This window comes from Apodemus sylvaticus, chromosome 17, assembly GCF_947179515.1.
Source record: "Apodemus sylvaticus chromosome 17, mApoSyl1.1, whole genome shotgun sequence".
Taxonomy (NCBI): domain Eukaryota; kingdom Metazoa; phylum Chordata; class Mammalia; order Rodentia; family Muridae; genus Apodemus; species Apodemus sylvaticus.
Genome location: NC_067488.1, coordinates 9,196,546 through 9,268,634, shown reverse-complemented (window position 1 = coordinate 9,268,634; position 72,089 = coordinate 9,196,546). Strand labels below are relative to the sequence as shown.

The 72,089-nt window shown below is 38.3% G+C and overlaps 1 non-coding gene across 1 annotated transcript; it reads left to right on the top strand.

Moving 5' to 3' along the window:
• Window positions 1-29,074: 29,074 nt before the first annotated feature.
• On the top strand, window positions 29,075-29,181 carry LOC127668283 (U6 spliceosomal RNA). Its single transcript, XR_007974054.1, has one exon. It is a non-coding gene; the product is annotated as a U6 spliceosomal RNA (small nuclear RNA).
• The last annotated feature ends 42,908 nt before the right edge of the window (window positions 29,182-72,089 follow it).

Below are 72,089 nucleotides of genomic sequence, written 5' to 3'. Positions count from 1 at the left end.
CCAGCAGCTAGCAGGTGAGGGAGCAGCGTCATCCAACATTGCAGCTTCCAGTGAGTACAGTCAGCCCGTACTGTACTCACTGCATCCAGACACAAATGCATTTCACTTCTTGCATAGTTGCTATCCCAATCACTCAGGTAATAGTTACCATTTCTCATAGATTCACAGTGTTTGATTTTATCATAGTTCTCTTTATAAATCTTTCTCATAATTGCAGTTGGCGCTATCACTGAAGTATAATACCACCATGCTGGAAACCCCTTCAGCCCATTTGGACAGAGAAAGGGCAGAAAACTGGTGATCCTTTGAGCTGTATCTCTTGCTTCCCACCTGCCATGTGCCCATTAAATTTCCTTTGGCCACCTCCCTGTAATGTTCCATGAGCTTTTCCCTGTCACTACTTTCCATTTGATATCTGTGGTTTGAATCCTTGAGTCTACTTACCTTCCTGTTCAGTTTCAACTTTTTTGACCTTGGCTACAATGGAATGAAAGATATGTACACTGGATGATAGATTCAGATTCCACCTTCCTTGTGGCAGAGAGGTGGTAGGAGATACAAAAGGAAGTCCTGAAAAATATGTCAATTTTTAAGTATAGTAATAGAAACTTGTTTTTTCCCAGATATTAGATTAATGATCCTGAGTTAAGGAACATTTTAAGATATATTTTTCCCCACAGAATCTTTGTACCAGACACCAAACAGGAACCTCAGCAATGTTTAGAAGGAAAGCATGTGCACCTCTTATTGTCTCAGTCAATTCATTGGGCCAGCAGGATATCCTCTTATATTTGAAATTGTAATGTCCTCAGTAATCCAATATTTAACAATGATAGCTGGCCTCCAGTTTCCTAGGAGAATCTTCACAGGCACAGGTGACACTGGAAAACTGTCATTTTTTAAAAAAGCAACATTACAGTTCTAAAGAAAGCATTTTGTATTTTGCCTAACAATTCAAGTATTTCATCTTTGGATTAATTTAAAAGTTCAGGTAGTACCATCTGGTCTAGCAGATTTAACTACATTTGTTAGTTCATGATTTCCAGAATATTCTGGATGTTTTCCAGTGTTTTCTCAAGTATATTCAACCTGATTACTTCAAAAAGCAATTTGTGAAAAAAATGTAATAACTTCTTCTCCAAACTGTTGACAAATACTTTATTTTACTCCCTGCTCTGTGTTGTTTTTCGTGTAACGCACCACTCACATTGCAGAAAAGGAGCATAGAGTGCTGGATGTCTGTGCTTAAAGATGAAGCTTTCAAATTGGTATCCATGGAATAAGGGGGTCTTGATGTCATTTCATACTTCAGCATGAAGCTATTTTGATTTTATTTCTACTTTTTAGAAAATGAAATATTTTCAAGCCAATTCCTTGTTATAGCTAACATAGTTTTGTCTTCATATTTAAATATGTACTAGTATTGTCAGCATAATTACTCAGAAGATAATAATTGGCTATTTTAGAGAACTTTCAGGAATCCTAGTATATAAATGAATTTCTATAGTTGTATTAAAACTTTCCAAAAATTACTTATCAAAATTTTGATTTATAGAGCATACACATTAATACTCAATACTAGACTTAAATAAGACATGAGAAGATGTTTAATAGATACAAATATAACATTGTCAGACAAGTGAGATGATTACTACACTATACAACTAGACTAAATGTAACAGTGTTATACGTAATGGTAATAGTTGAGATACTGTGTTGGATTGAATGAAAGTGTCTCTGAATGCCTTGTATTATTTGAATATTCAGTCACCATCTAGTGGAAATGTTTGGGAAGGATTTGAATGCATAGCCTTGTTTGAAGAGGTGTGTCACTGAAGTGGGATTTGAGGTTTCAAAATTCATCCTATTCCCAGTTACTGTGCTCCCTCCCACCCTCGCTTCCTTCCTCCCTCCCTTCTTCTCCCTCTCCCTCTCCTTTCCTCTCCCTTTCCTTCTGCCATTTGCTTGGGGGTGAGATGTGAGTTTGCAGCTATGGCTGCAGTGCCATGCCTACTTTCCTGATGCTGTGCTCCCTGCCATGATGCTCCTGGGCTCACCCTCTGGAACTATAAACTCCTTAAAAACCCTCTCTTCTGTAAGTTGCCTTGTTCATGGTATCTCTCCACAGCAGTAGAAAAGTGACTAAGAGAGACTGAAAGATGGTTTGACACAAAATGTCCTCACTGTCAAAACATAGCACACAGTGAATAATTAAGGGAATGTGTGTAGAATGAAGCCACAGGTCTCTGCAAATAAACACACAAAAACTTATCAGTTCACATGAAGAGCTAATGTAAACATTTACTTTTAAAGGAGTATTATAATAGGGAGAATCAGACCATGCTTTTTTTTTAAAAATGTATTTTATTCTTTGAGAATTTTATACAATGTATGTGGATCATATTAATATCCCCTCCCCTCAATTCCTCCAGAATCTCTCCACCCCCCAACTCTACCTACTCATTCTGATTCTTTCCTTCCTTCCTTCCTTCTTTCTTTCTTTCTTTCTTTCTTTCTTTCTTTCTTTCTTTCTTTCTTTCTTTCTTTCTTTCTTTCTTTCTTTCTTTCTTCAGACTATCTAATGCAGTCTGTGTCCTCCAAATATTCAGGAGTGTGGGGCTGTTTCTGTGATATGGTCTACCTATCAGGGATCATGTGCTTAAAGAAAATGGACTCTCTCTCTTCCAGAAGCTATTAGTTGCTAATAGTGCCTCAGAAGAATATTGTTTCTTCTGAATGCCAGAAGTTTCTAAAAAAAAAGACAGTAAAATATATGTAGTAGGATAACCTTCACCGAAGAACAAGTAGTTTGGAACAAAATATGGTGATCAAAGTGGGAACATGAAAATACCCTTTAAGACTGGCATGGTATCACATGGGAAAGAAATAAAAAATATAGCTACAGAATAACTGTTTAGGGCTAATATTTAGAGCCTAAGAGGTATCTACCCCCAGTTTATATTAACAGTTGGTACAAGTATCCTTGCAAAGAAGTGTTTTTTTGTTTTGTTTTGTTTTGTTTTGTTTTGGTTTTTTGTTTTGTTTTGTTTTGTTTTTTACATTGGAACTGTTAAGCAGGTGCTAAATAAAGTGCAGACTGGCAGCAGTCCCTTAAGGCATCATTCTCACCCCTTTAAATCTGAAATTTTAGATGGTCCCCTCGATTTTTCTTGCTCCCATAATTTGCTCAAAGGAACACGTCCCTCAACATCTACTCTTCCCTTAATTGCATTGCCTTTTAAAATAACCAATACACAGGTTAAAATTTCAGCACATAAATTTGGAGAGCAAATAAACAGGTCTTAGAAAATGATCCCTTATCTATTCAGTAACAAGTTATGCACTTATTGAATGCTTGTTGGTTTTTAAGGTTTTCAATAACAGACCTCAATAATTTTTCAATAATACAGATTGATCAAAACTACATTCTTTATACATAGTCATGTTTTGATTTTTATAAAGTATATAATATAATCATTCTATCTGGTCCAACATATACGTGTGGCTTCTGAAATAGTTATTAACTAATTTGCAAAAAATATGATTTGTCACAATTGTTGCAAGATATTTGGTTACACTGTGAACCCTGTGATTGTGTTATTTACTGGAAAAACACGTTTCTAGTTGTGGTGGGGCTCAGGTCAAGCATCCCCTTTAATTTAAGAGTTTTACATTTACAGAATTAAATAAAGCAGGATTAAATAAAGTCAACTGTAGGTCAAGAGGCAAAGCAAGGGACCAGTTGTCAGGGAGTGAACATAGGAAAAAAATGTAGAAACTAAGAGGAAATCAGGAAGATGGATAAAGAGACACACAGGAAGTAGAAGGAAAGGACATTCAGTTTGAAGTTTTTTGAGACAGTGTGGAGAAGGAGAACTTCTTTGAGGGAAGCCCACTGTGGAGGAAGGCCAGCTGAGTGCTTTCTCTGACTCTCTTAGCTAGCAGGCTTTCATCCCAGCATCTGGCTCTTGAGTCTTCATTGGTAAAATCAAACAACACACAGTGGAAGCCACATGCTCTTTAGAGCAGGAGAGAACAGTTGACAAACAGTTGGCACTACCTTTCACTAGCTGTGTGAATCTGGGCAAAGCATTTAGACTGATAATTCTGTTTGTCTTCTCCTCAATGTTGAATTTTTACTATTCACCATGTAGGTCCTCTACTCTGCCACTAGAGAGACATCTTCAGGGAACTGGAGGACAAAAAGAGAACAAGGTATCTTTTTCTTTTAGTGTGTATCTGTTTTTCCTTCCAGTCCCTAGCCACATTTAATAGTTCCCTTAAAATGTCCCTTCTTTCAACGTGTCTTTGTGTTATTTCAGCAACACCTTCCTTCTTTTCTTCTGCTTTCTTTTCTCAGCAAGGTATAGAAGTGACTCCTTGAGGTGGTCACTTTTACTGATGGTATAGCATGCCCTTCTCATGGTTTCAGCTGTGCCTTGTTGGTTCCCTTAATGCCTATTTTCTTCTTTGGGAACCGCTCTTTGGAAGATGTTCCTGATGATCCCTGGATTTCCATACATTGCATTGTTTTATATTTCTGCATGTCGGCAGCACAACGGAAGGATATAAACTTGGAAAGGATATGGCAGCATTCTGAGGGGTGTAAGCAGGGATATGATCAAGTTATGTTAAAAACATGTAGAAAAATTTTGAAGCAGATACACATATTATAACAAATATCCTATATTACAAAAATATTCCTAAGCCTCAGTTTACATGTGTATAGGAAGCACTTAAAATTATGTCAATGAGTTCTGTGAGTGAATAAATGAAATTATTCCATAATAATCTAGCATCTCCCATGTAAATATATATTTTTACATATACATATGTAAACATACTTGTCATAGAGTTCATCAAGGATGCTCTACCCATCTTTTTCTTGGCAGGTATTTTTTAAAGTTGATATAAGCATAACCTACTACATGTGAGGAGAAAGAACATGCAATGACAAAGCGGCATGTGTAAAAGGGAGCACCTCTATTAAGATTCTCTCGCCTGCTGAGCTTATCTATATTTTTACTTCTGGGTTAGCTTGCTCACTGAAGGATAAGAAATAAGAAAAACAACAAGAGCTGGAAGCAGTCACCTTCATTCATCAATGACCAGGATAATTGCCCTACGAGTGACAATTTAAAATGCCACATCACAGCTTTCATTTCATATATATGTGTGCATATAAATGTGTGAATATATGTAATGAAGAATAATTCTTGCCCCCTCTTGATAGCTGAAATGCTGAATGGAATAGAGATCTGCAAGTGCCTATTTTAGCATGAGTAAAATTTTGTGAACATTCTTGCCAGTTTGCAAAAAAGACTTCCCTCAGAAGAAATTCTTACCTCCCCTTGTAGATTCTTCTTCACAAACTTGGCATTCAATGAAGTTTATTGACTAAATAGAACATATAATAAGTTATCAGGGTCTAGTGGTTCTTTTTAGGGCCCAATATAAGACACAGATGGCTAGGCAGATGGCATGTGAGGCCACCCGATGTCTTCCCAGGGTGTCTGAAATGATTCACAGAAAACCATTGCATCACCACTGTGACCAGCTTGAGGCTCCTGTGAACCTGGGAAGACACATTAGTTAGCAACAGAATGATTAATAAGTGAGGGTTCAACATCCTGCCCCCTGCTGCAAATAGACAATATACAGAAGGAAGAGAAGCAATAGCTTCAGGACATTGACATAGGTCAAGCAAAGACATTGCAGAAGTTGAATCACAACCAGGGTCAAACACACAAAAGAAAATGTAGTTCTTCTTTTTAATCTGAGATCTTTTGGGGTTAGATGCTGAACACAGTTAGGTAATAGATAAGCAGTAACAGATAGCAGAAACATGCTGGCTAGCAAACTCAAGTCTATTCAGATTTCCCTCATTGAGGTCACACTGTTTTGTCATTCAAAAGATGTGTGGCCTTGGAAGAGTGGGCCCCACAACTCCAACAGAGAAGCACAGTACAGCTGGCTCTGGAGGTGTTGGTGCAGGTGAACTGGTCCTTGAGGGCATGAGAGCTGGAGAAATGACCCTGCCTTCCACTGATTGTAGCATTGGGAAGTCTAGTAAGAACAATGCTGTAGAACTTGTCCTGGTGTTACAGATAAGGGAGAGCCATTGAGCTCACTAGCTCAACTACCATCCTGGTAGGCCCAGCTCCAAGCCTTTGAGATGGCACATCCCCAAATCAACATCATCTGGGAACCATTGGGCCCCTTCAAAGGGCTGATCCTTCTGGTTGAAAGTTGCAATATCTCCATAACACAGGGTAAAAACAAGATAACCTGAAGGGCTTCTAGTGAGGATCCAATACGGACAATGCCACAGAAGTCAGACACCTCAAACCAGACCCATGATTCATTGCGATGAACATTTGCAAGTAGAGATGTGTGGACAGAGGGATATACTGTGGGACATGCTGACACACTACAGCTTCTAGGATGAGATGTTTTCTATGCTTTGTTTTTGTCTTGTTTATGCTTTTTATTTGTGTGTTTTTTTTTATTTGGGGTGGGGAAGTTGCAAGGGCAAAGGGCTGATACAAGGGGATGGGAAGATGTGTGGGACTGGAGTGGATGATGGGAAACTTATAACGTATCAGTGAAAAGTTAAAGATATTCAGCCATTAGGTCATGTAGCTATTTAATACATCCTGATTGCTTTGTCTTGGTGCAGGAAATATACATTTGCAGTTTGTGATCTTCAAACCTTTACTTCTGATGCAAAACAATACAAAAACAAAGCAAAACAAAACTTCGGATCTAAAGGCCTTACAGTGCATTGACCATAGCCCATCTCATCCTGTGTTGCTGTTGGCACAATTCCATCGCTGCTTCCGGTGTTCTCTACATCTCTTTACCAGAATTCTCAACGAAGGCCAGATTAATTAACCTTGCTATGTGTCCTTTCCATGCAAACACTGTTGTACAGGAGACTTTGTCAGCACACTGAGTAAATAGTAGTGTCTTCAAACATACGTGGTATTGTGGCCTTTCTTCAGTTTGATATATCTAAAATATTCATGTGTTTGAATACTTAGTCCCTAGTTGTTAACACTGTTTTGGGAGGTTATGCCACCTGTAAAGGTAGGAAACATTCAGAGTTTGGCCTTTGTGGACTATCGCAAGAGCCCTTTCTTTCCTAAGTTCTCTACTTCCAGGTTGGTACCATGTAGCAAGCAGTTGCCACATTCTATCAATCCCCCAAACCAAAAGAAATTCCAACAGTGTTATGGTAGGTAAATTCCTTGGGCAATGAGCCAAAATAAGCATTCCTCTTTTAATTTACATCTGTCAAGCATTACAGAATAAGCACAAAAAGGTAAGGAGCTAGCACATACGGCTAGACAAAAATTATTTTGAAATAGTCTGTGTGATGGTTTGTATATGCTTGGCCCAGGCAGTGAGTGGCACTGCTGGGAGGTGTAGCCTTATTGGAGTAGGTGTGGCCTTGTGGATGTGGTCTTTAATACCCTTGTGCTAGCTACCTAGAAGTCAGTATTCTGCTAGCAGCCTTCAGATGAAGATGTAGAATGCTGCAACATGCCTGCCTGGATGCTGCTATGTTCCTGCCTTGATGATAATGGACTGAACCTCTGAACCTTTAAGTCAGCCCCAATTAAATGCTTTCCTTATAAGAGTTGCCTTGGTCATGGTGTCTGATCACAGAAGTAAAACCCTAACTTAGACAGCTTGGTCCAATGCCTTTCTCTAGTTTTCCATCACTTCCTCCCAGTAGTCACAATACTTCTAGAGGCACTAAAGAGTCCCATGACTCCATATTCTTTTTCCCTGTCCCTTCTATGATGCATATTCTTTCAAGACTTGCTGTCTTGGATTGGACATGAAATGACCATTATACTGAACTTCTGTGAGTATGAGGAGACAGAACTCAGATGTCAAGTCCCACTGGAGTTGGCATAGAAGAGTGCTGCCTGATAAAGTTTGGTAATGATCCCAGCTCCATTCTCCAGTTTAGAACAGTCCTGAGTGTCATTCATTCTTGAACACTAAGAAAGAATTAGCCTAGGATTTAAATGAAATGGCATTGTTGATCCATTTCTTCTAACCAATCCATTCCTTCTTCCCTCTTCCATTTCATAGTTTCTGCCTTACTGAGTTTAGGACCATTCCATGAAATACCTCCTGTCTGTTATTTCTGTCTGAAACGTACTGTAAGTAGGTGTATCTGTGAGATGGTAGTGATAATAGTCCATCAAAACCCCATAGAAATGGGTTTTAAAGCTAATCACACAGCTGCTTGACAGGCAATGAATCCCCTGTCACTAGTGATAGGTATAACATAGGCAGTTCTCTGCACCAAATCACACTCTGATTATTAAGATTATTTTAACTGTGAGGAAGGGTGATGAGACACAGCTAGAAAGAAAGAAATTCACTGGCTGGTGTTAAATATTAGGTGTTGGAGTAATATAGGGTAAGGGTTAACTTGTTATATAATTTCAGCAAGGACTCTGGTGAGCCTGACAAAGTAGGGAAGGGACTATACCCCCAAACTGCTGCAGTACCACTGATATAGGAACAGAGAGGCACATGTCCTGGGCTTAGGAGTGCCTGAACAAGATGGGTAACATACAGGTTGGAAAGGGTCAATCTCTTTGTTGAACATCACCCTCATGAGATTCATGATTTAACGTCTTTGCTAGAACATGGGAGATGATGAAATGTAGCTCTTAGTGATGTACTCTCAAGTTTTGCAGATACAGAGAACTGGATCAGAAAAAGGGCAAGTTTAAAGGGCTGCTGTGCACCCAGAATTAAAATGGAACATATTTATGAGATGCAGCCCAATAACAAGACCAGTAACACCACTCCTAGACGTAAATGCTATGGCTTCCATCATCATTGTCATGGGCAATGAAAACTGGCAACCATCATATTGGTATGGACAATCTGTCAGTGTTTCTGACATTATTTTTGGATCATAAATAATTTTCCAATAACTCATCTTAATTTCATGATTTTTAGGCTCAGAATCTATGGAAAGTGAGTTTGATTGCCTGAACTTGTAGCACATGTCTATATATTAGTGGTTCCCCCCAAAAAATCAATGAACTTGGAAGTTTGGCTTTTCAATAGAAAATTGTCTCTGTTTCTTACTCATCAGAGGACTTTTCAATGGTAAGATAAAGATCCAGATTATTAAATTAGAAAAACCAAATATCCTGTACATGGATCCCTCTGTGGTTTGAAATTTCTTCTTCAGGGACTGTGAAGAAAGCTAAATGCATAAGGTACTCATTGGGCACACATGAATTTCAAACCAACTGAAACTTTGGAACTTAATGGTCAGTCAGACTCACTGAGTCAATGAACTTTCTGACTTTCATAGCACTAGAAGTTATATAGAGGTAGGTATGCAGTGTGTGGGGAAAGAAAAGTGTTCAAACATCTTACCTAGTGATGAAGCCTGTGAGGAACAATAGAGTCCAACCTGGTAAGAAATGCATATTTGTACAATTGTGGCGCAAATGTTATGAAGTTACCAGTCTCTGTCTTTTTGGATTTAAGGCCTACTCCATAGGACATATCTCATTCCTAACACTGTAAACCAATCCTAGAAACCTTGGCTGTGGAAGTCATAGGTCCTAAAAGAGAGCTTACAATTATTTTGGTAAATGAACATAGTATGAAATTGTCATTTGACTATTTCTTGTTATACTCACAGATTGGTACAGGTTTCAGTCCTCCTCAGAGAAGCTTTTTTTTTTTTTTTTTTTTTTTTTTTTTTTTTTTTTTTTTACAATGAGTAGAGAGTTATACAATGACTTAATCCAGGTTGAATACTAAGTGTAAATAATAAGTAGTTATGTAGTGATCAACCTTCAATAGAGCATTGTGTCATATTTCTGCCATACACAGCTCAAGGAACATGAGAAGACAAAGATATTATGAGATAAATGTTGAGGAATACTTATACGAACTATGTCTTCTGGACATGACACATTCATGATGTCAGTTAACTCACAGTGGTTGTTTACTTTTACCAGATCAAGCCATTCAAAATTCTAGCTTGAATACAGAAGGGGCTCATGAATTTCTACAACTAGTAGAGAAGCTAATGACAATACACAGTTGCCAGAGGAAGAACGTTGATTTTTTAGGAGGTAGCCCTGATAGGTAGTATATATTCCAATAGATGGCCCTACATCCATGCATATATGGACAGCATTAACTGCACACAGTGGATTAAAAATAGAGGCTATGAACTTATAGAAACATGATTAAGGATCTGGAAGAAGTAATGAGGGATAAATATGACCAAAATACACTGTATATGTATATAAAATAATAGATCAATAAATTAAAGATATATTTAAAAATCCATTTAGAAAGACAACTGACATTGAACTTCCACAGATACATGAACATATGAACAAGTAGATATACCATATACACACATATATACATACACAAATATATTAAAACAACAACAAATTAAGAAAAACCAATTAAAACCTTTGATCTAGTTATCTCAGCATATTGTTGCATATGCATATATATATATATATATATATATATATATATATATATATATATATATATATATATATATATACCTTTCCAGGAATATATTTAGAATTGGAGGTCATATAACTGGTATTCTTGAACATGCTGTCTTCCAAACTGAACTTTAAGCATTTTCTAAAGAATAAAACAGCTCAAAAGAGCAGGAAATTATATTTTTTTCATGTAGCAAAATTTATACAAGTTTAACAAACTCTAAGTTAAAGCAAAACCACATTTCTTTTCAGTTTGAGAGCAATTCAAATTTCATTATTGAAAGTTCAAAATCAGCTCTACACACTTCAAAATTGGCAATGTACTGTATAAATGACAATAAGCTATGAAAAAAATACTTTTATGAAAGACATGAGATATGAAGTTAAAAATTAAAATTAGTAAAACTGAATGAAGATTTTGAAGATATTTTGAAGATATAGGAATTTGAACTTAGGTCTTTCATTTAGCAGTGATCTATTAAATCAGAAATACTTTTAAATTTTCTGAGGCAGCTGCAAATGCACTATTTAAATACAGTTGCTCAATGGCCATTTCACACATAAGTGATTTAAATATGAAGACATGAAAACATGAATACAAATACATGTATTATATAGATTGGCAGAAGAGACAGGTTTTTAAAAATTTTGCACAAAGTTCATTGCAGAAATGAATAAAAGAAAATTATCCCATGTGTGTGTATGTGTGTGTGTGTGTGTATATTTGTGTGTGTGTGTGTGTGTGTGTGTATTGCTATCTTAGTTCTCCTTTGTGTTGTAAGCTTGTGTGTTATCAAAGGCTGTAGAAAGGCAAATTTCTCATATGGATGTGTGATATAAAGACTTGATACGGTAGTATAGAGGAATACCAGGACAGGGAAGCAGGGATGGGTTTATTGGGGAAGGGCAAATGGCTTAAGGGATTTTCTGGGAAGGGGGGGGACCAGGAAAAGGGACAACCTTTGAAGTGTAAATAAAGAATATACCTAATAAAAAATAACAGTTGAATGATGAATCTGAAGATGCCTTTGTGTCTGTCAGAATCTTTCTATGCATTATGTGGGAATCCTGAAATGCAGGCTTTGATACCTATAAAGAATTATTCAGGCAAATATTGATGTTCATGACCTGGAATTATCACTCTAGTGCTTCAACAAATGTTCTCGATAAATCACTGACCTCTGGTCTGGTAGTTTACCTGATATCTATTCCTATAAGATCTCTCTCTCTCTCTTCTCTCTCTCTCTCTCTCTCTCTCTCTCTCTCTCTCTCTCTCTCTCCTTCCCTCCTCTTATGCCATCCCATCCCCTCCCCTCCCCTTTCCTCCCTTCCCCTTCCTTCTTTTCCCCTCCCCTCCCCTTTCCTTCCCTTCCAGTTTGCCGGAATCTCTGCCAGAAAGAAATCAATTTTCAGCCTGTCAGGCATCTACCTGCACCCAGGGCCTGGGCAGCTCTGTGGGCCATCAGTGTGCTAGTCCTCTCAGGGGACATTTGCCCTGCAGAGTTATCAGCACTTGGAAAAGTTCCCCCCCAGCATCCTCCATTTTTGCTCCCTGACAGAGCAGGCAGGCAGCACCAGGTTCTCAGAGAGAACCCAAGTATAACATTGCTTGGGGCAAGATACACCAGAACTCCAATAGCACCCAAGAGGAGGGCAGCACATCAGCAATCTGTACCAGAGGAACATCCAGCGGTGCAAAAAATAGCCTTACAATAGCTCACAGCAGGTTCAAGCACCAGCCAGTGACAACAAGACCAACTAATGCCAGAGATAACCAAATGGCAAAAGGCAAATGTAGGAACATTACTAAAAGAAATCAAGGCAATATGGCAGCATCTGAACCCAATTCTCCAACAACAAGTCCTGGAAACACTAACATACCAGAAAAACAAGATTTAGATTTAGATTAAAAATTACTGGTCATGATGCCATTAAAGGAAGACAAGAAGGACATAAATAAATCTCTTAAAGAAATACAGGAGAAAATGGATTAAAAGGAAGAAGCCCTTACAAGGGAAACACAAAAATCATTTAAAGAAATTCAGGAGAACATGGGTCAAAAGATAGAAGCCAATAAAGAGGAAATACAAAAATCACTTAAAGAAATACAAGAGAACTTGGGTCAACAGGCAGAAGTCATGAAAGAGGAAACACAAACATTTCTTGAAGAATTACAGGAAAACACAAACAAGCAAGTGAAGGAACTGAGCAAAACCATCCAGGATCTAAAAACAGAAGGAGAAAAAATCTAAGAAATCACAATAGGAAACAACTTTGGAGATAGAAAACCTTGGGAAGAAATCAGGGGCCATAGATGCAAATATCAACAACAGAATGCAAGAGATAAAAGAAAGAATCTCAGATGACGAAGATACCATAGAAACTCAAGAGTCAAAGAAAATGCAAAAAGAAAAAATCTTGTAATCCCAAAACATCCAGGAAATCCAGGACACAATAAGAAGACCAAACCTAAGGATTATAGGTATAGATGATATTGAAGATTTACAAATTTCATTTTCATTGTGTTCTAAAAAGTCTTTAATTTCTTTCTTTATTTCTTCCTTGACCAAGGTGTCATTGAGTAGAGTATTGTTCAATTTCCACGTGTATGTGGGTTTTCTGTTGTTTCTGTTGCTATTGAAGACCACTTTTATTCCATAGTGATCAGATAGGAGGCATGGGATTAGTTCTATCTTCTTATATTTGTTGAGGTCTGTCTTGTGACCAATTATATGGTCGATTTTGGAGAAGGTACCATGAGGTGCTGAAAAAAAGGTATATTCTTTTGTTTTAGGATAGAATGTTCTATATATATCAGTTAAATCTAATTGGTCCAAAGCTTCAATTAGTTTCATTGTGTCCTTGTTTAGTTTCTGTTTTCCTGATCGGTCCATTGAGGAAAGTGCAGTGTTGAAGTCACCCACAATTAGTGTGTTAGGTGCAATGTGTGCTTTGAGTTTTAATAAAGTTTCTTTTATGAAAGAGGGTGCCCTTGCATTTGGAGCATAGATGTTCAGGATTGAGAGTTCTTCTTGTTGTATTTTTCCTTTGACCAGCAAGAAGTGTCCCTCAGAGTCTCTTTTGATGACTTTGGGTTGAAAGTCAATTTTATCTGATATTAGAATGGCTACTCCAGCTTGTTTCCTGAGACCATTTGCTTGTAAAATTGTCTTCCAGCCTTTTACTCTAAGGTAGTGTTTGTCTTTGACCCTGAGGTGTGTTTCCTGTAAGCAGCAAAATGTAGGGTCCTGTTTACGTATCCAGTCAGTTAGTCTGTGTCTTTTTATTGGGGCATTGAGTCCATTGATGTTAAGAGATATTAAAGAATAGTGATTGTTACTTCCTATCATTTTTGACGCTATTTTTTAAATTTGATTGCTTAACTTCTTTTGGGTTTGATGAAAGGTTACTATCTTGCTTTTTTCAGGGTGAAGTTTCCCCCAGCAAATATCTTCAACAAAATTCTGGAAGAAAATTTCCCTAAACTAAAGATAGAGTTGCCCATGAATATACAAGAAGCCTACAGAACTCCAAACAGACTGGACCAGAACAGAAATACCTCCCATCACATAATAATCAAAACCCCAATTGTACTAAACAAAGAAAGAATATTAAGAGCAGTAAGAGAAAAAAGCCAAGTAACATATAAAAGAAGACCTATCAGAATCACACCAGACTTCTCACCAGAGACCATGAAAGCTAGAAGATCCTGGGCAGAGCTCATGCAGACTCTAAGAGAACACAAATGCCAGCCGAGACTACTATACCCAGCAAAACACTCAATCACCAAAGATGGAGAAACCAAAATATTCCAAGAAAAAAACAAATTTACACAACATCTTTCCACAAACCCAGCCCTACAAAGGATAATAGGTGGAAAACACCAATACATGGAGGGAAACTACACCCTGGAAAAAGCAAGATAGTAACCTTCTTTCATCAAACCCCAATAAAGATAACCATTCAAATATAAAAATAACATCAAAAATAACAGGAAGTAAAAATCACTACTCCTTAATATCTCTTAACATCAATAGACTCAATTCCCCAAAAAAAGACATAGACTAACAGACTGGATACATAAATAGGACCCTACATTTTGATGCTTACAGGAAACACACCTCAGTGTCAAAGACATACACTACCTCAGAGTTAAAGGCTAAAAAACAGTCTTAGAAGCAAATGGTCTCAGGAAACAAGCCGGAGTAGCCATTCTAATATCAGATAAAACTGACTTTCAAATTAAAGTCATTAAAAGAGACACAAAAGGGCACTTCTTACTGGTCAAAGGAAAAATCTACCAAGAATTCTCAATTCTGAACATCTATGCTCCAAATGCAAGGGCACCCACATTCATAAAAGAAACTTTACAAAAGCTCAAAGCACACATTGCACCTAACACAATAATTGTGGGTGACTTCAACACCCCACTTTCCTCAGTAGACCAATCAGGAAAACAGAAACTAAACAGGGACACAGTGAAACTAACTGAAACTTTGGACCAATTGGATTTAACAAATAAGTATGTGTGTGTATATATATATATATACATACATACATACATACATACATACATACATACATACATACATATACATATATATAACATTTCATCCTAAAGCAAAAGAATATACCTTTTTCTCAGCACCTCATGGTTCCTTCTCCAAAATCAACCATGCAATTGGTCACAAGACAGACCTCAACAAATATAAGAAGATAGAACTAATCCCATTACTCCTATCAGATCACTATGGAGTAAGAGCAATCATCAATAGCAACAAAAACAACAGAAAGCCCACATACACATGGAGGCTGAACTATACTCTACTCAATGATACCTTGGCCAAAAAAGAAATAAAGAAAGAAATCAAATACTTTTTAAAATTTAATGAAAATGAAGGCACAACATACCCAAATCTATGGGACACAATGAAAGCAGTGCTTTTTGGAGGCATAGCCTTGAGTGCCTCCAAAAAGAAATTGGAGAGAGCATATACTAGCAACTTAATGGCACACCTGAAAGCCCTGGAACAAATAGAAGCTAATTCACCCAGGAGGAGAAGAAAACAGGAAATCATCAAACTCAGGACTGAAATCAATCAAGTGGAAACAAAGAGGACCGTACAAAGAATCAACAAAGCCAGGAGCTGGTTTTTTGTTTGTTTGTTTGTTTGTTTTGTTTTTTGAGAAAATCAACAAGACAGATAAACCCTTAGCTAGACTAACCAAAGGGCACAGAGACAGAATCCAAATTAACAAAATTAGAAATGAAAAGGGAGATATAACAACACAAACTGAGGAATTTCAAAAAATCATCAGATCCTACTATAAAAGCCTATACTCAACACAACTGGAGAATCTGGAGGAAATGGACAATTTCCTAGACAGATATCAATTACTAAAATTAAATAAGGATCAAATAGATAATCTAAATAGTCCCACAACCCCTAAAGAAACAGAAAAGGTCATAGAAAGTCTTCCAAGCAAAAAAAGCACAGGACCAGATGGTTTTAGTGTAGAGTTCTATCAGACCTACAAGAAGACCTAACACCAATACTCTTCAAACTATTCCACAAAATAGAAACAGAAGGAACACTACCCAACTCATTTTATGAAGCCACAATTATGCTGATACCAAAACAAGACAAAGATCCAGCAAAGAAAGGGAACTTCAGGCCAATTTCCCTTATCAACATCGATGCAAAAATACTCAATACAATTCTTGCCAGCAAATCCAAGAACACATCAAAACAATCATTCACCAGGATCAAGTAGGCTACATGGCAGGGATGCAGGGATGCAGGGATGCAGGGATGGTTCAATATATGGAAATCCATCAATGCAATCCACTACATAAACAAACTCAAAGAAAAAAAAAAACACATGGTCATTTCATTAGATGCTGGAAAAGCATTTGACAAAATTCAGCATCCTTTCATGCTAAAAGTCTTGGAAAGAACAGAAATTCAAGGCTCATACCTAAACATAGTAAAAGCAATATACAGCAAACCGGTAGCCAACATCAAGCTAAATGGAGAGAAACTTGAAGCAATTCCACTAAAATCAGGGACTAGACAAAGCTTGCCACTCTCTCCATATCTTTTCAATATAGTACTTGAAGTTGTAGCTACAGCAATTAGACAACATAAGGAGATCAAATGGATACAAACTGGAAAGGAAGAAGTCAAACTATTACTATTTGCAGATGATATGATAGTATACTTAAGTGACCCAAAAAACTCCACCAGAGAACTCCTACAGCTGATAAACAACTTCGGCAAAGTGGCTGGTTATAAAATCAACTCAAGCAAATCAGTACCCTTCGTATATTCAAAGGATATGCATGCTGAGAAAGAAATTAGGGAAATGACACCCTTCAGAATAGTCACAAAGAATATAAAGCATCTTGATGTAACTCTAACCAAACAAGTGAAAGATCTGTATGACAAGAACTTCAGGTCTCTGAAGAAGGAAATTGAAGAAGACATCAGAAAATGGAAAAACCTTCCATGCTCATGGATTGGCAGAACTAATATAGTTGAAATTGCCATCTTGCCCAAAGCAATCTACAGATTTCAATGCAATCCCCATCAAAATCTCAACTCAGTTCTTCATAGAGTTAGAAAGAGCAATATTCAAATTCATCTGGAATAACAAAAAACCTAGGATAGGTAAAACTATTCTCAACAGTAAAAGAACTTCTGGGGGAATCAGTATCCCGGACCTCAAGCAATACTACAGAGTAATCATGTTAAACTGCATGGTATTAGTACAGTGACAGGCAGGTAGATCCATGGAATAGGATTGAAGACCCAGAAATGAACCCACACACCTATGGTTACTTGATCTTCGACAAAGGAGCTGAAAGCATCCAGTGGAAAAAAGATAGCCTTTTCAACAAATGGTGCTGTTTCAATTGGAGGTCAGCATGCAGAAGAATGTGAATTGATCCATTCTTATCTCCTCAACTCCAAGTGGATCAAGAACATCCACCTAAAACCAGACACACTGAAACTAATAGAAAAGAAACTGGGGAAGATCCTTGAGGACATAGGCACAGGGGAAAAGTTCCTGAACAGAGCACCAATAGCTTATGCTCTAAGATCAAGAATTGACAAATAGGACCTCATAAAATTACAAATTTCTGTAAGGCAAAGGACCCTGTCAAAAGGACAAAAGTAACCAACAAATTGGGAAAAGATTTTCACCAACCCTACATCTGACAGAGGGCTAATAGCCAATATATACAAAGAACTCAAGAAGTTAGACCCCAAAAAACCAAATAACCCTATTAAAAATGGGGTACAGAGCTAAACAAAGAATTTTCACCTGAAGTACTTAGGATGGCTGAGAAGCACCTTAAGAAATGTTCAACATCATTAGTCATTAGGGAAATGCAAATCAAAACAACCCTGAGATTTCACCTCACTCCAGTCAGAATGACTAAGTTTAAAAATTCAGGAAACAGCAGGTGTTGGCGAGGATGTGGGGAAAGAGGAACACTCCTCCAGTGCTGGTGGGATTGCAGGATGGTACAACCACGCTGGAAATCTGTCTGGCAGTTTCTCAGAAAACTGGGCATGACACTTCCGGAGGACCCTGCTATACCTCTCCTGGGCATATACCCAGAGGATTCCTCGGCATGCAATAAGGACACATGCTCTACTGTGTTTATAGCAGCCTTATTTATAATAGCCAGAAGCTGGAAAGAACCAAGATGTCCCTCAATGGAGGAATGGATACAGAAAATGTAATATATTTACACAATGGAATACTATTCAGCAATTAAAAACAATAAATTCATGAAATTCTTAGGCAAATGGTTGGAACTGGAAAATATCATTCTAAGTGAGGTAACTCAGTCACAAAAGAACACACATGAAATGCAGGCACTGATAAGTGGATATTAGCCCAGAAGTGCAGAATACACAAAACACATATCAAATCACTCCCAAGAAGAAGGAGAGGCCCCGGGTCCTGGAAAGGCTTGATCCAGCATTGTAGGGGTTTGCCAGGACAGAGAAGTGGGAGGGGGTTGATTGGGGAACTGCCGGAGGGAAGAGGGCTGATGGGGGAGGGGGGAACTGGGAAAGGGAAAATCATTTGGGATGTAAACAAATAATATAGAAATAATAATAATAATAATAATAATAATAATAATAAAAGAAATCTAATTCAACATGATGCAGTAGCTGATGTTTATTCAAACTTCTAGTCCCTGATACCTACAAATTTATTTTAGGTATGTTTAAGGCCATACACAATTTTGAAAAAACATTTCCAGGTGAAGATCAAGTCAATCCTATGTGTCCAACAAAGCTTAAGACATAATTATATTGAAACTCTTTAAAATACATATGAGCTCTTCCATAAGGATGGATTCTACAGATAGAGAAACAATGTTTAAGATAAGGATCCTGAGAGAATAGCTGAGACAACCATGAAAGTCTGAGGGAGTCAGGTGTGACCTGGTCCTGCAGGTAGCACCAATCATTGGGCTACTGACTTCATTCAACCCCAGCCTTCTGGAAAGAAAGCAGGTTACACATGGCTTAGTTAGGGTTTTACTGCTGTGAGCAGACACCATGACCAAGGCAACTCTTAGAAGGACAACATTTAATTGGGGCTGGCTTACAGGTTCAGAGGTTCGGTCCTTTATCATCAAGGTGCGAGCATGGCAGCGTTTAGGCAGACATGGTGTAGGTGGAGCTGAGCATTATATATCTTCATTTGAAGGCTGCTAGCAGAATACTCACTTCCAGGCAGATAGAACACATACCCATGGTGACAAACCTATTCCAACAAGGCCACACCTCTTCTGTTGGAGAGAAAACCCCAAGAATTGAACATTTCTGTTTTCCCTAGTGTCTTTCTGTGTGAACACAAGGACATCTTGCCCTTTACACTCCTCTTCTCTTCTCTTCTCTTCTCTTCTCTTCTCTTCTCTTCTCTTCTCTTCTCTTCTCTTCTCTTCTCTTCTCTCCTCTCCTCTCCTCTCCTCTCCTCTCCTCTCCTCTCCTCTCCTCTCCCCTCCCCTCCCCTCCCCTCCCCTCCCCTCCCCTCCCCTCCTCCCCTCTCCTCCCCTTCCTTCCTCCCCTCCCTTCCCCTTCCTTCCTCCCCTCCCTTCCCCTCCCCTCTCCTCTCCTCCTCTCCTCCTCTCCCTTCCTCTCCTCTCCTCCTCTCCTTTCCTCCCCTCCCCTCCCTCACCTCCTTTCCCTTCCCCTCCCCTCTCCTCTCCTCTTCCCTCCTCCCCTCCCCTTCCCTCCTCTCCTCTCCTCCCCTTCTCCCCTCCCCTTCTCTTCTCTCCTCTCCTCTCCTCCTCTGCTCCCTTCCCCTCCCCTCCCCTCTCCTCCCCTCCCCTCCCCTCCCCTCCCCTCCCCTCCCCTCTCCTCTCCTCTCCTCTCCTCTCCTCTCCTTCTGTCCTCTCCTCTCCTCCTCTCCTCTCCTTTCCTCTCCTCTCCTCCTCTCCTCTCCTTTCCTCTCCTCTCCTCTCCTCCCCTCCCCTCCTTTCCTTTCCTCTCCTCTCCTCTCCTCCCTTCCCCTTCCCTCCTTCCCCTCCCCTCCCCTCCCTCCCTTACCCTCCACTCCCTCCCCTCCTCTCCCCTCCCTCCACTCCTCTCCCTTCCCCTCCCTTCCCCTCCCCTCTCCTCATCTCTCCTCTCCTCTCCTCTCCTCTCCTCTCCTCTCCTCTCCTCTCCTCTCCTATCTTCTCCTTTCCTTTCTCTTCACTTCTCTCTTCCTAAGAAATTCGTCTGGTAATGGGAAAAGAAAATGCAATGTATCTTTAAGTCCTCTTTATCCAGTTCCAATAATCTGTTGCTTTGGAGAAAATTCCTGAGGACAATTACATCTGTAAATATTTTAGCAAATCTATGAATGTTAATAACTTTTGAAACGTCATTCTGGCATTATTAATGTAAATAAACGTTTAATTCCCTGCCCACTTGGTTTTCTTTGCTCCCCCACCTCCCTACACGCTGGCTGTGGAAATCAGGTCACCTGTCCTGTTGAGTTTCTTGCAGCTAGGAGCTGTGAAGTTTTGAAGACAAAAAATAGTGATATATGCAGTGTGAGCATTCACAGCTTTCTACACCTGGTCCCCCTTGGAAGCCCAAGCTTTCTATTTCTCCTCTTGGAATGTGGTCCCATATATTCTAGACAATAACAAACAGGTTTGGGAGAAGTCTGGATGAGGAATTTGCCTTGAAAATGGTCATATACTTGCTCTAATCAAGGAAGGAGATGAGAAGGTGAGAACCAAGACGGGATGAAAGACAAGGACTTGGGGGACTTGGCCTGAGGCTGTGAGCAGCTACAGACTACATTAAAGCTGGTTGGGAGGTGTGGGGAGCAGCTGACATTTCTGGAGCTAAGACCAAAATAGAGATTGGTTTTCACATTTTTCACATTTATTTTTCACTATAAATTAGAAATTTACTCATCCCTTCCACATATTGTTTTTCAGGTAAGACTGCAGGAAGTATTTGCTTCGTGACTTTTAAAAAGTTAAGTGAGTATTTTTTTAAATATTTTTTTAATATTTTTATTTTCTATATTCTTTGTTTACATTCCAAATAATTTCCCCTTTCCTGAACCCTCCCTCCCCATATGTCCCATAAACCTTCTTCTTTCCATCCATTTTACAAGCACCTCCCTCCTTTTTCTTTGTCCTTATATTCCCCTCCAATGCTAGATCAATCCTTTCCAGAATCAGGACCCTCTCCATACTTCTTCATGGGAGTCATTTGTTATGCGATTTGTGCCTTGGGTATTCAGGGCCTCTGGGCTAATTAATATCCACGTAGCAGAGATTGTATTCCATGTGTATTCTTTTGTGACTAGGTTACCTCACTTAGGATGATATTTTCCAGATCAAACCATTTGCCTAAAAATTTTGTGAATTCATTGTTTCTAATTGCTGAGTATTATTCCATTGTGTAAATATACCACATTTTCTGTATCCATTCCTCCTTTGAGGGGCATCTGGGTTCTTTCCAGCTTCTGGCTAATATAAATAAGGCTACTATGAACATAATGGAGCACGTGTCTTTATTGCATGCCAGGGAATCCTTTGGGTATATGCCCAGGAGAGGTATAGCAGGGTCCTCTGGAAGTCTCATGTCCAGTTTTCTGAGGAACTGCCAGACTGATTTCCAAAGTGGTTGTACCATCTTATAGTCCCACCAACAGTGGAGGAGTGTTTCTCCACATCCTTGCCAACACCTGCTGTCTCCTGAGTTTTTGACCTTAGCCATTCTGACTGGTGTAAAGTGAAATCTCAGGGTTGTTTTGATTTGCATTTCCCTAATAACTAATGATGTTGAGCACTTCTTAAGGTGCCTCCCAGCCATCTGAATTTCTTCAGGTGAAAATTCTTTGTTTAGATCTGTACCCCATTTTTAATAGGGTTATTTGGTTCCCTGGGGTCTAACTTCTTGAGTTCTTTGTATATATTGGATATTAGCCCTCTATCAGATATAGGGTTGGTGAATAACCTTTCTCAATTTGATGGTTGCCATTTTGTCCTTTTAACAGTGTCCTTTGGCTTACAGAAACTTTGTAATTTTATAAGGTCCCATTTGTCGATTCTTGATATTAGAGCATAAGCTATTGGTGATCTGTTCAGGAACTTTTCCCCTGTGCCCATGTCTTCAAGGGTCTTCCCCAGTTTCTTTTCTATTAGTTTCAGTGTGTCTGGTTTTACATGGAGGTCCTTGATCCACTTGGAGTGAAGTTTAGTACATGGAGATAAGAATGGATCAATTCGCATTCTTCTGCATGCTGACCTCCAATTGAACCAGCACCAATATTTGAAAAGGCTATCTTTTGTCCACTGGATGTTTTTAGCTCCTTTGTCAAAGATCAAGTGATCATAGGTGTATGGATTCGTTTCTGGATCTTCATTTCTATTCCATTGGTTCACTTGTCTGTTACTGTGCCAATACCATGCAGTTTTTAACACTATTGCTCTGTACTATTGCTTGAAGTCAGGGATACTGATTCCCTCAGAATTTCTTTTGTTGTTGAGAATAGTTTTAGCTATCCTGGGTTTTTTTGTTATTCCAGATGAATTTGAGAATTGCTTTTTCAAACTCTGTGAAGAACTGAGTTGGGATTTTGATGGGGATTGCATTGAATCTGTAGATCGCATTTGGCAAGATGGCCATTTTAACTATATTAATCCTGCCAATCCACGAGCATGACAGATTTTTTCATTTTCTGAGATCTTCTTCAATTTCCTTCTTCAGAGACCTGAAGTTCTTGTCATATAGATCTTTCACTTGTTTGGTTAGAGTCACTCCAAGATACTTTATATTGTTTGTGGCTATTGTGAAGGGTGTCATTTCCCTAACTTCTTTCTCAGCCTGCTTATCCTTTGAGTATAGGAAGGCAACTGATTTGCTTGAGTTGATTTTATAACCAGCCACTTTGTTGAAGTTGTTGATCAACTGTAGGAGTTCTCTGGTGGAGGTTTTTGGGTCACTTATGTAGACTATCATGTCATCTGCAAATAGTGATAATTTGACTTCTTCCTTTCCAATTTGTATCCCCTTGACCTCCTTATGTTGTCTAATTGCTCTAGCTAGAACTTCAAGTACTATATTGAAAAGATATGGAGAGAGAGGACAGCCTTGTCTAGTCCCTGATTTTAGTGGGATTGCTTCAAGTTTCTCTCCATTTAGTTTGATGTTGGCTACCGGTTTGCTGTATATTGCTTTAACGATGTTTAGGTATGGGACTTTCTATGACCCTTTTTATTTCTTCAGGTGTTCTGGGACTGTTTAGTTGATCTATTTGATCCTGATTTAGTTTTGGTGTCAGATATCTGTCTAGGAAACTGTCCATTTCCTCCAGATTCTCCAGTTCTGTTAGTATAGGCTTTTGTAGTAGGATCTAATGATTTTTTTGAATTTCCTCAGTTTCTGTGGTTATACCTCTCTTTTCATTTCTAAGTTTGTTAATCTGTATACTGTCTCTGTGCTCTTTAGTTAGTCTGGTTAAGGGTTTATTTATCTTGTTGATTTTCTCAAAGAACCAGCTCCTGGCTTTGTTGATTCTTTGTATGGTTCTCTTTGTTTCTACTTGATTGATTTCGGCCCTGAGTTTGATGGTTTCCTGCCTTCTACTCCTCCTGGGTGAAATAGCTTCTTTTTGTTCCAGGGCTTTCAGGTGTGTCATTAAGCTGTTAGTGTATGCTCTCTCCATTTTCTTTTTGGAGGCACTCAAGGCTATGAGTTTTCCTCTTAGCACTGCTTTCATTGTATCCCATAGATTTGGGTATGTTGTGTCTTCATTTTCATTAAGTTCTAAAAAGTCTTTAATTTCTTTCTTTATTTCTTCCTTAACCAAGATATCATTGAGTAGAATATTGTTCAGTTTCCACGTGTATGTGGGTTTTCTGTTGTTTTCGTTGCTACTGAAGACCACTTTTACTCCATAGTGATCTGATAGGAGGCATGGGATTAGTTCGATTTTCTTATATTTGTTGAGGTCTGTCTTGTGACCAATTATATGGTTGATTTTGGAGAAGGTACCATGAGGTGCTGAGAAAAAGGTATATTCTTTTGCTTTAGGATAGAATGTTCTATATATATCTGTTAAATCTAATTGGTCCAAAGTTTCAATTAGTTTCATTGTGTCCCTGTTCAGTTTCTGTTTTCCTGATCGGTCCATTGAGGAAAGTGCAGTATTGAAGTCACCCACAATTATTGTATTAGGTGCAATGTGTGCTTTGAGCTTTAATAAATTTTCTTTTATGAATGAGGGTGCTCTTGCATTTGGAGCATAGATGTTCAGGATTGAGAGTTCTTCTTGTTGTATTTTTACTTTGACCGGCTAGAAGTTTCCCTCAGAGTCTCTTTTGATGACTTTGGGTTGAAAGTCAATTTTATCTGATATTAGAATGGCTACTCCAGCTTGTTTCCTGAGACCATTTGCTTGTAAAATTGTCTTCCAGCCTTTTACTCTAAGGTGGTGTTCATTTTTGACACTGAGCTGTGTTTCCTGTATGCAGCAAAATGTAGGGTTCTGTTTACGTATCCAGTCCGTTAGTCTATGTCTTTTTATTGGGGCATTGAGTCCATTGATGTTAAGAGATATTAAGGAATAGTGATTGTTACTTTCTGTCATTTTTGATGTTATTTTTTAAATTTGATTGGTTAACTTCTTTTGGGTTTGATGAAGGAAGGTAACTATCTTGCTTTTTCCAGGGTGTAGTTTCCCTCCTTGTATTGGAGTTTTCCTCCTATTCTTTGCAGAGCTGGGCTTGTGGAAAGATATTGTGTAAATTTGGTTTTGTCATGGAATATGTTGGTTTTTTCATCTATAGTGAATGAGAGTTTTGCTGCGTATAGTAGTCTTGGCTGACATTTGTGTTCTCTTAGGGTCTGCATGAGATCTGCCCAGGATCTTCCAGCTTTCATGGTCTCTGGTGAGAAGTCTGGTGTGATTCTGATAGGTCTTCCTTTATATGTTACTTGGCCTTTTTGTCTTATTGCCTTTAATATTCTTTCTTTGCTTAGTACATTTGGTGTTTTGATTATTATGTGACAGGGGGTATTTCTGTTCTGGTCCAGTCTCTTTGGAGTTCTGTAGGCTTCTTGTATATTCATGGGCATCTTTCTCTTTAGGTTAGGGAAGTTTTCTTCCATAATTTTGTTGAAGATATTTGCTGGCCCTTTAAGTTGTAAATCTTCACTCTCATCTATGCCTATAATCTTTAGGTTTGGTCTTCTCATTGTGTCCTGGATTTCCTGGATATTTTGGGTTACAAGCTTTTTGCATTTTGCATTTTTTTTAACTGTTGAGTCCATGGTTTCTATGGTATCTTCAGCATCTGAGATTCTTTCTTCTATCTCTTGTATTCTGTTGTTGATATTTGCATCTATGGCCCCTGATTTCTTCCCAAGGTTTTCTATCTCCAAAGTTGTCTCCCTTTGAGTTTTCTTAGTTGTTTCTACTTCTGATTTTAGATCCTGGATGGTTTTGCTTAGCTCCTTCACTTGCTTGTTTGTGCTTTCCTGTAATTCTTTAAGAGATTTTTGTGTTTCCTCTTTCATGACCTCAGCTTGTTGACCAAAGTTCTCCTGTATTTCTTTAAGTGATTTTTGTGTGTCTTCCTTATTGGGTTTTGTATTCTTCTGAATTTCTTTCAATGATTTTTGTGTTTTCCTTGTAAGGGCTTCTAACTTTTGATCCATTTTCTCCTGAATTTCTTTAAGTATGTCCTTCATGTGTTCCTCTACCAGCATCTTGACCAGTGATTTTTAATCCAAATCTTGTTTTTCTGGTGTGATGGGGTATCTAGGACATGCTGTTAAAGGAGAATTGTCTTCAGATGCTGCCATATTGCCTTGATTTCTGGTAGTGACGTTCCTGCGTTTGCCTTTTGCCATCTAGTTCTCACTGGTGTTAGTTGGTCTTGTCAATGCTGGACTCACCAGTGCAAGCTGCCTCTTCCCAGGTGGCCTCTGGTGCACAGTTGACCTCCTGCACTGCCTGGAGACAGGGTGCTGTGGCCCAGGCTGTTCAGATCCCAAAGCAGACACCTGAAGCCTCCTGCAGGAGCCTGCTGGACTCACCAGACAAACACTGACTCCTCCCAGCCGGCCTCCCGGGTGCCCCTCTGGCCTCTTGCAGGACCTGGAGATGTGGTGTTGCAGCCCAGGCTGTTCTGGATCCCAAAGCAGAGATCTGAAGGCTCCTGCCAGAGGCCTCAGGACTGGAACCTAAGCTCTGTGCTGCTGGAGCAAGCTGTGTGCTCCCAGTCTGCCTCTGGGTGCACACCAGGCCTCTTGCACTTCCTGGAGCCCGAGTGCTGTGGCCCAGGCTGTTCAGATCCTGAAGCAGACACCTGAAGGCTCCCGCTGGGGCTTGCTGCAAGTATTTTTTAAAAAAAATTATTAAAAAGAAATTTGATCACTTTTGGAATCTTACTGATTTTCCTCTGGCCCCTCATTTTCTCAAGATTTCTCTCTCTCTCTCTCTCTCTCTCTCTCTCTCTCTCTCTCTCTCTCTCTCTCTCTCTCTCTCTCTCTCTCTGCCTCAGAACATAAATATTTTTTCCTAAAGCTACAAGTTGCTCTTTGAATTTTAACCTTTTCTTTTCACTCCACCCCCGCCATAGATCCCTGTAACAGAGCTGTACTTTGGCTGCAAATTATGCAATTGAACTCAGAGTTATAAAAATTACAACTACCAACTTATGACAAGTTCTAAGATCAGGCAGGTTAGTCAGATATATATTTGAACTAGTTTAGCCTCAAGTCTGTTCTCCTTTGGCCCTGCTCCTCATTTTCAAATGTCTACAGCATTGTTAGCCACTCCATTTCCACCAAACAAAATCCCAAAGATCACCAGTATCACTTTCTTCTTTCTTTTCGGTAACAATATTTGTTACTCTCCAACTCCTGTCCCCTAAGCCAGAGTTGGATGCCAAGACTCTTCCTAAGTTGGTACTTGGCAAGAAATAGGGAATTTCCATAATCTCATTGTCTTGGATTTATCAGGAATTATCCTGTGGAGGCTGGAGAGCTTGACACTTTTCTAGTGTACATCACCATGTACAAAAGAAGAAGGTGTCTTCAATGAAGGAATAGACACATAAGGTCATACTTTCTCATACATCCAACAGTGTATTTACAAGTCTTATCAGGTACCAAGTACATAAGAAAATACCCTAATCTGAAAGTAAATACATGTGTGGAGCGGGCAAAACTTTAGAAAAGTATTAATATCACCCTTTCTACAAACTCCTGCTGTAGACATCCTTTACACCTTACAATGTCTTAAAGCTATACTATTTAAAATGTGTCATTTGTGGAAACAAATATTTTTATAAGCCAGTTTCCTTCGTTTTTTCAGTGATAGGGAATAAATACAAGGTCTATCTCATATAGACCTTGACAAGCAGTCCAACCCTGACATGTGTCCATTTCATGTTATTAGAGAGAGAGAGTGGGAGATAAGACCAGGGAAGACATGTTTCAAACTGGAAGTGTACATTCCTGTTTTGGTTAACGAGTTTCTTCTTACTCTGAGGAGGATGAAGAGGCAGGGCTAAGGTCACAGTAGAAGGGGCAGCACTCAGTGGGAAAGGAGATCTCACTACACTGTCTCCACACAACAGGGCTTTGGACTCAAGACTGCTGAGCACAGGAAGTGCTTTTGGAAACAATATCTATTTTGCTTCAGTTCTTCCCTAAGACTTTACATTGTGGCTAGCAGCTGGAAAGTTTGGAAAACTAACATGGAAAGAAGATGAGCCCATTTTCCACTTTTGTTGGCCAGAGGCCTTATGAGGAGGAATGGTTAATGATCAAGAAGAAGAAGGGGGGAAAATGACAAATAGGCGCTGTGGAACTCCAGAGTCAAACTTTCCATTTCTCCATTGCTTCTGTAAAACACTCTAACTTGATAACACACTCCCCTTTCTCTAGCTAAGTTTATGTATTTCTGTATTAGTTGTGACTACTTTCATGGACCTAATGACTCACTCTGGGTAGTGTTCCTTAGCTCTCTGGTCCTGAGTGGATCATATGCATTGAGATCTAGTTTTGATTTGCATCCTGGAGAAAATACCCAGACACATATCTGTGCTTCCTATTTTCTCATGCTTCTGATTTTCCTGTATATTTTCACTCATTCCCAGGCATTTGGATATGATTTACCCCTTGGTGGATTTTATACTTACATATTCAATCAAATTTCTCTTTTGTATTCGAAACTTAAGCCAACTGATAAAGGAACATATGCACCTGAATGTAACACAGACTTCTCACAGGCACTATCTAGAGAACAAACACCACCTTTGTCCTCTACTCGACCTTTCAATGTATTAAAATACAACCTATTCAAATATTAACAATATTATGAATACACTAACCCATTTATTTCACAAACTTGATGATGGATTTTTGAGTGACTAAAAGATGCACATTCCACAGTTCTTCAGGTCTCATATGTTTATTTTTATTTATTTAGGAGAAAGAGTAGGAGAAAAAAGGAGAGAAAAGCCATTAGTAAAGTCTTTTGACTTAAATTGCTGCATTCTCTTGCTACATATTTAAGGGTTTTTTTATTTCTTGGTGTCAGTTCAAAAATACTTTTCATTATACTAGTGTTGTCTTTACTAAGGAACCAGGGTCATGATGAATAGACAAACTTCAGGATTTAAATGGAGAATGTCGTGAAGAGGCAGTTCTGTTGTATCAAGATGATAAGCCACAAGTTGGTGGTGACCTTCAAGACTTTCATGAAAGTTTTAATGTGACATGAACTAGGAACAAAATAGAGACTGCAATGGTTACTTTGTAAAAAATATAAAAATGTCAAGTGGACAAGAGACAAATTCAGAAAGAGAAAAAATGGATTGTGATAATTGGCTCTCAGAGACTGTATCTAGTTTCTCATCTGATAGAAATCCTTGCTGGTAAGAGGTAAAGGTCTGCATTGTAGCACTTCCAAGTATAAAAAGCTCCTACAGATTAGTTTCTCAGCACAAATATTTTGAACAACAATATCTAACTTGTTATCTAAGAATTGATTTCGTGCTCGCTTCGGCAGCACATATACTAAAATTGGAACGATACAGAGAAGATTAGCATGGCCCCTGCGCAAGGATGACACGCAAATTCGTGAAGCGTTCCATATTTTTTGAACACATCAAAACGATCATCCACCATGATCAAGTAGGCTTTATCCCAGGAATGCAGGGTTGGTTCAATATACGGAAATCCATCAATACAATCCACTACATAAACAAACTCAAAGAACAAAACCACATGGTCATTTCATTGGATGCTGAAAAAGCATTTGACAAAATTCAGCATCCCTTCATGCTTAAAGTCTTGGAGAGAACAGGAATTCAAGGCCCATACCTAAACATAGTAAAAGCAATATACAGCAAACCGGTAGCCAGCATCAAACTAAATGGAGAGAAACTTGAAGCAATCCCACTGAAATCAGGGACCAGACAAGGCTGCCCCCTTTCTCCTTATCTTTTCAATATTGTACTTGAGGTACTAGCTCGGGCAATTCGACAACATAAGGAGGTCAAAAGGATACAAATTGGAAAGGAAGAAGTCAAACTATCATTATTTGCAGACGACATGATCGTCTACCTAAGTGACCCAAAGAACTCCACTAGAGAGCTCCTACAGCTGATAAACAACTTCAGCAAAGTGGCAGGTTATAAAGTCAACTCAAGCAAATCAGTGGCCTTCCTATACTCAAAGGATAAGCAGGCTGAGAAAGAAATTAGGGAAATGACCCCCTTCACAATAGCCACAAACAGTATAAAGTATCTTGGGGTGACTCTTACCAAACATGTGAAAGATCTGTATGACAAGAACTTCAAGACTCTGAAGAAGGAAATGGAAGAAGACCTCAAAAAATGGGAAAACCTCCCATGCTCATGGATCGGCAGAATCAATATAGTTAAAATGGCCATTTTGCCTAAAGCACTATACAGATTCAATGCAATACCCATCAAAATCCCAACTCAATTCTTCACAGAGCTAGAAAGAGCAATTATCAAATTCATCTGGAACAACAAAAAACCCAGGATAGCTAAAACTATTCTCAGCAACAAAAGGAAATCTGGGGGAATCAGTATCCCTGACCTCAAGCAATACTACAGAGCAATAGTGTTAAAAACTGCATGGTATTGGTACAGTGACAGACAGGAGGATCAATGGAACAGGATTGAAGATCCAGAAATGAACCCACACACCTATGGCCACTTGATCCTCGACAAAGAGGCTGAAAACATCCAATGGAAAAAAGATAGCCTTTTCAACAAATGGTGCTGGTTCAACTGGAGGTCAGCATGCAGAAGAATGCGAATTGATCCATCCTTGTCTCCTTGTACTAAGCTCAAATCCAAATGGATCAAGGACCTCCACATAAAGCCAGACACTCTGAAGCTAATAGAAAAAAAACTGGGGAAGACCCTTGAGGACATCGGCACAGGGAGAAAGTTTCTGAACAGAACACCAATAGCGTATGCTCTAAGAGCAAGAATTGACAAATGGGACCTCATAAAATTACAAAGTTTCTGTAAGGCAAAGGACACCATCAAGAGGACAAATCGGCAACCAACAAATTGGGAAAAGATCTTCACCAATCCTACATCAGATAGAGGGCTAATATCCAATATATATAAAGAACTCAAGAAGTTAGACTCCAGAAAACCAAACAACCCTATTAAAAAATGGGGTACAGAGTTAAACAAAGAATTCTCACCTGAAGAACTTCGGATGGCGGAGAAGCATCTTAAAAAATGCTCAACTTCATTAGTCATTAGGGAAATGCAAATCAAAACAACCCTAAGATTTCATCTTACACCAGTCAGAATGGCTAAGATTAAAAATTCAGGAGACAGCAGGTGTTGGAGAGGGTGTGGAGAAAGAGGAACACTCCTCCACTGCTGGTGGGGTTGCAAATTGGTACAACCACTCTGGAAATCAGTCTGGCGGTTCCTCCGAAAACTGGGCACCTCACTTCCAGAAGATCCTGCTATACCACTCCTGGGCATATACCCAGAAGACTCCCCACCATGTAATAAGGATACATGTTCTACTATGTTCATAGCAGCCCTATTTGTAATTGCCAGATGCTGGAAAGAACCCAGGTATCCCTCAACAGAAGAGTGGATGCAAAAAATGTGGTATATCTACACAATGGAGTACTATTCAGCCATTAGAAACAATGAATTCATGAAATTCTTAGGCAAATGGATGGAGCTAGAGAATATCATACTAAGTGAGGTAACCCAGACTCAAAAGGTGAATCATGGTATGCACTCACTAATAAGTGGATATTAACCTAGAAAACTGGAATACCCAAAACATAATCCACACATCAAATGAGGTACAAGAAGAAAGGAGGAGTGGCCCCTGGTTCTGGAAAGACTCAGTGAAACAGTATTCAGCAAAACCAGAACGGGGAAGTGGGAAGGGGTGGGTGGGAGGACAGGGGAAGAGAAGGGGGCTTGCGGGACTCTCGGGGAGTGGGGGGGCTAGAAAAGGGGAAATCATTTGAAATGTAAATAAATTATATCGAATAATAAAAAAAAAAGAATTGATTTCATAGGCATGGATTAGTAGTAATTATTTTGTAAATAAAATCATTTGCACAGCTAAATGTAGAAGAAGATGTTTGAAGTGAGGTTCCCCAGGGCATGCAATTTGTCCTTGAAGCTTGGAAATTAATTGGTTAAACAATTGGTTCACATGCTCCTTTTATCAAGGCAAATTTTGAGATGTTTAGCAAACATGAGCACACAGATATGGAAAATAAATTAGAAGAGAGACCATTCTATACAGCAGCAACAAAAGACTCTTCACAGAAAAGGAATAAGGAGTTGGGTCTGCAAGGTGAGTTGAGCAGACAGAGTTAGATAACTAACAGCTACCATCAAGCCTGACCTTTAGGTAAAAAGAAGTGATCTCTGAGATTGTGGAAATGTGGGCAGATAAGTCCGGTTCTTTCTATTCAGCAACTTGGGAGAATTGCCTGGGAGAGGAGGATGGACCAGAAAAAAAAGTCAAACAGTTACTCTATGTTGCAGACAGATCAAGGAATATAGGAACTTGGTGGTGGTGGTGGTGGCGGGGTGACCTGAAAATTAGTCACAGGAAGACAGTGAGCTTCACAGTGGAATCCCTCTGACTGCCAATGCACTGAAGCAAGGTCCCAGACTATGCGCCCAACTGTTACAGCTGAAGTCGTTATTTTATTTGCCTTATTATTGGAACCATCAAAAATGAAGAATCATTTTGAGTACTTTGTAAATTTATTTTTCCAAAAATGTTTACTTAAATAATTTAATAATGATGTAAATAATTAATTTAACAATGAGTGAGACAAATGAAAACGTTAAAAAAAAAAACCCCACAAATATAATATTGCCACAATTAAACCAGGCGCTTTAAGCACATTACCACCTTACCCAAAAAGAACTTGAGTAAAATTTTCAAAATGTACAAGTACACCTGTCTCTTTAGATTTCAGTTCAGTTGAAATCAAACAGGATTATATAGAAATATAAAAACTATGGAGGGAAAAATTATCAAGCCAGAGCTAGAAGCGGTAAGAGAACGCTGAAAAGATCCAAGACTGTCACTGGAGATAGAGTCTTGGCTATCTTCTGGTGTATAGCAGCTACCTCTAAATTAATGATTTAAAGAAACAACAATTTTATTATTTTTCATGACTTCATGGATTGCCTAGGCTCAGATAATTGCTTGCTATGGCCTTTATATGCACACCGCTAAGGCTCATGTTTTAAAGATGTAGTCTCAAACCCTGTCTCGAAAAACAAAACCAAAGAAACAAAGCCTATATAAACTGTAAGTCTTGTGTACAGTTTTCCATGTTCCTTGAAATTCTTATAGTATAGTTGCTGGATAGGATGGAATATTTTAAGACTGAGTGTATCAAACCAGAGGAAGCAGAGTCTTTTGTCCTCGTAACGGCTTAGAGTCTTCTCTGTGGTATTATCTCTGTTATTTACATTAGTTTACTGTGGACTCAACTAGAGAGGACATAAGGCCACACCATACAGTTCAAACTATGACAAGCCTCGTGAGGCTAACCATCTGGATAGACAATCCAAGGCAGCGACCCCTCCTGACACAAACTTTGTACTATTCGTGTCGTTTCTCGGCATGAGGAATACTCAGAAATAACAAGAAACGCACATAAGACCCCCATAAGTAGATACCACGAGATGCCTAAACCAAAAAAGAAAGAAAGAAAGCAAGATCCATCCATGTCACCATCCTATCAAAAGCGAAAGCTTAGGCAGTAAAAATAACCAAGTCACTTCCCTCTCCCACCACTAGAGGGAGAATATCCCCAGGGCAGGCTCTCAGGGGAGGTTCTGTTTGCTATATTGACAAGAACTTGGAGTCATAAAGAATTTGTCAAAATGACTGTACTGAGAAGGGAAAAGATGTTTACTGAGATTCTTATGTCTTCTTACTTCTTTTTTAAAAAGAGGGTTAACAGCTTCTGCTTTAAAGCATGGCATTACTGTGGCAAAAGCAAAGAATACCATTAAATTGAAAGTAAATAGTGAATAGACTGTCCCCAGGCAGGAATAGAAATAATGATACATTAATAATGTCACCCTTTATCTTTTGTGTTTCATTATTAAAATCACTTCTCACATTAGAAGTCAGATGGAATGAGATTGTTTCAAATGGAAAGGTCCAAAATAATTACTCATTAATATTTTTAATATTTAAAAATATCTCCTATAGGATAGAAAGAGGCAAAGCTAGACGCAGACTAGAATTCCAAGGCTCCCACATGTCTGTGATTTTATGGGATTTTGTAGAATACGGGTGGTTAGGAAGATTTTTACCACATTTTTGACTCCAAATATGGTGTGAAGACAAGTTGTTCAGTCTTCACTGCAATGAGCCCTTTTGACCAAATGAACCCATTGTCTGCATTCCATGTCAAGGAGAGATAATAGTGACATATGTCTCACCAGAATAAAGATATGCTCATAATAATACAAATAAATGTAATTAACATTTTAAGAGAACTTTTAAAAGATTAACTTATTCTACTTCTTTTTAAATCCTATTTCATATTTTCAGGTTTTGAGATTCTATGTGTATGGACAACATGTCCATGGACATGGACATGACCAAGGACTTGATTTTCATGAAGTTTGTCACTTTTGTGGCATTTGGCTCCCTATGCCACCTCTGCCTGTCCTCTCCATTGTGAGGGTGTTCATGCCTCCCCTCTGGTCCTTAAGAACAGACCCAGTCCTCTTTATCTCAATGACCACATTGCAACACTCTTGGACATACAGATCTGTCTGCTTCTTTTTAATCCTCGCCTCACCTTATGGCCAGAACTTTACTCCTTTAGTTGAATGAGTGACAGGTAAGAGTTGGAGTCCCCTCGTTCTAATGAAGCCCTGAGGGTGATCCCTGCCTCAGTTCTCCTAGCTTCCACTGTCAGTCTGACTTTTCATATCTCTTCTCACCATTTTTCCAATTACACTCACCTCTAGCATACTGGTACCTCCTCCTGAGACTTGTGAATGCACCACAGTTGTGTGTGGAGTATGGCTGTGACTACTGGGGGTACTAGATTCTGCTGAGACCACATTACAACTCACCATCCTCTGAGTCTCTCATTTATCCTCGGTCATAAACATCACTATGGGTACTGGGATAGCACAACCACTAATCACCCTTCTTTTGCAGTAAGGAGCATGGTTGATTTGCCAGAGGATCTATCCACTTTGACACCGCTCGCCTTTGACATCTTTCTGATTTTCTCTCTTCATGCTTTCTAAAGACTGTTTGAAGTTGTCCTTAATTTGTCTTCCTAGAGTCAAGACATCTTGGCCAAATTATGTGTCTCTCAGATTAGTAAATATATTGATTGCCTCATTATTTCTATTTTTCAGCAATATATAGTTGCTCATCAATAGGACCTTGTAGGACAGAATATACAAAAGCCTTCACTATTTGGTATCCTATAGGATTATACTCTTTTTTTATTATTTGTTTTCTAAATTCTTTGTTTACATTCCAAATGCTTTCCCCTTTCCCGGTTCCCACCTCCCCATATGTCCCATAGGCCCTCTTCTCTCCACCCATTTTCAAATTACCCCCTCCCTTTTCTCTGTCCCGGTACTCCCCTACAACACTGGATCAAGCCTATCCAGGATCGGAGCCCTCTTCTTACTTCTTCATGGAAGTCATTTGATATGCTAACTGTGTCTTGGGTATTCAGGGCTTCTGGGAAAATTAATATCCACTTATACGTGAATGCATTCCATGTGTATTCTTTTGGGTTTGGGTTACCTCACTTAGGATTATATTTTCCAGTTCCAACCATTTGCTTAAAAATTTCATGAATTCATTGTTTTTAACTGCTGAGTAGTGCTCCATTGTGTAAATATACCACATTTTCTGTATCCATTCCTCGACTGAGGGACACCTGGGTTCTTTCCAGCTTCTGGCTATTATAAATAAGGCTGGAATGAACATAGTGGAACATGTGTCCTTATTGCATTCAGGGGAATCCTCTGGGTATGTGCCCAGGAGAGGTATAGCAGGGTCCTCTGGAAGTGTCATGTCCACTTTTCTGAGGAATCGCCAGACTGATTTCCAGAGTGGTTGTACCATCTTATACTCCTACCAGCAGTGGAGCAGTGTTCCTCTTTCCCCACATCCCAACCAATATCTGCTGTCTCCTGAGTTTTCATCCTTAGCCATTCTGACTAGTGTGAGGTGAAATCTCAGGGTTGTTTTGATTTGCATTTCCCTAATGACTAATGATGTTGAACATTTCTTAAGGTGCCTCTCAGCCATCTGAATTTCTTCGGGTGAAAATTCTTTGTTTATCTCTGTACCCCATTTTTTAATAGGGCTATTTGGTTCCTTGGGTTCTTTGAGTTCTTTGTGTATATTGGATATTAGCCCTCTGTCAGATGTAGGGTTGGTGAAAATCTTTTCCAAATTTGTTGGTTGCTGTTTTGTCCTTTTGACAGGGTCCTTTGCCTTACAGAAATTTGTAATTTTTTGAGGTCCTATTTGTCAATTCTTGATCTTAGAGCATAAGCTATTGGTGTTCTATTCAGGAACTTTTCCCCTGTGCCCATGTCCTCAAGGGTCTTCCCCAGTTTCTTTTCTATTAGTTTCAGTGTGTCTGGTTTTAGGTGGAGGTCCTTGATCCACTTGGAGTTGAGCTTAGTACAAGGAGATAAGAATGGGTCAATTTGCATTCTTCTGCATGCTGACTTCCAGTTGGAATACCACCATTTGTTGAAAAGGATATCTTTTTTCCACTGGATGTTTTCAGCTCCTTTGTCGAAGATCAAGTGGCCATTGGTGTGTGGATTCATTTCTGGGTCTTCAATTCTATTCCATTGGTCCATTTGCCTGTCACTATGCCAATACCATGCAGTTTTTAACACTGTTGCTCTGTAGTATTGCTTGAGGTCTCAGATATTGATTCCTCCAGAAGTTCTTTTACTGTTGAGAATAGTTTTAGCTATCCTGGGTTTTTTGTTATTCCAAATGAATTTGAGAATTGCTTTTTCTAACTCTATGAAGAACTGAGTTGGGATTTTGATGGGGATTGCCTTGAATCTGTATATTGCTTTTCGCAAGATGGCCATTTTAACTATGTTAATCCTGCCAATCCACGAGCATGGAAGATTTTTCTATTTTCTGAGGTCTTCTTCGATTTCCTTCTTCAGAGACCTGAGTGCCTCCAAAAAGAAAATGGAGAGAGCATACACTAACAGCTTATACCTGAAATCCCTGAACAAAAAAAAAAAAAGCTAATTCACCTAGGAGGAGTAGAAGACAGGAAATCCTCAAACTCAGGGCTGAAATCAATCAAGTAGAAACAAAGAGAACCATACAAATGATCAACAAAACCAGGAGCTGGTTCTTTGAGAAAATCAACAAGAAAATAAACCCTTAGCCAGACTAACCAAAGGGCACAGAGAAAGTATCCAGATTAACAAAATTAGAAATGAAAAGGGAGCTATAACACCAGAAACTAAGGAAATTCAAAAAATCATCAGATCCTACTACAAAAGCCTATACTCAACACAGCTAGAGAATCTGGAGGAAATGGACAGTTTCCTAGACAGATACCAAACACCAAAATTAAATCAGGATCAAATAGATCATCTAAATAGTCCCATAACCCCTAAGGAAATAAAGGGGAGTCATAGAAAGTCTCCCAACCAAAAAAAGCAGTGGACCAGATGGCTTTAGTGCAGAATTCTATCAGACCTTCAAAGAAGACCTAACACCAATACTCTTCAAATTATTCCACAAAATAGAAACAGAAGGAACACTACCCAACTAGTTCTATGAAGCCACAATTACGCTGATATCAAAACCACACAAAGATCCAACAAAGAAAGAGAACTTCAGGCCAATTTCCCTTATGAATATCGATGCAAAAATACTAAATAAAATTCTTGCCAATGGAATCCAAGAACACATCAAAATGATCATCAACCATGATCAAGTAGGCTTCATCCCAAGGATGCAGGGATGGTTCAATATAAGGAAATCCATTAATGCAATCCACTACATAAATAAACTCAAAGAAATAAAACCACATGATCATTTCATTAGATGCTGAAAAAGCATTTGACAAAATTCAACATCCTTTCATGCTAAAAGTCTTGGAAAGAACAGGAATTCAAGGCCCATACCTAAGCATAGTAAAAGCAATATACAGCAAACCAGTAGCCAACATCAAATTAAATGGAGAGAAACTTGAAGCAATCCCACTAAAATCAGGGACTAGACAAGGCTGTCCTCTCTCTCCATATCTTTTCAATATAGTACTTGAAGTTCTAGCTAGAGCAATTAAACAAAATATGGAGGTCAAAGGTATACAAATTGGAAAGGAAGAAGTCAAACTACCACTATTTGCAGATGATATGACAGTCTACTTAAGTGGCCCAAAAAAAAACTCCACCAGAGAACTCCTACAGCTGATAAACAACTTCAGCAAAGTGGCTGGTTATAAAATCAACTCAAGCAAATCAGTTACCTTCCTATACTCAAAGGATAAGCAGGCTGAGAAAGAAGTTAGGGAAATGACACCCTTCACAATAGCCACAAACAATATAAAGTATCTTGGTGTGACTCTAACCAAACAAATAAAAGATCTGTATGAGAGGATTATACTCTTAATAGGTATTCATAAAATATATCTGTGAAGATCTGGCTAAGTTTGAAGCTCATTTTTGCTTAGCATTCTATAAGCCCTGATTTCCAGCTCCAATACACACACACACACACACACACACACACACACACACACGCACGCACACATGCACACACACACACACACACACACACACACACACACAGAAAAAACTGTTTTTAAAAATGTGTGTATAATATGTCCAATATGGCTAACTGTAGCCAACTGCAGCTAAGGGGACAAGGGTCATCTGGAAGGAAAGCTGGGGCTGAAATACAATGGGCTTGGGAGAGAAATAAGGAGCCAAGACAAGTTTTCTGATCAAGACTCAGAAAACTTAATGGGTGACTAAGAATTTAAGGTTGGGGGCAGAAACCCTTCCCCCAAGCTTGAGGGTCTGCTCAGTGGGTGTCAACTCCACTGATAGGCGGGTAGCCTGCTTAATTCAGGTACTTGTACAACTAGAAGAACAATGGGCTTCACCATGGTTGAAGCTCTCCACCCTAGGTGGGGGAGATTGTGGCTAGCACTGAGGTCTGGAATTCCTGTTCAGAAGGCTGTGGCTGCTGGGGGAGGCAGAGCTAACCTATCTGTAGAGATGAAAATGCTAACATAAAATATGAAATAACATAAGAAATGACTGGAAAATGGATTTAATTTCACAATGTCTGTCTCAACTGCAAAAATTATAGAAAAATAATATGAAAATTGCAATTATGTACTAGACATAGCTAATATTTTAAAGGTTTTATTTAAGTGGGTAAAATCATAAGGGTATCCTGATAAGGAAAATGAAAAGAATATTAATTCCTTTGGCCAATATGATCCAAAAAACTCCCAAATATTACAAGTGTTCTTCCTAGAACTTGATGGTAAGACTTTACTGCTGAAGACAATATATACGTTAGCCATAAAACATAGAGAAATAAAGCTGGTGGTACATAGTAGCTTTGTGGTTTCTGGGTGGCTTTCGCCATTCTAGAAGGTACTCCGTACAGTGCTAGAAGAGAAGCCCAATAATTAATCTCACCTAGCTGTGATCATGGTGAGCTACTGTGGAGACCATCCTGGAAAGCAATGTCCAAGAGTGGCATGAATGTAGTGATAGCAACTAACTACCCTTACAATGGAACCCAGCACCATGACTTGGCTAAGAACTTACGGTCAAACCAACTATAGACCCTAAGAAAGAACTAATATTATTATTCTGCTAAATCAACACAGTTTTAAAAAAATCCACACAATTCCTAATGGCTTATCCTTATACCTACAGCTTAAGGCCTACATGACAAGAATTACAAGTCATTACAAGAATTGCAGAAAGAAATTGAGAAAGATATCAGAAGATAGAAAGATCTGCCATGATCATTTAACAGTAGGACTGGCATAGTGAAAATGGCCATCTTACCAAAAGCAAAAATTAAAAACAAAAAACAAAAAACAAAACCCAAGACAGCTAAAACACTCCTGATAAATAAAAGAACTTCTGCAGGTATCGCCATCCCTGACCTCAAGCAATAGTCATACAGAGCAATAGTCATAAAATCTTCACGGTATTGGTGTAGGAATATCGAATAGAAGACCCAGAAATAAACCCACACACCTATGGACATTTGATTTTTGACAAAGAAGATTAAAAACACACAATGGGCAGGCCGCCTCTTCACCCGCCCTCCCTCCTGCAGCCCAGGAGCCGAACATGGGCAGATCCATACGGGAGACAGACCCTATGTGTGCCCCTTCGACGGCTGTAACAAGAAGTTTGCTCAGTCAACTAACCTGAAATCTCACATCTTAACACACACGCTAAAGCCAAAAAACAACCAGTGAAAAGAAGAGAGAAGACCTTCTCGACCCTGGGAAACTTCTTCAGGAGTGTGATTGGGAATAAATATGCCTCTCCTTTGTATATTATTTTTAGGAAGAATTTTAAAAATAAATCCTACACACTTAAGGGACATGTTTTGATAAAGTAGTAAAAATTTAAAAAATACTTTAATAAGATGACATCGCTAAGATGTTCTATCTTGCTCTGTAATCTCATTTCAAAAACAAGGTGTTTTTGTAAAGTGTGGTCCCAACAGGAGGACAATTCATGAACTTCACATCAAAAGACAATTCTTTATACAACAGTGCTAAAAATGGGACTTCTTTTCACATTCTTATAAATATGAAGCTCACTTGTTGCTTACAATTTTTTTCAATTTTGTGTTTTTCAAGTGTGCATATTGTACACTTTTTGGGGATATGCTTAGTAATGCTGTGTGATTTTTCTGGAGGTTGATAACTTTGCTTGTGGTAGATTTCTTTAAAAGAATGAGCAGTTACATGCATACTTCAAAAGTATTTTTCCTTAAAAAAAGTTATATAGGTTTTCTTTGCTATCTTAATTTTGGTTGTATTCTTTGATGTTAACACATTTTTGTATAATTGTATTGTATAGCTGTATTGAATCATGTAGTAACAAATATTAAATGTGATTTAATAGTGTTAATCAATTTAAACCCATTTTAGTCACTTTTTTCCCCCAAAAAAATACTGCCAGATGCTGATGTTCAGTGTAATTTCTTTGCCTGTTCAGTTACAGAAAGTGGTACTCAACTGTGGAATGTATTGTACCTTTAACAGCTGATGTGGACATGCATGTAACAGAAAGGGCAACAATAAAATAGCAATCCTAAAGAAAGAAAAGATCCTAAAGAAAGATTATGGCAGAAAATACACTCACACTCACACACACACACACACACACACACACACAGACACACACACAGAGACACACACACACACAGACACATACACACACACACAGACACACACACACACACACATACACAGACACACACACTCACATACACACACACACAGAGACACACACACACACTGGAAAAAGGAAGCATCTTCAACAAATGGTGCTGGACTAACAAAAGGTCTGCATGGAGAAGAATGCAAATGATCCACATCTATCACCCTGCACTAAACTCAAGTCTATGTAGATAACAGACTTCAACAAAAAAATGGATACACTAAGACTAATAGAACAGAAGGTGGTGAAAAGCTTTGAAATGATTGGTACAGGGGACAACTTGCTGAACGAACACCAAGAGCTCGGGCTCTAACATCAACAATTGGTAAATGAGACCTTATGAAACTGAAAAGATTCTGTAAGGCAAAGGACATTGTCATTAGGACAAAACAGCAGCCTACAGATTGGAAAATGGTCTTCACCAACATTCCATCTGACATAGGGCTAATATCCTAAGTTTATAAAGCCCTCAAGAAGTTAAACACCACTTTAAAAATGGGATAGAGAACCAAACAGAATTCTCATGAGGAGTCTCACATGGCCAAGAAACACTTAAAGAATCGTTCAATGTCTTTAATCATCAGGTTAATACAAATCAAAATGACTATGAGATTCTGTCTTAGAATGGCTAATATTGAAAATTCAAATGATAGCACATGCTGGCAGAGATGTAGAGCAAGGGGAATACTCCTCCATTGCTGGTGGGAGTAAAAACTTGTACAACCACTTTGGAAATCAATTTGGCAGTTTCTTTAGAAAACTGGAAATAGCTCTTCCTCAAAATCCAGCTATGCCATTCCTGGGTATATATCCAAAAGATATCATACCATTGGGACACTTGCTCAACTATGTTTGTAGCAGCTTTATTTGTAATAGCCAGAAATTGGAAACAACCCACATGTCCCTAAACTGAAGAATGGATAAAGAATATATGATACATCTATGAAATGTAATACTATTTAGCTATCAAAACCCAAGACATGATGACTTTTGCAGGCAAATGGATGGAACTTGAGAATATCATCCTGAGTGAGGTAACACAGCCCCCAAACAACATGTATGTACTTGCTTATAAGTGGATATTAGCCATACAATACTGGATACCCATGCTACACTCCACAGACCCAAAGCAGTTAACGAAGAAGAAAGGCCCAAGCAAGGATGCTTGAGTCTCACTTAGAAGGGGGAATAAAATAGTCATAATACAAAGATGGAGGGAGGGAACTTGGTAGGAGAGGGAATAGGAAGGGGAATAAGGGATTCAGGAACAGGTGTAGGGAGAGATATGAGAGATGACCAACCATGAGAACAAATGGAAATCTGTGGCTGACAGGGTTGGAGAGGGCATCTCAGAGATGTTCCAGAGACCTATGGAGGAGGGAGGATCCCAGGAATCAATGGGGGTGACCATGGCTGAGATCATAGCAGAGAGGATGTAGAACCTGAGGAGGCCACCTCTTGTAGCCAGGCAGGACCACCAGTGGAGTGATGAGGATGTCAACCCACAGATGTATACCCCAAATTTAACCTGCCTTCAGGAAACGAAGGAATGGGGGATGGAGCAAAGACTGAGGGAACGGCCAACCAATAACCCCCAGTTACAGACCTATGGGCAAGCACCGATTTCTGACACTATTCATGATACTCTGCTATGCTTGCAGACAGAAGTGTAGATTGTTTGTCCTCTCAGAGGCTCTACCTGGCAGCTGACTCAGATGCAGAGAGCCACAGTCAAACAATGGGTAAAGCTGGGGGACCCTTATGGAAGAGTTGGGGGAAGAATTGGGGACCTGAAGTGGATGGGAACAACATGGGAAGACTAATGGATTCAGCTAACCTGGACCCTTAGGAGATTTCAGAGATTGAATCACATACCAAAGAGCAAATGAGAACTCTTGGAAATGCTCTTGGGTCAAGGACCCAATGGACCTTGACCCCCCTGCACATAGGCATCAAATATGCAGGTCAGTCTTCATGTGGGCTCATAACAATTAGAGAGAGCTGTCTAGAGCTGTTGCCTGTCTGTGGAATCTATTCCCCTAGCAGTTGCCTAGCCCTGTGTGCTGGGGTAGAGGGATGCCAACAGGGACCTCCATTTTTTCAGAGGAGAGAGGGATCAGGATGGGGGAAGGCACTGCGGGAGGTCAGACAGAAATCTTTAAATTAAAACAAAACAACGACAACAACAACAACAACAAAAAACCCCAAATCAAACCAAACAAGCAAACAAAACCAATGCTAATGGCTTATTATTATACCTACAGATTAAGGCATCTTTTCTCACCCCTCATTAGAGGGGATTCTAGTTGCAGAATTACAGATGGTGATCAGCACAGGGATGCATAGCTGGCCAAGGTACAAAGAAAAACGGAATGCAGAATATAGAGCCATAAATGGAATATATATATATATATATATATATATATATATATATATATAATTTCACAGCACTTTTGATAACATGCAAAAGAATTATACAGGCCCAAGAAAGACCATATGCCAGCATTGAAAGGAGAATTGGGCCATTAGACAAAGAGCTATGGGCAACTGTCAGTTGCTGGAATAGAGAGGATCATTTTTCCTAAGAATGTAGCCATGATATGTGACAAGAACCTAGTAGAAGACCACATACCCAAGAATATTTAGGCTCCACACTGGCCATGAAGGCACACAGAAGGACAAGGATCTGAGTGGAGAGAGAGAAAGGAAGTCAATCTGGGAAGAGTTATGGGAGGGAGGGTAAAAATAATTAAATAATGCAAGTCATTATCAAAGAGACATAAAATATTTTAAATTAATAAAAAATTAATTTAGTTATTGATGTAGATGAATGAACATTACAGCTGCTTTCGTTGAACTGAAAGGTACATGGGGAAGACGCCATTAGCTCGGCCATCTCTGACAGACTTGATTTCTCTCTTTACATGACACTACACTACAGAAATCTTTGATGCCATCTAATCTAAGTACCTTATTTTACCATAGTTACAAAAAGAGAAGAAATGAGAAAGTAGAGTTTAATAACTGAATGGTCCAGGGGAATGGATGTGTTAAAGGACATGGAGAATCTCAGCCAGGCTGTGAGCATCATGAAGGAGCATGGCGTATTTGCTGTATTTCCCAGCTGTATTGCTGTACTTACTTTGTGTCTTTAACCAGCCATGTGGACTAGCACAGGGATCATGTATAAGAAATGTATACTGGATGCATAAAATACTGCAGAGTAGTCTATTTTAATGTGTCTTTATATTTTCCTAAATTTAGGAAGTCATAAATCTCTTCAATCTCAAATGCGTACTTTATCTTGGTTACTTGTTTCTAGTTGTAATTAAAGTTCCGTATTAGCAAAATGTGACCCAAAGAGGGATGACGAAGACAAATTCTCTCAGATTCCATTTGAGTCCATTAGATTGTTTAAATAAGGTAATAAAATATTACCTATCCATGAAGAAGGGGAAACTGTTCTGCCTGCATCTACATAATGAGCAAGAAATGGGCCCTTTGAAAGAACTGGTTACTTGGTTGCCTGGATGCTGGTCTAAGCTTTGGGACTGAAATCTTAATCCCCAAAGAAGAGGGACATCCCTGTCAATGTCACAGAGGAAAGGAAATTGAGATTCTAGCTGAGCACATCAGAGCTAAGCATGTATACCACCCAAAGGCATTGAACTACTGAGAGTACAATGAAGTAATTGTTCCTCAACAAACTGCGTGCAAACAACTAAAATTATAAGTAGGTTAAAATTTTCACATAAACTTTGGGTTCCTCTAGAACATTATTCTTTTTTGGTAGCACTTTTGGCAGATCATGTTCACAGGAAGAAGCTGAAGTGTTACCCTCAGCATAATATATAATAATCCTCAGCAAGTAGGGACAAATACACAGTGTGGCAGATTGATGACCACACCACTGTTTCCAGTCTCCTTTTATTCCTCCAATTTATAGTTGAGGTTCATACTCAGACTCAAAAAAATTCAAAACTTTCTTATTTCTGCTAAGCATGAATTTCCAAGACAAGTTTTAAAATTAGAATTTTACCAGAAAACGCTGTAAAAGTCTAAATTAGATGGCTCTGGAGAATTTTCTATAGGCATAGCATAAGATTTAATGATTCTAAAAAAGAAAAATGGATTTAAAACACTAATGGCTTATTGTATAATCCAGACAACAATAGAAATTGGAACACGGATCTTTACTAATCCGGACATGGAAATAAGTCGGACACATAAATCAAGGCCTCAGTCGAAGAGCAGCAAGCAAACGGCCTAGCAGATTTTGCATCTCATTTTGTTAGAAATGTAGGTCCCAGTAGTAAATCTTCTGGACAGGCATTCTATCTTTGAAATGGCTTCAAGCAGAGCCCGGGCAATGAGCTCCTAACAAATGTTGATTATTGATGGAGCAGAGAGCTGCAGGAGGTGGTGAAAGTTCTTATAAGACACACCTGAAAATAAAAGGGGAACTTGCTTCCATTGTGTTACAGTTGCCTGACTGTGTGGAACTGGTCATTAATAACCGGAATCTTTTATTATTCCGATTATAATAATCGGGGGAGAGAAGGGGGCTTGCGGGACTTTCGGGGAGTAGGGGGCTAGAAAAGGGGAAATCATTTGAAATGTAAATAAAAATATATCGAATAAAAAAAGGAGAAACATTAAAAAACAAATTAAATTGATTATGAGAATTTTTCTCTATATAACTGCCTTCTGATATGGGTACAATAGTAGCCACCTCTCAATATTCCTTAAAAAAAAAAAAAATCGGAATCCTGGGTCCCTCTACCCATTTTCGCCCTTTCTCATGGCCATGATTCCTTTTCTTGACTTTTCTTGCTGGAGACAGAGGTTGTTACGCTCACTGAGTCACTACTGATGGCTCTGGGAGGTCCTTTTTTTAGACAGAATGTGCAACATCAGCCTGCCAGCTATCTGCTAAAATTCACCTGAGACATTTTTACAAAAAAGAATCTCAGACAAGGAACTATAAGGTATTTGACATATTAATTGTTCCATTAGGGGAAGTACATAAAGTAATTTAAAGTAAATAATATCAAAGAGGTTGATGAATAATATTAGGTACAATTAAAAATAACCAGACCTGGTGATGAAGACAGGTTTGGCCAAATAGAACAGAAAGAATAGAATCTGAGTATTTATGTCAATTATTATGTGATCATCATTTAATGTTGATTTGGGTGTTGCTAAAATCTATTTATTTATTAATTTGATCTCTTCTTTCCCCTCTATTCCCTTCCCTTTATCATCCCTCATGTCATACTTCCTTCAGTGCTGACAGGATAGCCGCCCTTCAGCCTCTAAGGTACTGACTAAAGGGATTACAATTTTACATCACTGTACTTGGTAGTAATTAAGACCTAATCACATGTACAAGATGGAGTCTGCTCATTAGTTTCTAAACTCTCTGGGAGGTAAGCATGATGATTAATTCCTATCAGTGATGAAAAGGATAAATGAGTCACTGAGTTGTAAACAGTGGTTAATGCCTTACAACCAGGATGTAGATTCACTGCTAGCAGTGTCAGCTCCAGATGTCCCAGTGCCAACCTCCTTGACATCTAAATATTCTCAACTTTGAAAACGTGTGTTTAGTGCCTATAGCTGTACACTTAGCATTTTGAGTCTTCATCTACGACAAAGCTGAGCAACCCATCCTGCTTGAGTAACCATCACATTTCAGCTGTTTCCAAGGTGAACTTTATTGACTTTGTATTATTTTAAGTTTCTTCTTCTTATTCCTCTTGTTATTTTTCCATTTCTTTCTCTCAGAGCAAGAATTCCCTCACAAAAAGAGAAATTACACAGCCCCATTGCTCATGAAATCTGCTGAATAATTTTGCAACATATCACTGCTGCATATTGACTGGGATGCTTAGCACTCTAGAGTCAACCTGAAGGTATGGCAAAATCTCCAGCTCTATAATGCTACAATTCCCTCACCCTGGTAAGTAAATCATTTTGCCATCTATCTGCTCTCCAGTAGGTTTTTTATTCTCCTGTCAAAGTGTCACCCCTATATAACATTGCCAACACATAGTTGAGTTCCCAAATACAGTATTAACCATTTAGAACTTCTCCTGCTTCCTGCTGTTCTGAATCTTCTACCCTGTGTTCTAGATTTCTTTTAACTATTAATTGCTCTTCTGACATGATGCCCCAATAGGACACAATCTTCACTTTCCTCCCCACAACACGGTTTCTACCCAATACTTTCTACAACTTTACTTAATTTGTTTTACTTTTTATGTTTTCTACCTTCCATCCAATCTCACCTCGGTGGCATGAAAGATACACGTAATGGTTGTAGGAGATAACTTGGAACTTTAATAGTGCCACCTGAGCCTAAGAAGCTAAGACATGTGTTATTACTTGCACTGTTTAAACACTGAAACATGCACTTGTTTAAAAACCACGTCTTCAGATGTCGATTACCATGTTATTCATGTCATGTTTCATGCTTGCATTCAATTATAAAGATACAGCAATAAATAAGTTAGATGTGCCATGATCTTTTTTGGAATCCCCACTGAGTGTGTCTTGGATGTTCCCAACTGGTATAAAAAGTTATAAAAACAGAATTCTCAAAAGCAGAAACACAACTAGCTAAGAGACATTTTAGAAAGTGTTAAACCCGCCTAGCTATCAGGGAGATGCAAATTAAAAGCTACTTTGAGATTCTCTCTCACCTCTGTCAGAATGGCTATCATCACAAATGACAGCACGTGCTGTGGAGGATGCGCGGAAATGGAATTACTTATTCACTGTGGCTGGGAGTGAAGAGTGATGCAGCATTCAGGCATTCAGGGCAGTCAGTGCAAAGTTTCTCAGACAACTACACCACTTCTACACATGCACCCAAAGGACTATATCTTCCTACAGAGACACTCGCCACAGCAAGAATATGGAATCAGCTTAGATATCTACCTAAAGGTGAATGGGTAATGAAAATGTGCACAAAAATATGAAATTAAGCAATGCACAGATAAATGGATGTAACCAGAAAATATTGAATCAAGCAAGGTAACTCTGGCTTAAAATACAAACACATGCCATGCTCTGCAGCTCTTAGCATCTAGCTTTATATATACATAGCTATGAGAGAGATGCCAGGCAGCAATTTATAGGATAGGCACATGAGAGAAGAGAAAGGGAGCTTCAAAGGAGGTGGAAAGGGAAGGCAGATGAGTGCATGCATTGTGGAGGTGGGAGGCGACTGCTGGGAGGTGAAGGGTTTGAGAACAGGGAGACAGGAAAGGAAAAGCAGGGAAGGGACAACTCAAACCAAGGCTACCTGGAAATGCCATAAGAAAAGCTGCTACTTTGCATGAAAATAAATTAAAGAAAATTAATATGTGCCAAAATATGATGTATAGAATGTAAGACAAAATAAACACAGTTATTGCTTAAGATCAAATTAAAAACATGAATACAAAGTGCTTTGTTATTCCGTGAATATCATAAGGTAAAGATTAGTTATGTTGATTGAGGAGAAAGAGAGAAGGCAAGATCACACACACACACACACACACACACACACACACTTATATATGTATGTATGCTGGTGCAAGCAAATTGGAATTTTAAGAGGCAACAATTGCCTCTTAAAATACAAGTACATGTGTGGCAAACAAGTACATGTATGGTTACCAAAGGTGGGAACACTTGCATTTCCTCTTGGTTTTACCTAGTAATACTGAACACAATTAAATTATATGATGTATGTTATGTTTAATTTTATAACCAAATAATTTAGTATAATTAATGTATGCCATAAAATGATTCAATACAAATAAGAGGATATTCTTAGTAAAGCTCTTCTTTGTCAGCAACAGTCGATAGCTGTCATGAGATCATAAACGATCTATTTGCTTAGATTGATTTCCAAAGGACCCATCTCTATCAGATACTCATACCTACTAATCACAACATCTTCTTTTAGAGACATTATATAATTTCCTGTATGCAATAAATGCATTTTCTATGCACTCTAAGCCTCCCAACAAAATAACACATTTTAGAATCTTCTGATGATTTATTGCTAATTCCCATTAGATGTATTCTGACTCTGTAGGCTAAAAGCAATTGTACAATAGTTTATAACCGTGCTTATCCCTAAGCACAATTTCATAAATTTTAAAGACAATTCCATTTAAGTGCCAAATAATTTATGGATATAAAAAGCTTAAAGATAGGGAAATTAAGGACAGATTAAAATCAGAACCCTGACAGATACAGGTAGTTATGAAATGTTATCTCTCTTCTGCTTTGAGTGCTTGACAGTCTATGGAACATGACAGCAAAAAGCAAGTACCAGACTTAGATTTGGGAACCACTGAATTAAATCCCAGCTCTGCTGTTTACTGGTTGAGTGATCATTCTAAGATTTTTGCCCTTTCTAATAGCCAGTTTGACTATCTGTTTGTTGAAGACAAACTCAGTGAATTGGTAGTACGGTGAGTTGGCATAGGTGGAAATACCTAGCATTGATAGGTGCTAGCACACTATTAAATAGTATTTGTATGTTCCTAGTATAGTTCCTCTAGGGGAAAATGACTCTTTACATCTGTCATTGGGGTAAGTGGTTATTGTAATCTTGGGATAACTGACATGTAGGATGCAAATTAATACTCTACTTCAGAATTTCACTGTTTATTAAGGGGATATAATGTTAAACTGTGTGAAGCTGAAAATTATTAAGTAATGTAATCAGGGTACAGCAATGTAAACACTGAATGTTCTTTCTTATATGCAAATCTTAGATTCTAATACATGTATATATATAATGGTATATATTGCTATATATATGTATATATATATATATAATGGTATATATTGCTATATATATGTATATATATAATGGTATATATTGCTATATACACTTGTATATATATTTATGTATATATACATATTTTTATGTATATATATACATATACAATATATATATATATATATATATATACATGTGTGTGTATATACACAGCTGTGATAGGCAGCTTGGTCCCTGGTCAAGGGCAGGCTTAAAACCCTTGGTGACCCAGCAGGTGACTGTCACCTGCAAGGTATGACAGGCATTTGGCCACGCCCCTTGGGCCCCTGGCTCCTGTCCTGGCTACAGCCTCCCACAACCCCACACAGAGAGGTTTGTGGCTATCATTCATGTAGGCGCCCACATGCAGATAAGGTATCTCCAAGCTCTCATACCAAGCCAATGAGAAGTACCTGCTGTCAGACTGTGACCTACCCTAAAACTGTATATAAGAATCCTATCTGGAAGGAATAAATGTTTAGATACTTATCAGGACTAAATGTTGATTAAGTGGAGTTTTGCTGACTAGAATATGAACTATCTAACTTCAAGCTTGATCATTCACTGTTCTAGATGTAGAACCTCACTGTGATTCCAGACAGATTTTTCAGTTCTGCCTATATAAGTTTTCATGGTGTTTTCAGTAAAATTTCACCACAGAACCCTGGAGCCAAGATTCTTCCTTTGTAATGAGTTTTCTGACAGCAGGAGCAGGTGCTGGCCAGAAGCTTACCACAGGCTCCAATGTAGACAGTGGAGCCCTTTGGAGTCCATTCTGTTCTGATAGTATAGTTTGTTCTGATACTTTTGCTTTAGGCCTTTTCCTCTTGTGCTGTCTCTTTTGGGTATATCCTGATCTACTCCAAATCTTACTTTAATGGCTAAATTTCCACTTCAAATATGAAAATGTATCATTTCTCTTTCAGGTTTTGTGATGTTTTCTAGTATTCATTTCCATTGTTCTTATTTAGCATTGATTGAAATGTTCAATTCATTAGCCTCATTCCTTGGAATGTGTCATCCAGACAATTTGTCCTACAAAAATTTGGGTCTCATTCTGTTAATAGTTGTTTGGCATCTATACTTCATAATCATCAACTACAATATAATATATATATATATATATATATATATATATATATATATATATATATACATCTATATTTCTCTATCTATATCTCTCTATACATTTATCTATCTCTATCTCTCTATCTCTCTATTTTCATCTTTATCTCTATCCCTCTATCTCTCTATCCTTCTATCCTTCTATCCATCTATCCATTTATCCATCATCTATCTATCTATCTATCTATCTATCTATCTTTCTATCTTTCTATCTTTCTATCTTTCTATCTTTATATCTTTATATCTTTCTTTCTATCATCTATCTATCTATGGGCCTGTGTAAGTATCTAATTTGTTTACCTTATTGGACTTACACTACTGAAATTGTGTTTTAGTTGTCAATCCTGCTACATTTTTACATTGCAACATGGTTTTAATGGTCTGAATAATTGGATAGTGGAGAATAGTAACTGTGACAGCTCTTCAAATACAACAAAAAAATGAGTAGTGATTAGATATCAGTTGAAAATCAATGTGATACTGACATCATCAAGACACAATGTTCACTATTTTGGATGAAAAGATACTCATGTCTGTGATGTCTAACATGTGAATGAAAACAATTAGAAAAATAGTGATAGTAAATAATAATAAAATCATGTTAAAATCTCCTTTCTCTCTTGTATTTGAAACCAAAGTCAAATTATGAAGTTGGAAAAATCAATAACAAAAATTCTGTCTGAAATAATTTTCATTCTAAATAAAAATTCACAGTCATACATCATGTCCAACAATTTATATAAACTCGTATGAATCATCAAAGGATGCAGGCACCCTTGACCTAAATGCCTCTGATGTGCAAAAAAGTTGAGCAATCCAGTAACAAAAGTGTTTGAAACTCTGCGTGAGTGTTGACTGTTTTGGGAGAACTCAGTGCTCAGACCCCTTCAAAAAATTCAATAGTATGTTGTTACATATTAATTAATCCTGTCTTTCAAGGAACTTGCCTAAATTTTATTTCAAATTGACTAGCTATATAAAGGAAATGAAAATGGTTTGGCTAACAGGATCCTAAGCCATTTTTAAATAAATTCGATATTCCTACATTGCTATCTTATTATTTGCATAAAGAATGATGCATGGAAGAACAGGTGGCCTTAATTCCCTCTTTTATAATGAGATCATCATACTTGCTACTTTAATATGGGAGAGTTGAAATTATTAAGTAACATATTCATGGTTTGGAACTCAAATTTCTTCAAAGGGAATTGATTGGGTTTCCAGCCTTTTTACTGTATGTGGATGGTAAGAACCCTTACAGGATTCTAAGTGCTATAAGGAGTGGTAGAGCCTTTATAGAGTGCTAGATGGTATAAAAGAATGGTAGTACCTTCACAGAGTTTTAGGATTCTAAGTGTTATAATGAGATAGTAGAACCTTTACAGGTTTCTAGGTGCTATAAGGTGATAGAGCCTTTACAATGTTCTAGATTTTATGAAGAAATGGTAGAACCTTTACAGGGTTCTAGGTGCTATTAGGGAGTGGTAAAGCTTTTATAGGGTCCTACATGCTATAATCAGATGGTAGAACTTTTACAGGATTCTAGGTGCTATAAGGGAGTGGTAAAGCTTTTATAGGGTCCTACATGCTATAATCAGATGGTAGAACCTTTACAGGATTCTAGGTGCTATCAGGGGGTGGTAAAGCTTTTATAGGGTCCTACATGCTAAAATCAGATGGTAGAACCATTACAGGATTCTAGATGCTATAAGGGGGTGGTAAAACTTTTATAGGGTCCTACATACTATAATCAGATGGTAGAGCCTTTACTGGGTTCTAGGAGATATAAAGAAGTGGTAGAGCCTTTACAAGGATCTGGGTGCTATGAAGTGATGGCAGAACCATTACAGGGTTTTAAGATTCTAAGCATTATAATGGGAAAGTAGAATTTTTACAGGTTACCAGATGCTATAGGGAGATGGTAGAACCTTTACAAGGTAGGGCCTAGTAAACAGAACTTAGATAAGTTAAGAAGTTAGGAAAAATGGGATGAGCCCTGGAAGGGGATACTTGGATACTGTTCCTCTCTTTACTTTCTTTCTTCCCAACCACTAAAAGGTGAGCAGTTTTCTTCTGCTACATATTCCATGTCATACTGCTGTGACTAAACTTGCATCCTAAAACAATGGAGCTGGCCAAAGACTGAAATCTCTGAAACTTATTCAAAATTAAATTACTCCTTTTTATAAATCATCCCAGATCCCTTTTATAGCAATAGTAAGTTAATATTGTTGTGAAGAGAATAAAGGAAAAACAGCCCTTAGATTATCTCAGTGGATGCAGAAAACTAATTCAACACAACTGGAGATTCATCTATATTAAAAACTTTTGGACACTAAGAAAATAAATTAACTTTTCAATCTATGTAAGGAATTTGACTAAAATCTGAAACTAAGTTAGCAATTAACAAAAATATGTTTGATGTTTATATTTAAAATAAACACCAATACTTACTCGATCTTTTTCACTAAAAACTGCTATTATTGTATTAGTTACTTTCCTGTTGCTGAGATGAGACACTATAACCAAGACAACTTATAAAACAAAGACCATATTGTGGGTTTAGCCATTTCAGAGATTGAATCCATTGTAATAATGGCAGGAGCTTGGCAACAGGAAGGTATGGGGCTAGAGTAAATGTAAGCTGGGAGTTTACATCTTAAGATATATCTACAACCAATTGGAGAGAGAGAGAGAGAGAGAGAGAGAGAGAGAGAGAGAGAGAGAGAGAGGCAAAGAGACAGAGAGGGAGATAGGGGGGAGAGCGAGAGGGAGGGAGGGAGGAAGAGAGGGGGGGAGGGAGAGAGAGGGAGAGGGAGAAAGATAGAGGGAGAGAGAGACCAAGAGAGAGAGGGAAAGAGGGAGAGAGGGAGAGTGAAAACGAGAGGGATGGAGAGAGAGAGAGAGGAAGAGAGGGAGAGAGGGAGAGTGAGAGCGAGAGGGATGGAGGGAAAGAGAGGGAGGGGGGGAGAGGGATGGGGGAGAGAGAGGGAGAGAGAGGGAGAGAGAGAGAGAGAGAGAGAGAGAGAGAGAGAGAGAGAGAGAGAGAGAGAGAGAGAGACTGGGGATTGCATGGGCTTTTAAAACCTCAAAGCCCACCCTCAGTGACATACTTTTTCCAACAAGGACATTCCTCCTAATCCTTCCCAAACAGTTCCACCTTCTGGTGACTAGGTATTCAAACATACAAGCCTTTGAAAGCCATTTTCTTTCAACTCACTACACTCATCAAATATGATATTATTTCACATAGCATGATGACAAAGTACTGAGCACTCAATGCATTAGAGTTAATATTCGCATGGAGAGTGTTGGCTTTGATATACATCCATGGATATATATATAGAGATATACATATGTATAAAGATATATTCATGTCTTTCCGCACCAAATACACACATAGCACTTAATGAGCTCTTTGTAGGTAAATATTGAGGACGATCAAAACTTCCACGAGGGCAGATTAACACAAAATCACAAACTTATGTAAAATATGAGGAGACACATGCTTTAAAATTGTTTTCTGTACCTTCATGGAGGATTCTCAAGTATAAACTTTGTAGATGACATCATTGTATTAGCAATGTCAAAAGACTTAGCACACTTGGTAGATTACCATGGAAGTATATGTGGTTACGGGGAAAGATAAACTGTGTGTAGTGAGAGCTTACGTTTGACTATTCATTTTTCTTCTGTTATTTGAAAATAGATTCTTTTCTCATATAACATATCCTGATTACAGTTTCCCCTCCCTCTGCTTCTCCCGGTTCCTCCCAACATCCGCTTTCATCAGATCCACTCTGTTTCTGTCTTTCATTAGAAAAGAACTGGCTTCTAAGAGATAATAACAATACATAACAAAACAAATATAATAGATTAAAACAAAAACTATCACATCAAAGTTGGATAAGACAAACCAACAGAAGAAAAGAGCCCAAGAGAAGACACAAGAATCAGACCCACTCATTCACAGGCTCAGGAAACCCATAAAAACACTAACCATAGTCTAAAAAAAGTAGAGGACTTGCTGAAGACCTGTGCATACTGTTTCAGTCTCCGTTAGTTCACATTAAGTTTGCTCAGTTGAATTAGAAGGCTTTGTTCTCCTGGTGTCCTTTATCACCTCAGACTCTTCAACCCTTTCTGCTTACTCTTTGGCAGGTTTGCATGAGCCTGCGGTGTGGGGCAGTAGGGGTTGCTAGAGACATCTCATTTAGGACTATGTATTCAAACCTAGATCCGTTTCTCTGAATAATGGCTCTGGGTCTATTTGTTCCCGTCTGAGGCAGGAGCGACCTTCTCTGATGATGGATGCATAAGGAACTATGAGTATAGCAGAATATTGTTACTGGGTCATTTTATCATTATTTTTAAAAGAACAGTAGTAGTATTTGGTTTTATCCTAGGTCACATAATTCTTTGAACATGGAGAGGCAGAACTGGTGCCTACATAGAACCTGGACCCCTATGTTATGGTGTTTATGGTTTGGGAAGTTGCTCTGCAGGCTACCAAGAAAAGAACTGTGAACTCCAAAACAGCCACAGGATCTTTCATCTACAATGCTATCCTGCCTAGAATATATGCTAGGGCAATGGTGGCACAAAGCTTGTGGAAGTAACCAACCAGTGTTTGATATGGAACCCACACCTCACACTGCTTAGGTGATGAAGATCCAGAGATTGTCTTCATTTACAGAGAGTCCAATGGTTGCTTAGTTAAGTTAATTTGTTTATATGCTGACTAGAGGATAATACTATTTCAGAAAAAGAAGACAAATATTACAGCTTTCTGAGTACAAAAGGTACCATTTTTTAAAAATATGATTATGACATATTTTAGCCACATTGTGTTTGTATACCTGCCCACCTCAAATATGTTACAAATAGATAATTATAATGAAATTCTTGTCTGCATTTCTATTTTTGAAGTAATTCTGCCTCATTAAACAATGATAAGAGAAGGCATATACCTCAAAAGGATGAGACAGGTGTTAGATCCAAATGTTAGTCCTTTGTGAGGTACATCCTGTATTTCCCAGCTCTAACATTTTATGATAAAATATAAGGATTTTCAAAATTTTATGGAGGAGGCACCTGTGAAGAGTCAAATACTATTTCCAGGTGAAAGCTGTGTTATGAAATGCAGAGAGCAATGTGTTTGTTATTTTGTCTCCATGCCATCCCCCTGTATCCTAGATGACAGACTAGATCTATTTCTGGTGCTGGAGAGGCTGGGAAGATCCCTGCCTTCGCAGAATGTTGGTATTAACCACCTAGCCTGATTTTAGTTTCACTAAAAGTGAATGCCCTTGAACATTTTAATAGCATCTGTGCTAAGATCAATGTTCTGAAGAAATGTATAAAAAAGAAAGAAGGAGAGAGAGAGAGAGAGAGAGAGAGAGAGAGAGAGAGAGAGAGAGAGAGAGAGAGAGAGTCAAAGATAGAGAGACAGAGAGACAGAAACAGAGGAGAGAGAGAGAAGAGGGAAGATAAGAGGAGGGGAGAAGAAAAAAATGAGAGAAAACTAAGAAAAATTTTCAGTATCATTCTAAGAATGTAGCACCCTCCTCTCTACCTGGGGTCCACCCTCTGAGCCTTTCTCCTGCAGCCGTAGCCTGTGCTTTCCTAATTTGGGGAACTCAGGGAATAGTTATTACATAATTAAACAAGACTTGATTTATTTCTTGCTTTACTACTCTCCATTAAAATGGAATCCAGACTAACAAAGATAAAGGAGTAAGATGAGGAAAGGGATGATGCTTTCTGAGGTGAAGCTCACTGTCCTGAAAGCAAATTCAGAAACCTTATCAATATCTTAGTTTGGGGGTAGACCCGTTAATGTTTGTTGTTAAGTATGATATTAATTGAAAAAATAAAGATTCTCATAAATGCCATGAAGGTTTTTGTTTATTTTCAGAGACAAATGAGTATTCCTTAAAAATTGATTTGGGTTTGATTGGATAGGGGACAAGTTCATAGGTCTACAAAATTAACAAATACATTAGAATTTGAAATAATGATGAAGAGAAGGAGAAAAAAGAATACATTGGATGACAAATTATTTGTACTCTTTTGATTTTTTGCACAGATATTTTCAGAATATGAGACATCAAAATAAAAATACCTCAAAGACAGCTGAGATTAAAGGTATAGGTTAAGACAGTTGAGATTATAGGTCATGGAATTGTAATACAAATTTATTCTTGAGGTCAGAGAATTATAATATTTTATTGCATAAAAGGATCTTCTATAATATATAGTATCATATTGTCAATTTATACATTAATAAACTGGGCCTCAGGAACTTTCATGATAATCCCAAAGTCACAAAGAATTTAGTATATGAATTAGGAGCAGCTTTTCACTTAGATTTTGATAAGTCCAAGTCCTGGATTATTGTCAGGAGAGAAGTGACTATCACTGCTATGAAAGACATAGATTCAAGTGAAAGAGCTTTTAAAGGACAATTGATTAAGAGAAATGTGTAGGGATGTGTGTGTCTTTTCCAGAGTACGCTGGATAATTCATAACAAGGTTGTATACACAACAACAGATACTGTTGATTAGAAATAACTAAAGTAGGAGGGAAACTCCAATTTTTTTTTACTGGAAGCTTATCTTGAAGTGCTTTGACTTTCTTATACTTTCTATTGAGTTATAAATATCAGTGGTCTATTGATGAGAGCATTTGGGTAATAAAAATAAAAAAAAAATCAATGGCTGTTCCTGTGCACTTAATCAAGTTTATATCTCTCAAGCATAGAGTAACTCTTCAATAAATGACTCATTAAAATCTTCCATATAAAGCATGCTGGATGTACCACTTTTATTAAGAAATAAATATAATAAATATACTGTTTATAACCTAAAAAATTATTTTAAGGTATGGATGGAAATATAGCTCAATTTTTATCCAAAGTTCAAGATCATCTTTGTCTCGATACCTATCCAGGTTAGTCTAGGATACCCAAGAATACATCTCAAACAGAATGATAATAATAAAAAAGAAAATAATTTAAAATAAATCATAGTTTTATAATTTCTGGGAGTTTTGATTATATAACTAAAACAGTTTTTAGTGTGGTCACACAAATCTTTTTTTAAAAAATTAAAACTGGCACATTGCATTAAAAATCAGGTCAGGTTTGTACAAAATTTTTTTCTTCATTTTTATTTTATTTATTTATATTTTTTATTTATATTGCAAATGATTTCCCCCTTTCTGGGTCCCCACTCCCCGCAAGTCCCATAAGCCCCCTTCCATCCCCCTATTCTTCCATCTACCCCTTCCCACTTCCCTGTTCTGGAATTCCCCTATACTCTTGCACTGAGTCTTTCCAGAACCAGGGCCCACTCCTCCATTCTTTTTGGCCATCATTTAATGTGTGGATTATGTCCTGGGTATTCAAAGTTTCTAGGCTAATATCCACTTATCAGTGAGTGCATACCATGATTGATCTTTTGAGACTGGGTTACCTCACTTAGTATGATGTTCTCCAGCTCCATCCATTTGTCTAAGAATTTCATGAATTCATTGTTTCTAATGGCTGAATAGTACTCCATTGTGTAAATATACCACATTTTTTGTATCCATTCCTCTGTTGAAGGACATCTAGGTTCTTTCCAGCTTCTGGATATTACAAATAGGGCTGCTATGAACATAGTGGAGCATGTGTCCTTATTGCATGCTGAAGAATCCTCTGGATATATGCCCAGTAGTGGTATAACAGGGTCCTCAGGAAGTGACATGCCCAGTTTTCTGAGGAACCGCCAGACTGATTTCCAAAGTGGTTGCACCATCTTGCAATCCCACCAGCAGTGGAGGAGTGTTCCTCTTTCTCCACATCCTCACCAACACCTGCTGTCTCCTGAGTTTTTGACCTTAGCCATTCTGACTGGTGTGAGGTGAAATCTCAGGGTTGTTTTGATTTCCATTTCCCTAATGATTAATGATGTTGAACATTTCTTAAGGTGCTTCTCAGCTCTCCGAAGTTCTTCATGTGAAAATTCTTTGTTTAGCTCCGTACCCCACTTTTTAATGGGGTTATTTGTTTCTCTGGGTTCTACTTTCTTGAGTTCTTTGTATATATTAGATATTAGCCCTCTGTCGGATTTAGGGTTGGTGAAGATTCTTTCCCAGTCTGTTTGTTTGACGTTTTGTCCTTTTGACGGTGTCCTTTGCCTTACAGAAACTTTGTAGTTTTATGAGATCCCATTTGTCAATTCTTGATCTTAGAGCATAAGCTATTGGTGTTCTATTCAGGAACTTTTCCCCTGTGCCCATGTCCTCCAGGCTCAAACTAAATGGAGAGAAACTTGAAGCAATCCCACTAAAATCAGGGACTAGACAAGGCTGCCCCCTCTCTCCATATCTTTTCAATATAGTTCTTGAAGTCCTAGCTAGAGCAATTAGACAACAGAAGGAAGTCAAAGGGATACAAATTGGAAAGGAAGAAATCAAATTATCACTATTTGCAGATGATGTGATTGTATACTTAAGTGACCCTAAAAACTCTACTAGAGAACTCCTACAGCTGATAAACAACTTTAGCAAAGTGGCTGGCTACAAAATCAACGCAAGCAAATCAGTAGCCTTTATATATTCAAAGGATAAGCAGACTGAGAAAGAAATTAGGGAAATGACCCCCTTCACAATAGCTACAAACAACATAAAGTATCTTGGGGTGACTCTAACCAAACAAGTGAAAGACCTATATGACAAGAACTTCAGATCTCTGAAGAAGGAAATCGAAGAAGATCTCAGAAAATGGAAAAACCTTCCATGCTCGTGGATTGGCAGGATTAATATAGTTAAAATGGCCATCTTGCCAAAGGCAATCTACAGATTTGATGCTATTCCCATAAAAATCACAACCCAGTTCTTCATAGAGCTAGAAAGAGCAATTCTCAAATTCATCTGGAATAACAAAAAAACCAGGATAGCTAAAACTATTCTCAACAGTAAAAGAACTTTGGGGGGATTCAATATCCCAGACTTTAAACTCTACTACAGAGCAATAGTGATAAAAACTGCATGGTATTGGTACAATATCAGGCAAGCGGATCAATGGAATAGGATTGAAGACCCAGAAATGAACCAACACACCTATGGTCACTTGGTCTTCGACAAAGGGGCTGAAAGCATCCAGTGGAAAAAAGATAGTCTTTTCAACAAATGGTGCTGGTTCAATTGGAGGTCAGCATGCAGAAGAATGCGCATCAATCCATCCTTGTCTCCTTGTACCAAGCTCAACTCCAAATGGATCAAGGACCTCCACATAAAACCTGACACACCGAAACTAATTGGTTTGTACAAAATTAATCAACAATTTGTTTCAGGTACTATTGTAGCTGCTTCTATTATAAATGCTAATTATGTCACACACACACACACACACACACACACACACAAAACTGTTGGTACTAGAGTGTCGACACATATCTTCTGGGCATCTGCCCCCTGTTGGTTCTGATTGGTAATTAACTATGCCAACAACCAACAGTTGGGCAGAGCAGAGAGAGGCAGGGCTTTAGGATTCCCAGGCTTGGGACATGAAAGGAGAGAAGAAATGCCCAAATCCAGGAAAGTGTGGAGGAGAGGAGAGGCACCATGCCTGAGAAGGGTGCAGGGCAGGGAGACACGGCATGGCTGCCAAGTGAAGGAGCTGGGAGAGAGCAGCCCACAGTGCAGCCCTGTTGGGCCGCCCCAAGTCCAGAACAGCCAAGATAGAACATAGCATTAGTAAATAATAACTTAGGATTAGTCACATGGAGGCTATGCAGTGTCCCAGCTATTGTGTGCTTTAAGGCATATTAAAATATAAGGCTGTGTGTGTATGTTTCATTCGGGAACATAAACCCCTGCAGGGGGGTGCTCAAAATTTATTATTTAAAAAATTGCTGCAGATTAGTTCAAAATAAAACTAAAATTGTAAAAAAAAATCATTATTATATAATATATGGGAATTGCATAGTATAAACACATTTTACGTTTTGTAGCAATTAAGATATCAAATCATAAATGATTTCTGAATTGAATTATTAATTTTCTTTTGTTTTATTATATATTTTCTTTCTTTACACTTAAAATGTTATCCCCTTTCCTGGTTTCCCATCTGGAAATCCCCTCCTCCTCCCTCCTTCCCCTGCTTCTATGAGGGTGCTCCCCCACCCACCTACTCCTGCCTCCCTATCCTGGTATTCCCCTACACTGGGTCATTGAGCGTTCTCAGGACCAAGGGCCTCTCCACCCATTGGTGCCCTACAAGGCCATCCTCTGATAGATAGGCAGCTGGAGCCATGAGTGTCTCCAGGAGAATTCACTCTTTGGTTAGTGGTTGTTTACTCCCTGGGAGCTCTGGGGGAATCTGGTTGGTTGATATTGTTGTTCTTCCCATGGGGTTGCAAACCCCTTCAACTCCTTCAGTCCTTTCTCTAACTCCTGCATTGGGGTACCATTGCTCAGTCCAATGGTAAGCTGTAAGCATCTGACTTTATATTTGTCAGGCAATGGCAGAGCTTCTCAGAAGACAGCTATATCAGGTTCCTGGCAGCAAGCACTTCTTGGCATCCACAATAGTGTCAGTTTGGTGTCTGTATATGGTATAGATACCCAGGTGGGGCAGTCTCTGGATGGCCTTTCCTTAAGTTTCTGCTCCCCACTTAGTCCCAATATTTCCTTCTGTGTTTTGTTGCCCCTACTAAGAAAAACTGAAGTATCCACACTTTGATCTTCCTTCTTCTTGAACTTTATGTGGTCTGTGAATTGTATCTTGGGTATTCAGAGCTTTTAGGCTAATATCGACTAATCAATGAGTGCATACCATGTCTGTTCTTTTGTGATTGAGTTAACCTCAGTTAGGATGATAGTTTCTAGTTCCATCCATTTGCCTAAGAATGTCATAAATTCATTGTTTTTAATAGCTGAGTAGTATTCCATTGTGTAAATATACCACATTTTCTATATCCACTTCTCTGTTGAGGAACATCTGGGTTCTTTCCAGCTTCTGGCTATTATAAACAAGACTGCTATGAACATAATGGGGCATGTGTCTTTGTTATATGTTGGAGAATATTCTGGGTATATGCCCAAGAGTGGTATAGCTGGGTCATCAGGTAGCACTTTGTCGAATTTTCTGAGGAACTGCCAAACTGATTTCCAGAGTGGCTGTACCAGCTTGCAACCCCACCAACAATGGAGAAGTGTTCCTCTTTCTCCACATCCTTGCCAGCATCTGCTGTCACCAGATTTTTTTGAAAAGCAAATCAATGTAAGGCTAAGTACACTGTCGATAGGACAAAATGTCAACCAACAGATTGGGAAAAGATCTTTACTAATCCTATATCCAACAGAGAGATAATATCCAATATATACAAAGAACTCAAGAAGTTAGACTCCAGAGAATCATATAATCCTATTAAAAATGGAGTACAGAGCTAAACAAAGAATTCTCAACTGAGAAATCTCAAATGGCTGAGAAGCACCTAAAGAAATGTTCCACATCCTTAGTCATCATGAAAATGCAAATCAAAATGGCCCTGAGATTTCACCTCACTCAAGTCAGAATGGCTAAGATAAAAAAACTCTGGTCCCATTTGTCTGTTGTTGATCTTAGAGCATAAGCCATTGGTGTTCAGTTCAGGAAAATTTCCCCTGTGCTCATGTCTTCAAGGATTTCCCCCACTTTCTCTTCTATTAGTTTCAGTGTATCTGGTTTTATGTGGAAGTCCTTGATCCACTTGGATTTCAGCTTTGTACAAGGACATAACAATGGATCAATGTGAATTCTACACACTGAACACCAGTTGAACCAGTACCTTCTGTTGAAAATGTTGTCTTTTTTCCACTTAATGATTTTAGCTCCTTTGTTAAAGATCAATTGACCCTAGGTGTATGGATTCATTTCTAGGTCTTCAATTCTATTCCATTGATTGACCTGCCTGTCTTTGTACCAATACCATGCAGGTGTTTTTTTTTTTTTTTTTTTTTTTTTCACTATTGCTCTGTAATACTGCCTGAAGTCAGAGATGGTGATTCCCCCAGAAGTTCTATTGTTGTTGAGAATAGTTTTGGCTATCCTGGGTTTTGGGTTATTCCAAATGAATTTGAAAATTGCCCTTCCTAACTCTATGAAGAATTGAGTTGGGATTTTGATGGGGATTGCATTGAATCTGTAGATTGCTTTAGGCAAGATGGCCATTTAGTAAATATTAATCCTGCCAATCCATGAGCATGGGAGATCTTTTGAACTTCTGAGATCTTCTTCAGTTTCTTTCTTCAGAGACTTGAAGTTCTTGCCATACGGATCTTTCACTTGCTTGGTGAGTCACATCGAGGTATTTGATATTGTTTGTGACTATTGTAAAGGGTGCCTTTTCCCTAATTTCTCTCTCAGCCTATTTGCCTTTTGAGTAGAGGAAGGCCGCTGATTTGATTTAATTAATTTTATATCCAGCCACTTTGCTTAAATTGTTTATCAGGTTTAGTAGTTCTCTGGTGGAATTTTGGGGATCACTTAAGTATACTATCATATCATCTGCAAATAGTGATACTTTGACTTCTTCCTTTCCAATTTGTATCCCTTTGACCTCCTTTTCTTGTTAATAGTCATGTCACTAAGACCCAGTTTTCAATAAATAAATATTTTGCAGATTTTAAAGCTATATTTTGTGTAAATATATATTTTTGTATGATAAATATCAACAACATTGCCAAGATGAAAATATAGAATTGTCATGTTTAAATGCATTACCCACACTGTTCTGACAAATTTTAGGATATGGAAGCTGAGACATGTCAGAAAACATACATAAAAAGTAAATTTATCTGGTCATAGTGGCCCAAATCTTTAATCCCAACACTTGGAATATGCAGGCACATATTTGTCGTTTGAGAAGAGCCTTGACTGCATAGAGAGATTCAGGTCACCAGTGCCACATTAAGAGCATTCAAAAACTACATTAATTTTTATATAATTCAAAATTCTATACCACTTTTACATCTTATTTACTCCTGAAATTTTTTTCTAATTCTTTTATTCCAAAATTTTATTTTATTTAACATTAGCTGTAAGTGCTTTGTTATGTGCAAGTCTATTTGCTAAATTCTTTTCATGTATTAGGTTATATAATCTGCATAAAAAAACTTTTATTTTTTGAAATAGCTTCTGACATTGTCGTTACAGGGAAGTTGAATAAGAGAGGAAATAACTTACTCATACTCATACAAACAGCAGTTGAAATGGAAGGGATACTAATGGAAATGGAGGGAACTTAGTTCAGAGGACCTCGTTCTAAGGTTAGGGAGCTCATGGTTATTTTCACTTATTCCCATTCTTACCATTTTTTATTTCCATTAAAAATGTTTCTCATTTAGCTTTCCTAATTTTAGTTTAGCTATGTGGTCTTTACTAGCATTCTCACATTTGTGTGTTTGTGGTATTGTCAAATGATAGCCATGGGAACACCATCTCATGTGTTTTACCCCAACTCCTCTTTCTCTTCTTTAACTGGGACTCCAATTATACATATATTGTTTTTTATACATGCATACATACATACATACATACATAATACATACATACATACACACACATAAAGGTCTTTATCCTTCTCTTTTGCTGTTCATCCTATTGTGGTTTTGTATTTCATCTTGAATAGCTTTCTCCTTTTCTTGTGATATATCAAATATGTGGCCTTGTGAATGCTCAGCAATCCTCTACTACTAAGAAACTAAGCTACATCTCCTTGTTTTCATTTCTGTTGTATTTTAATTGGTATGAGCATGTGTGTGTGTGTGTGTGTGTGTGTGTGTGTGTTATAGATGTGTATATACATACATATGTGTGGGCTACATGTGTGTATATGCACGTCTTTGTGTATTATAGATGTGTATAGGCACATCAATGTGTGTGTGTTATAGATGTGCATACACATATTTGTGTGTGCTATAAATGTGTATATGCACATCTGTTTGTGTTATAGATGGGCATATGCACATTTGTGTGTGTTATAGATGTGTATATGCACATCTGTGTGTATTATAGACATGTATATACACATCACTGTGTGTGTTATAGAGGTGTACATACACATCTGTGTGTGCTATAGATGTATATATGCACATCTGTTTGTGTTATAGATGAGTGTATGCACATTTTTGTGTTATAGATGTGCATATGCACATCTGTGAATAACAGATGTGTATATGTACATATGTGTGTTATAGATGTATATAGGCACATCTGTGTGTGTGCTATAGATGTGTATATGCACATCTCTGTGTTATTAATGTGCAAGTGCATATCTCTGTCTGTGTTACATGAGTGTATGCACATCTCTGTATTATAGATGTGTATATGCACATTTGTGTGTGTTATAGATGAGTGTATACACATCTGTGTGTATTATACATGTGCATATGCACATCTGTGTGTTATAGATGAGTGCATGCACATCTGTGTGCATTATAGATGTGTATATGCACATCTGTGTGTTATACATGTGCATATGCACATCTGTGTGTTATAGATGTGTATATGCGCATCAATGTGTGTGTTACAGATGTGCATATTTACATCTATGTGTTATAGATGTGTATATGCACATCTCTGTGTGTTTTAGATGTATATAAGTACATTGGTATGTGTGCTATAGATCTGTATATGCACATCTTTGTGTGTTATAAATGTGTATATGTACATTGGTATGTGTGCTATAGATTTGTATATGCACATCTTTGTGTTATAGATGTTTATGTGCATATCTGTGTGTGTTATAGATGAGTGTATATACATCTCTGTGTTATAGATGTGCATATGCACATCTGTATGTGTTGTAGATGAGCATATGCATATCTATGTGTTATAGATGGGTGAGTGCACATGTGTGTTATAGATGTGTATATGCATATTTGTGTGTGTTATAGATTTGTATATGCACATGGGTGTGCTATAGATGTGTATATGCACATCTTTGTGTTATGGATGTGTATATGCACATCTGTGTGTGTTGTAGTTGAGTATATTCATATCTGTGTGTTATAGATGAGTGTGTGAGCATGTGTGTGTTTGTTATTGGTGTATATATGCACATCTGTGCTTATTATAGATGTACATATGCACATCTGTGTGTATATGCATATATGTGTATATTATAGATGTGTATAAGCACATCTGTGTGTGTATATGCATATATGTGTGTGCTATAGATGTGTTTATGCACATCTCTGTTTTATAGATGTATATATGCACATGTGTGTGTTATAGATGAGTGCATGCACATCTCTGTGTTATAGATGTGCATATGCACATCTGTATGTGTTGTAGATGAGCATATGCATATCTATGTGTTATAGATGGGTGAGTGCACATGTGTGTTATAGATGTGTATATGCATATTTGTGTGTGTTATAGATTTGTATATGCACATGGGTGTGCTATAGATGTGTATATGCACATCTTTGTGTTATGGATGTGTATATGCACATCTGTGTGTGTTGTAGTTGAGTATATTCACATCTGTGTGTTATAGATGAGTGTGTGAGCATGTGTGTGTTTGTTATTGGTGTATATATGCACATCTGTGCTTATTATAGATGTACATATGCACATCTGTGTGTATATGCATATATGTGTATATTATAAATGTGTATAAGCACATCTGTGTGTGTATATGCATATATGTGTGTGCTATAGATGTGTTTATGCACATCTCTGTTTTATAGATGTATATATGCACATGTGTGTGTTATAGATGAGTGCATGCACATCTCTGTGTTATAGATGTGCATATGCACATCTGTGTGTATTATAGATGAGTGTGTGCACATTTGTGTGTGTAATAGATGTGTATATGCACATCTGTGTGTGTGTTATAGATGTGCATATGAACATCTGTGTGTGTTATAGGTGTGTATATGTTCATCTTTGTGTGTTATATATGTGTAAATACACACTGTGTGTGTTGGAGATATTCATATGCATACCTCTGTGTGTTATAGGTGTATATATGCAGATCTGTGTGTGTTATAGATGTGTATATGCACATCTGTGTATATTATAGGTGTATATATGCACATATGTGTTATAGATATGTATATGCACATTGCATTTTATATATGTGTGTATTCACATCTGTGTGTGTTATAGATTTATGTCTGTGCCTTATAGATGTACATATGCATATCTTCATGTTGTAGATGTGCAAATGCACACCTTTGTGTGTAATAGATGTGTAAATACATACTTGTGTGAGTTGTAGATGCTCATATAGATACCTCTGTGTATTATGCATATGCAGATCTGTATGCTATAGATTTGCATATGCAGGTCTGTGTGTGTTATAGATATGTATATGCTCATCTATGTGTGTTATATATGTGCATATGCATATCTCTGTTATAGATGTACATATGCATATCTGTGTATTATAGATGTACATATGCATATCTGTGTATTATAGATGTGCATATTCACACCTGTGTGTGTTAGAGATGTGCATATGCACATCTGTGTGTGTTATACATGTCTATATGCACATCTGTGTATGTTATAAATGTGTATATGTGCATCTGTGTGTTATAGATATGTATATGCATATCTGTATGTGTTATAGATGGTCATATACACATCAGTGTGTGTTAAAGATGTGTATATGCACATCTCTGTGCTATAAATCCTTTCATGGTTCACTGCCCCACATACAATGTTTTTAATAAGTGAATATTTGAAAACATCTTCAAGAGTAGTGTTGGTGGCAACACTACATTGGCAGTTTTTTATTTGTTTGTTTGTTTGTGTGTGTGTGTATGTGTATGTGTGTGTGTGTGTAAAACAATGTCAGTCTGTCAGAACTAGCAAGGTTACATAAAATGATTCATTTCTGGATTTGCTTTATGTTGCAGAATAGGAGTAATGGATTAAAACAACAAAAGACAAAACAACCCCCTGAAATCTGAAGCCTGAAAGGAGAACTGTAGTGCTACTTAGGCACACTAGGGAAGAATATGAAAGAGTTAGCAAGTAATATACTCTACATTCCCAGAGAAAATGGGATTTTAATGGACAAGAGAGGAGAGTATATTTTGTGAAGTGTTACAATAGGATATAAATTGAATTTCTGGTAATATTTTGTAAGAATAACTTGTAAAGATTGTAATTTCTTTTGAACTGCTATCTAGAGCTTGACTTTATTTTCTTATTGCTACACCATAATGATCCTAGATTTGGAGAACACCATGTTTAATATTGTTTCTGACTGCACAATGTTAAATCTAGACTTTATATGGTCAGAACATGTGCATCCTACAATCTAAACTGTGTCTACGTAATTGTGTACACTAATTTTTGTGGAGAAGACAAAATATGTTGTGTTGAGATGCATGCATAATGAAGAAATGCAAATTCTTCTTGAGTGCAGTATAGAGATATTGAGTGTTATTTTTTAAAAGATAAATAATTGAATTGTGTTTCTTTTAGAACTGACGCCACTGGATGGTCTTTCCCTCAGACTCTGCTCCACCTTTTGTCTCTGTATCTCTTTCTGTGGGTATTTTTCCCTTTTCTACAAAGGACCCAAGGATCCATACTTTTTTCTTCCTCCTTCTTGGGCATCATTTGATGTGTGAATTGTGTCTTGGGTGTTCCAAGATTCTGGGCTAATATCCACTTATCAGTGAGTGCATACCATGAGTGTTCTTTTGTGATTATGTTACCTCACTCAGGATAATATTTCCCTGTTCCATCCATTTGTCTAAGAATTTCATGAATCCATTGTTTTTAATGGCTGAATAGTACTCCATTGTGTATACATACCACATTTTCTGTATCCATTCCTCCTTTGTTGGGGGACATCTGGGTTCTTTCCAGCTTCTGGCTATTATAAATAGGGCTGCTATGAACATAGTGGAGCATGTGTCCTTATTACATGCTGGAGAACTCTGATTTACATGTTCTGTATATGCCCAGGAGTGGTATAGCAGGCTCCAGAGACTAACTCACCCAGGGATCCATCCTATATACAGTTACAAAACCCAGACAGTATTGTGGATACCCATAAGTGCTGGCTGACCAAAGCCAGATAGAGCTATCACCTGGGAGGCTCTCCTAGTGCATGACAAATATAGAGGGGGACACTCTCAGCCAGCCATTGAACTGAGCATAGGGTCCCCAATGGGGGAGCTAGAGAGAGGACCCAAGGAGCTGAAGGGGTTTGCAGTGCCACAAGAGGAACAACAATATGATTCACTCAGTACTCCCAGAGCACCCAGGGATAAAAATAGCAACCAGATAGTACACTTGGTGTTACCTATGGCTCCAGACACATCTGCAGCAGAGGATGGCCTTGTTAGACATCAAAGGGAGGAGAGGCCCTTGGTCCTGGAAAGGCTTGATGCTGCAGTGTAGGGGAATACCAGGACAGGGAAGCTGGGGAGGGCTTATTTGGGAAGGGGAGATGGCTTATGGGATTTTCAGGGGAGGAGGAAGCCGGAAAGGGGACAACATTTGAAATAAAAATAAAGAATATATCAAATCAAATCAAATCAAATAAAATAAAATAGAAAAAGAACTGATGCCTCCAGAAACAACATGGAAGTTCATCTGAATTAGGACTAGACTGCAATTGAGGTTCTAATGATGGGTAAATGGAAATGTATGCAGACAGCACAGCCTATAAGAATGAGAGCAAGCTGTTAAACACAAGAGTCATTACTGTATGTGTAGAGTTGAAAAGGCTGGTGTCTCACCACTGGCATCCCTGGGAAGACTCACCCTGACCTTTGTATCCATCTGAGAAAGTTTCTTGTGCTTCAGTTTTGGGGGTAAGTAAATGGGTATGAGGGCTGAGACTAGGTCGTGTGTTAGAGGAACCCATAATAACATCCATATTATGTATCCTAAAAATTAAAGTGATGGCATGGACATATTTTGAGGCAGACGTACAGACTAAAAAGAAGAGTGAGATTAATAAGAAAATACCATGTTTTGTTTGAAGCACTCCAATATACATGTTTTGTATCACAGCCATATGATATGTGCAGGGCATATCTGATTAAAAGCATGAAAGGAGTTCTGAGAATGATTTGAGTTGACCTGATTATGAGAAGCACAGGAATCATGTTCTGAAAGGCTAACACACAGATCACCTGAGAAGCCTGGTATGTGGAGGTGTGAACATCAAACCACATTTAAATATTTCAAACTGAGCAGATAAGAGCATTGAGGAAAATCTACACTGCTAGGAAAACAGAATGGACTTGAATATGGATACTGGGAAATCTAAGGGAGGCTTACCATTTCCATAAGAATAGAGCAGTATCCATGTCCAAATCCTTATTGGGTATTGAAGGACAGAGAGATATAGGTGATTGGTGCCTAATATTTTCAATCGCTCTCATGAACAGGCATTCAAGCTACCTGTCAGAAGGATTCTGTGCCAGGTTTAGAGTAACACTGCAAATAGATATTAATCATATGTTACTTTTTGCATATTTCTAGAGCATCAGAAGCTGTAGTCATCTTTGAAGCTCTCTGGCGAATACTTGTCCCTTAAAGAGAAAATATTAAACTTAATCTCCTCTCAATAGGTTTCCTGTCCTCTGTGACGACCTTGGAGTCTGAGAAACAGTTACCTTGAGCATTAGGGAATTTCCATTACCATCAGGTTGTTTTCTCCAAGTGATAATTGGCCTTTTGTTAATTTCTTTCTTGTCTATGACATTTTACAGAGTTTTCCCTTGCAGTCCTGGGTGAGTGAGTATTCAGGAAGAAGCAGGCGTTGCTCCAGGCCAGGATGTCTGCAAACTGTTTCTTCCCAAAATGTCAAAGCATCTGGCAATCAGCCTCATCATGCGTCATTTTAAGAGGACAGTTCTCCGTGTATCAGAACAAAGTCAGAAAACATTATTTTAGACAAACAGCCTGTTTCAAAATCGCCATCTTATCCCCAGGAGTATTCTCTATCAAAACAAACTGTATTTGTATTTTACTTCCAGGTAAGGAAATCCTTCCCAGAGACTGTCCCTTTATTTAATTCCACATAAAAACAAACCTGATATTTAAATGATAGATGTTACCATCATCAATGTACTGGTGAAAATCTGAGAGAGATTTGATCTAATACATATGTTTTACTTTGTGTGGTTAAATAAGTTAGATTTTGGTTTAGGTGTAAGTGCTTCAACAGTGAGCATACCACCACCACTACTACCACCACTTCCACCACCACAACCACCACCTCTGAGAACAGCAGCAACAGCAACAACAATTCCAAAATACCCCACAAAACCCAACAGCAACAACCATGATTTACAGAGAAGCAGCTTTCTCCAAGTTTATCCTCCAGTGTAAGAGCTTCTGGGATTCCTCTGGCACTCATCCACTGACAAGGTCAACTGGTCCCTACCCACAGTCATATATGGCAGAGGTTACAGTGTACGAGTGTAAGGGAAGGATGGATAAAGAAAAAAGTGGGAAAGAGATGCATTGCGGGAAGTCTTTCAACTCTCCTACATTGGTGTGTGTGTGTGCGTGTGTGAGAGAGAGAGGGGGGGGAGAGAGAGACAGAGACAGAGAGACCGATAGACAGAGACAGAGACAGAGACAGAGACAGAGAGAGATGGAGTCTAAGACAGGAACAGAGACACAGAGCTGGCAAGGGAGAGAAAGAGAGAGAATGAATAATGTAGGGATGTGCCCAGTACTTGTTACAGGGACACTCAATTATAAAAAAGGAGGAGAGACAACACTTCCCTTTATCTAGCGTTCATCTGTTGAAGTAAAGTGTGGAGGTTTTCTATTCAATTGTGGTAGAAAATCTTGCCACCATAGCATGTGTCTTTCTGTAACTTCCGGGGAAGGGGAGATTCATAGGAGTGCACTGTGAAATGATAACTACTGGAGTGCAGAGAAGAAGGAAGAGTTTCTCTAGCCAGAACACAAACCAACTTCACGCATCTAGACGGAAGACAGACTTCTTTACCATCCATGTCTAAATACAAACTAATCAACACTACTTGTTTGGGCTTGAGGCTGCCTTCAGCTGTCCTCTGCTTGGTAGGGTCTTAAGCTGCTGTGATCAATGGGGCTTTGAA